Raw genomic sequence first — 66,900 nt, 5'->3', positions numbered from 1 at the left:
CTCCATGCGGACTCTGCCCACTGACCCCTGCGCCCCAGAGGGGCGGGCACCGGAGGAGCAGGGCTCACCCTCGCTCTGGACCGACATCATCCCGCTCCGGCCCGAGGCGGGGGACTCCGGGCTGGGTGAGGGAGACTCCAAGAGGAGACGCGTGTCTCCCTATCCCTCCAGTGGTGACAGTTCCTCCCCTGCGGGGGCCCCATCGCCCTTTGAGAAGGACGTCGTCGTGGAGAGCCAGTTTTATAATTATTTTCCCAACTGAGCCGGTGAGGACGCAGTGTGAGACTGGGGGGCACCGAGGAGCTGGGAAAGAGAGACTCCGGCCGGACACCCCTGACCCCCTTGGTCCTGCGTCCCACAGCGGTTGATTTGTGGAGATACTGGGGTGCTAGGAGGCATTCGTGGGCTCGCTGGCTGCTTCCCGGCCCACGGTGGCTGTGTGGGGGTCAGCCTTGCCCCTCAGGCCACCCCCACTCCAGTCCTGTACCTGGTGCTGCTGCCGCGGGCTGCTGGCTCCCAGCCCCGTGGGAGAACAGAAACTGACAAAGAGGAGGCCTTGGCTTCCAGGGGTGTGGGTCAAGCGGAGAGGTCAGGAATCGGATCCTCTGCTTTCTTGCTTTGTAAAAGAAGCCTCCAATGGGGCTGTCTGCGTGTGTGCTAATCCCCGATCTGAAAATAAACGTACACGGATTTTATCACAGTCGGCAAGCCAGGGTCAGAGAGAGGGCTTGGGTGACTTGGGGCAGCTGGCCTGGGCCCCACCTGCTCAGCTGCAGTGGGGAGCCGGAGAAGGGGTTGGGACACAGTGGCTCGCAGCTCAGGACGCAAGGTCCGGTTTGAGTCAGCTATGTGCCGGCCAGCTTTTGTCTTTTCTTTCTCCTTTATTTTTATTTTTTGGACGGGGCGGCTATTTATTGTACAGAAAGTGGTGCCTAGATGTGATGTCTTGGTCGCCATCACTTTCTGAAAATAAACTTGAAACTGTTGCATGTGTTCTGCTTCTGTGCCAGCCTGGGGTGGAGGGCACGGGTGGGCTACTGCTGCTGTGTCCAGACTATTGGATGGCCCGCCTGCCTTTGGGGATAAACTGAGTTAGAGCAAGGCCTCGTGTCGCGTCCTCAGTGCAGCAGGCTGGTGGCTGGTGCTGCTTTGCACAGGAAGCATCTCGGTCTGCAGGTGCACCCTGACCTGGGGAGCAGGGGGCGTGGCCCAGGACCCAGCTGGCAGGCAGGGTGCAGCTCCATGGAGAGGCACGTGGTTTCTATACAGCTCTGGGGTTCAAGGAGGAAAGGAGTAAATACGAAGTGAATTGTATGGAATGGCCTTTATGGTAGATGAAGAACCAGGCACCGGCACTGAAGGTTAAGCCTCCATTTGCAACTCCAGCATCCCACATCCCAGTCCCACTGCCGTGCTTTCCATCCAGCTCCCTGCTCAGGGCCTGAGAAAGCAGCAGGTGATGGCCCAAGCGCGTGAGCCCCTGTCAGTGCATATGGGCGACCTGGCCGAGTTCCTGGCTCCTGACTCTGACCAGCCTAGGCCCTGCCTTATGACCACTTCAGGAATGAACCAGTAGATGAAAGATCTCTCTCTCTCTGCCACTCTCTTTCTCCATAACTATCTTTCAAATAAGTAAAATAAATATTTAAAGGGAAAAAAGCTTTATTTATTTAAAGATTTGTTTTATTTTGATTGGAAATTCAGATATACAAAGAGAAGGAGGGACAGAGAGGAAGATCTTCCGTCCGATGATTCACTCCTCAAGTGGCCACAGCGGCCAGAGCTGCACCAATCTGAAGCCAGGAGCCTCCTCCTGGTCTGCCCATGGGTGCGAGGGGGCAGAGTCCCGAGGCTTTGGCCGTCCTCAACTGTATTCCCAGGCCACAAGCAGGGAGCTGGATGGGAAGTGGAGCTGCCAGGATTAGAACTGGTGCCCACGTGGGATCCCAGTGTGTGCAAGGTGAGGATTCAGTCACTATTCCATCACCCCAGGCCCATGCTTCCACTTTTTTTTTTTTTTTTTAATTTGAGAGACAGAAGGAGAGAGACACATACATTAAGGGACAGAGAGAGAGAGAAAGAGCGAGCTCCCAACTGCTGATTTACTCCCCAAATGCTCTTAACAGCTGGGACTGGGCCAAGCTGAAGCAGGAAGCTGGAGACCCAGTCTTCCACATGGGCGGCAGGAGCCCGGTTTGGGGGCTGTGACCCGTTGCCACCCAAGGTGTGGAACTGGCAGGAAGCTGGAAGCAGGGCCAGGACTCAGACCCAGTGATTCTGAAATGCGACACCAATGTCCCAACCAACACTCTGCTAGAGCAAATGCCCACTCCCCAACTTTCCCTTTACTTCCACTTTCCATGGCATTTTTGCAGTGCTCCCGTGCCAGGGGAGGGGGAGGGGCGGCAGGTGCGTCCAGGCACTGTCCTGGGTTCTCTCTGGACCGTCATCCCGGGGATCCCTGTGTCTCTCGTACATTGAATTCCCCGTTTGCTGGATCACTCCTTGTTTTGCTAAAAGAACATCTTCAAGGAGCGTCTGGTGCACAGAAGGCGAAACTTCAGAGATTTACCATGGCTTTTATTTACTCACACCTCTGAGTGACAGTCTGGGATATAAACATCTCAGACATTTTAAGGCATTTCCCCATTGTGTTTTAGTTCTCAGTGTTGCTGACTCTCAGGGTTGATGCTGCGATGTAGTGGGTAAAGCTGCCGCCTGTGGTACCAGCATCCCATATGGGTGCTGATTCAAGTTCCTGTTGCTGCATTTTAATCCAGCTCCCTGCCAATGGCCTGAGAAATCAGCAGAAGATGGCGCAAGTGCTTGGCTCCTAGCACCCACTTAGAAGACCCGTATGAAGCTCTCGGCTCCTGGCTGCAGCTTCACTCAGCTCTGGCTGGAACATTTAGGGAGTGAACCAACAGATGGAAGCTCCCTTTCTGTAACTCCTTCAAAGGGAGAGGACAGAGGGAGGCTCACCTTGGTGAAACCAAGCCAGGGCAGCCAACAACAGGCTGGCCAGGACCAGAGGGCACCCTGCACGGGGATACTCTGCTTCCCCCAGGCCAAGGGGCATCTCTTCAATGTGGAATCAGCAATAACTCTAGTCTTTTGAAGCCTTGTATTACAGAAAATGCCAAACATGAAAATATTCCATGCGATTGAATAGCTATGAACGCTTTGTCATATTTCATCTGCTTTTCCAAATTTATTTCGAAGTAAATTATAGCTATCAAGCTATTTCACCTCCAAATATTTAAGACTGTATCTCCCAAATCAAGGACATTTTCTTACCCAATGACAAGAACATCCTCACACACACCTAACAAAATAATTTCTCTCTAAAAGGCTGTGGTTGATTTATTTTCATTTTTATTTTATTTAATTTGAAAGGCAGAGAAGTCGAGAGAGACAGAGCCTCCGTCTGTCAGTTCATTCCCCTAAATGCCCGTTGGGTCGGGAACTTCATGTGGGTCTCCAATGAGGCGGCAAGAACCCAAGTTCTGGGGCTGACACCTGCTGCCTCTCAGGGGCCATCAGGAATTAGAGAGTATGGAGCAGCCAGGACTTGAACTTGAATTCAATGTAGAATGCAGGTTCCCAGTGGCAGCTTAAGTCTCCCAAGCCTCATCTCTTCACTGATACATACGGGCTGCTTACATGTAATGTGACTGTCCCTTCCTCCTCTTTTTCAGGAAGATGTTGGGATTTTTTTTTTTTTTTCCTTAAACATCCCCCAGTGAAACCATCGGGCACTGGAGAATGTCTTTTTTGGGGGAGTTAGAAAATTAAAACTTTAATTTAGTTAATAGACACCAGCCATTTACATAGTATATTTCAGGGGGTGGGTCCTGGGCGCAGCAGTTAGGGTGCTGCCCCGTATGCCCGCATCCTGTCCTGGCTGCTGAGCAGTGTTCCAGTCCCAGCTGCTCTCCAGGTTCTAGCTGTCTGCTGGTGTGCAACTAGCATGCAACAAATGACTCAGGGACTTGTGCCCCTTTTATGGTGGGCCCAGATTAAATTCCCAGTTCCAGACTTCAGCTTGGGCCAACCCTGGCTGTTGAAGGCTACTGTGCCAGGCCCAGATCTCACTCGTTTAAATAAAAATGAATGGGTCCAGTGTGATAGCCTAGCGGCTAAAGTCCTCGCCTTGCATGTGCTGAGATCCTGTATGGGTACTGGTTTGAATCCCAACTACTCCACTTCCCATCCAGCTCCCTGCTTGTGGCCTGGGAAAGCAGCCGAGGACGGCCCAAAGCCTTGGGTTCCTGCACCCACATGGGAGACCTGGAGGAGGTTCCTGGCTCCTGGCTTCAGATTGGCACAGCTCCAGCTGATGCGCTCACTTGGGGAGCGAACCATCGGACAGAAGCTCTTCCTCTCTGTCTCTGCCTTTCCAATAATTAAAAAAAAAAAAAAAGAAAGAAAGAAAGAAAGAAAGAAGAAAAGAAAAGAAAGGAAAAAATGAGATCTTTGTTTCTTTTGTTTTCTCTGTTTTTTTCTATTTCCAAATTCACAAATGGCCTCTGTTAACTGCATTGCTTCCTTTGCTCTGTTTTGGGTTTATTCTGGTTAGATTATTGATTTAAGACTTGTCTTCTACAAAAATGCGCGGAGTACTGTCCGTTTCTCCCTCAGCACTGCCTCCTCCGTGATTCAGCAATGTCATCTCGGCGGATTGCAGCGTTCACACAGCACAGCTTCAAGAAAAGCATCCTGAAATGTCTCTTCCGACGTATGGATTATTTCCAAGTGTATTGTTCAGTTTTCAAGTTTTGGAGATTTTCCTGTGATTGGTTTCTAGTTTGTGTGCTTAGAGAGCACGTTCTAGACAATTTCAATTCTTTCAGAATTGTTGAGTCGGGTTTATGGCTCAGGATGTGGTCTGTCTTTGCATATGTCTTGTGGGTACTTGACAATGATGTGCATTCTACCGATGTCAAGTGTGGTATTCTACGGATGTTACCAGCTCCTTCCACGGTATGAATTCCGTCTGCACGCTTGCTCTGTTCTGCCTAGTTGTCGTGTCAGTTGATTCGTTAGATGTGTGGTTTTATTTAAGTTACGTGAGCTTTGGATGCACGTGTTTTGTGAGTTCTTGCTTTGTGTTGGGGTCAGTATGGCTTCTCGATAGACGGAGCCTAGCATCATAGTTGGTTTGCTCATTAACTGTGAAGTTTACTATCTGGTATTAATATCCCCACTCTTGGTTTTTTAGATTAACATTTATTGACATGTCCTTTTCATCCTTTTATTTCAACTTATCCGTATCATTTTATTTTTAGTGAGTTTCTTATAGGTGGCCTGTGGTCAGGTCATATTTCTCCATCCACAATGCCAATTTCTTTTAATTAATATGTTTAGGGCCCGGTGAGGTAGGCTAGAGGCTAAAGTTCTTGCCTTGCATGCCCAGGATCCCATAAGGGCACCAGTTCATGTCCCAGCTGCTCTACTTCCATTCAGCTCCCTGCTTGTGGCCTGGGAAAGCAGTCGAGGACGGCCTAAGGCTTTGGAACCCTGCATCTATGTGGGAGACCTGGAGGAAGTTCCTGGCTCCTGGCCTCAGATCGGTGCAGCGCTGGCCGTTGCAGGAGACCGGGAGGAGGCTCCTGGCTCCTGGCTCTGGATTGGCTCAGCTCCAGCCATTGGGATCACTTGGGGAGTGAACCATCAGACTAAGATCTTCCTCTCTGTATATCTGCCTTTCTAATTAAAAATAAATAAATCTTTAAATAAGTAAGTCTTTTAAAAATAATAAGACCCTTGATTGAATTTTGAGTGATAGGGGCGGGGCCAGAATGTGGGTGTGGAGGGCAAGAAACAGGATGGAAAAAGTATAGTGAAATTCCACAAGTACCCACAGGAGGGCACCCTATCTTCCTCATCAAAACCCACTTAATGGAGCAGGAGCCTCAAGAAACTTGCTGGTTTTTACAGTGTTTGTACGTCCTTACCAAAGACGCCATGGTCGGAAGGAGGCCAAGGGGCAGGCCGGTGGGGTGGTAGCAAAGACACCAGCAAAGATGGCCACATCCCACACTGGAGACCCTGCTCCCCGGCTTCCTAACCAGCGTCCTGCTCATGTGCAGCCTGGGGAGCAGCAGGGGATACAGCAAGCAACTGAATTCCTGCTGCCTGGGCGGGAGACGCAGCTGGCTTCTGGCTCCTGGTTTTGGCTTGGCCCAACCTTGACTGTTGGTGGTGCTTGGAAAGTGAAACAGAATAAGGCACACACATACATTCACACAACTACACACACACACATATCCTTTCAATAAAGAAAGCTTTAAAATAACAAGAGTGGGCCTAGCATGGTAGCCTAGTGGCTAAAAAATCCTCATTTTGCATGCCAGGATCCCATATGGATGCCAGTTCTGATCCTGGTGGCTCCACTTCCCATCCAGCTCCCTGCTTGTGGCCTGGGAAAGCAGTCGAGGACAGGGACCCTGCACCTGTTTGGGAGACTTGGAAGAAGCTCCAGGTTGAAGCTAGGAAACAAGGACTGAGTCTCGGGGTCCTGTGTGTGTAGGTGGCAGGGACCCAACGCTTGAACCGTCACCTGCTGTCTCGCAGGGTGCATATGACCAGCAAGCCGGGACAGGAGGAGGATCTGGGAGGGGACCCAGGCACATGACCATGGCCTGCTGGCATCCTGAGCAGTGCCTTCACCAGTGAGCCAGACACCCAGGAAATCCCACTGCCCAGGTTACAAAGGAAGAAGGCAGTTGAAAGAAATTCAGGAACGCAATGTGGCCAGAATCAGTTAGCAGCAGGCTAAGGGCCTGGACCTCACTTTAAAAAAAATTCTGTTTTCTTAAAACCTTCAAAAGCTTTGTATGGTATCTTAGAGATGCAAATTAGGTTACCACGAGGTTGTTGATTTTGCTCTGCCGTGACGATGGAAACGGTGGGACATGAGCACGCAGCGCTCTTGCTGCCACCTCTGGGCTCTTAGCTGCTCTCCTGAAACGAGCCTGTCCTTCTCAGCTGAGCAAGGACTGCGCCCCTGGCATCCCAGAGCAGGAATGGACAAGTTCACCAAAAACAAAAGAAACTGAAGAAAGACCAGAGAATCGTGGTTTTTTGTTTTTTTTTTTTTTCAGCATCCGCTTGCCATATGCTCCAGCGCTCTCACTCCTGAGCGTTTACCGCAGATAAGTGAGCACTTAGCTCCCACGAAAGGCCGTACACACATGTTCACAGCAGCGTTCTTTAGAATAGCTCCCGGCTGGAAAAGCCCAACTGGCCCTGGGCGGCTGAGTGGGTAAACAGACTGACTCATCTGTGCTGCGGAGTACTACTCGGCAGTAAAAAGGAGTGGCTGTTAGGACCTTCAACGCCCCGGGTGAATCTCAGGACATCACATCAGGAGGACAAGGCCAAGCTCAGAAGTCCCCAGGATGTCAGGATGGAGGACTTCCCGGTGGGGTGGGGGATTCCTTTAACTGACCCTATAGGAGATGGTTTTCTACTCCTTAGCTGGGAAATTTGTGCCAGGAAGGGGACTTGTGGAGCCAGCCTGCACAGCTCACGTAGGTGTCATGGCAGGAGGCCTCCTCGCTCCTCTGCAGCCCATCTCTCCCACCTCCTCTCCAGGAAGCAGGCAGATTTCCCATCCTGGGCGCTGCCTGTAGGCTGCTTGCAATACGTCGCCTCTTAGAGGGATGGTCTGTCTCCCATCCCAGCTTGCTAGGGCTGGGTCATCCTTAGTTCATACCACTCACAGCCTCAGGCCTGCAGCTGCTGTGGACACTGAGCCCAAGATTAAACACACACACACACACACAGCAAGAACGAGAGACCTTTCATCTGGCGATTCACTGCCCAAATGTCCACAATGACCAGGACTGGTCCTTGCTGAAATCAGGAACCCAGAGCCCAATCTGGATCTCCCACGCCTGAGTTATCAGCTGCTACCACTCAGGGGACATATCAGCAGGGAGCTGGAGTCAGAAGTTGAGTAAAGTCTTACATCCAGGTACTACGATACGAGCACACCTTAAACAGTGTCCTAACCACTGCCTCCATCTCCACTCCTCCTCAGAAGTCCAGACTCAGAACTAAGAACTAACTCAGACCCCCTCAAAAGCCCAGGGGCCTCAGGAGAACTGATCCAGTACTGGAGAACCAGAGGTCAGGACTTCTTAGAAAACAGTACCAGGGAGGCAAAGGGACACTGGTGACCACAGAAGCTTTTACTTGGAAGCTTCCAGTCACGGGGAGCCGCTGAGTGCATGAGCCGCGACCCCAAGACCTGCAGACCCCAGGGCGGTGTGTTCCGCTGTCCATGGTGCTGGCAGGGTGGGGGAGGGTGTGGTGCTGCAAGGCCTTTCACAGCCAAGGAAACCCAGAGGGGGCTTCCAAGGTCGCCTGGCTCAGACATCAGTCACCTAAAGGTGCTCCCTATCAGAGTGCTGTGAAGTCAGCCCACCAGGCTTCTCCCTCCTTGACCTCAGCAGACCTTCAGAGCCTCCCGAGGCAGGCAGGGACCTGAGACGCACGCCTTCAGGAATGCTGACAGGTGGGGACCTTGATATGCTTTAGAGCAAAAATGGGAGTCCAGGCAGACAGCAGCCCTCCATGACTGCTCCCTCCCATCTCTTTCCCTTTGCCCCACACCCCTTTGGCCAGCTCCTGCCCCTGTTCTTGCACCCCCAGTTAACGGAGTCTTTGTTTTTTTCTCACCCCTCCTCAAGAAACCACAGAGGAGACATGGAGGTGCTGGGTAGGGAACGGGGTAGCCTCCAACATTGGAGATCCCAGGTCTGCTCTCTGCAAGGTGGCTTACAGACTGGGGGTCAAGTTCAAGTTCAGCAACACCCCATGCAGGTGATGGGAAGGGGACCTGCATGTGCAGGTGGCCACGTACTCACTCCCAGGTCCCTGCAACTTTCCCCGCAGTGAGGATGAGTTGGAGCACAGCTGGAGGTACTGCCTACTCGAGCGTCCACTCCAAAGGGTGTGGGTGTCCAGGGGTCCCCTCTCATGTTCACCTTGAGACACCTCCTGTCGGTCCCAGAACTGGGGGAGTGGACCAGCGGACGGAAGGGCTCTCTGTCTGTCTGTCTCTGTCCGTGTGTATGTGTGTGTGTGTGTGTGCAACTTTGCCTTGGAAACAAAATAAACGTGAAAAAGGAATATTTTTGTTATGAAACTAAAGCACATCCACAACAAGACAAATGATGCAAAATACATCAAGACAACTACAATTTCCCTCCTGCCGATTCTACCCTTTTCCACAAAGTATAGGGCTTAGTGTGCAACCTTACACATCAATTTTATTTTTATTCTTGTTTTTTTAATATTTATTTTTATTTGAAAGGTAGTTACAGGGAGAAGACGATCTTACACCCCTGCTTCCTGCCCCAAATGATCACAATGGCTTGAGCTGGATGAGTCCAAAGCCAGGAGCCAGGAGCTTCCGCCTGGTCTCTCACATGAGTGCAAGGGGCCCAGACTCTTAAGCAATCCTCCACTGCTTTTTTAAGTCCATAAGCAAGGAGTTGGATTGGAAATGGAGCAGCCAGGCCATGAACCAGCACCCATACAGGATGCTCGTACTGTAGTTGGGAACTTAGCTTACTATGTTACACCACTGACTTCTTTAAGATATATATTTTTTAATTTGGAAAGACAGATATACAGAGAAAAGGAGATACAAAAAGAAAGATCTGTCTGCTGATTCACTCCCTAAGTAGCTGCAATGGCCAGAACTGAGCAGATCCGAAGCCAGGAGTTAGCAGCTTCTTCCAGGTCTCCGTGTGCGTGCAGGGTCCCAAGGCTTTGGGCCGTCCTCGACTGCTTTCCCAGGCCACAAGCAGGGAGCTGGATGGGCAGTGGGACCGCTGGGACACAAGTCAGCGCAGTATGGGATCCCGGTAGATGCAAGGGGCGGATTTAACCACTAGGCTCCACACATTATTCTTTATCTTTATAATACATACAGTCATTCATAGTTTTCTTCTTTTCCTGCTAAAAAGTGAATTTGGGGGCCTGCTGTGGTAACCGAGTGGGATACCTGGAAGAAGCTCCTGGTTCCCGACTTTGGATCGGTTCATCTCTGCCTGTTGAAGTCATCTGGGGACTGAACCAGCAGGTGGAATATCTTCTCTCTCTCCTTCCCTCTGTAAATCTGCCTTTCTGATGAAAACACATAAATCTTTTTAAAAATGGTGTTTTTTCTTTTTCTTTGAAAGGTATAGTTACAGAGAGAGAAAACAGAACACAGAGAGAGAGAGGGAAGATTTTCCACCTGCCGGTTCATTGTCCAAATGACCACAATGGCCAAGACTGGATCACATCAAAGCCAGAAACTTGGCCCTCCATCCTGACCTCCCTTCCCAGTGCAATGTGGCCCCCAAGCCAGCCCCTGCTGCTTTCCCAGCACCTCAGGAGTGAGCTGGGCGGGAAGTGGAGCAGCCACCATGGCTTTGCATAGGTGCTGTGATGTTGGATGCTGATTCACTCAGAACAGTCAGAACTGAGACGATCTGAAGCCAGGAGCCAGAAGCTTCTTTGGGGTATCCCATGTGGGTACAGGATTCCAGGGCCCAGGGCCATCCTCAACTGCTTTTCTGGGTCACAAGTGGAGAGCTGGATGGGAAATGGAGCAGCTGGGAAACGAACCGGTACCCACATGGGATCCCAGTACATGCAAGGTGAGGACTTTAGCCACTAGGCTACCATGCCAGGTCCACTCTGCAACTTTTAAAAGTACTTAGATCCCTGCCAAGTACAGGGGCGCCCGTGTCTGACTGCTATCTCCTAACTTTGGGCATTTGGAGAATGAACCAGGGGACCAAAGATCTCTCTATAGATCTTTGCCTTTCAAATAAAATGTTTAAGAAGCAGGGTCTGGGGCCCAGTGCAGTGGCCTAGTGGGTAAAGTCCTTGCCTTATACATGCTGGGATTCCATATGGGTGCTGGTTCTACCCCAGCAGCCCTGATTCCCATCCAGCTCCCTGCCTGTGGCCTGGGAAAGCAGTTGAGGACGGACCGAAGCCTTGGGACCCTGCACTGGCGTGGGAACTTGGAAGAAGCTTCAGGGAGCTCCTGGCTTCCGATCAGCTCAGCTCTGGTAGTTGCGATCACTTGGGGAGTGAACCAAGGAACAGAAGATCTTCATATCTCATTCTTTCTGTATACTTGCATTTCTGATTAAATAAATAAATAAATCTTAAAAAAAAAAATCTGACCAAGCCGCTCGCAGCTGCAGCCTTGTTTTTACAAACCACAGAGAGACAGCTGAGAGTTCATAATGAGGGCCACGTGCTGGGAAAGCTCTGCGCGTGTGCAGCCCTGCCCTCACAACCCCGCAGCCCCAGGTCCCAGCGACTTTCCCGCCCTCTCCGCGCAATCGCCGAGGCGCTGGATTCTCTGGTCCCCGAACTCCACCCCGTGGCCAACGGGCTGGTTGCAGCTGAGCGCGCCAGGCTGGGTACCTGGGGTTCCTGGAGACCCCAGCTGGCCAGCCCACCTAAGCCGGCAGGAATTCCCTACCACGTCGGCCCTTCCACCCCGGGTCGGTCCCAGAGTGTACGCCGAGGTCATGCCTCGGGTCCCTTCCTGCCCCCGCAGACTCCGTTTTCACCAGCCTGGGGCTTTCTGCCCTTCCCAAATGTCCCTGCCCATCTCAGGTGGATCCAGTGGACAGATTCTTGTCTATGTCCCTCTTTCTCTGTCGCCATGCCTATCAAAGACTTAAAAATGAATAAACTAGGAAAAAAGAAGGAGGAAGGAGGGAAACAAGACTTAAATAAAGTTATAACCCATAAATAAAATGAATTCTGTGCTGTAACCCTGACAAATAGAACTCCATTCAGACTAGAAAGGCTTCGGTTTTCTGAAGATCTAAAGTTCCCAGACAGTGTGGGCTGACACAGCCCTGGGCCGGTGCTGCCCGCTCTCCACCCGCAAGGAGACACACAGAAGAGCAGGTGCCACCTGCCTTGGAGGAAGTGTGCCTGGGGAAGGCACCAGTTCAGTGGGTGAGGGGCTGATCAGCCAAGAACCCAGAGACTCAGGGTGTGGTCTGGGAGGTTGTTAGATGGACGCGCTGCTTCTATTTGCAGATTCCGCACCCCTCCCACCCACCCTCCGCTCTGAGGGGGAAGACAAAGCAGCACCCTAGGCAGAGGGCCCAGGGCAGGACACCTCCTGTCTGATTCTGAGGGTGGCACTCTTCCCACCTCCCAGGCTGCCTACTTTTCCTCACTGGAAACTGCAAGCATAGACACAGGACTCGACTCGGAATCCCCACCTGGCATGTGATGGTCTCAGGCGCTGCAGAAACAGGGGGAATGTCTATGGAAACAGGGGCACCTCCCTTGTGTGCAGGTGTGTGTGGATTCCATCATGGAATGCTTATGCCCGGGCAGAGAGGGGACACCCTCCTGCAGCCTGTCCTGGGGACTCCTGGCTCTCCCTGACCTGTGAGTGTTCTCTGCATGTGCAGGATGGACACTGGTGACCTGCAGGATTGAGGGGCCCCACAGTCCGGAGCCTGGTGCTGGGGGCATTCTGTGGTGGTGCCACCCCTGCCCACGGGGCCCAGTTTAGGACTGAAAGGTGCTTTTTAGGGTACAGGCGCCCTCTTGTGAATGCTTGGAGAATATCAGTCCCTTGTCCAGGACCCAGCTGGTCAGTCTGACCCTCCTGCCGGTTCCTGTTCACTCCCCCTTCCAAGTTCTTCCCTGCAGCCCAACCCAACTCCTAGCCATCCTCCATTTGGAATCTGACTCCACAAGGCCCCGCTGCCCAGGGGCCTGGCACCATGAGCCACAGTGCCAGGAGTTCAGATTTGGTGTCTGATGCAGTTCCCTGCTAATACGCCTGGGAAGCAGTGGATGACGGCCCAAGTACTCGCATTCCTGCCACCCATGTGGGAAACCTGGAGCTCCTGGCCCCTGGCATCGGCCTGGCCCATCTGTACCAGTGAATGAAAGGTCTTCCTCCGCCTCTTCATCATTCTGCCTTTCAAATAACTAAATATGTTTTTAATTTTGCAGAAAATTGGATTAAAAGATAAATCTATTTTGGTGCAAAAATTTGAAATTCATGCACAATTTTTAAAATAGGTATAGTCCTTTTATACATGAATTTCTATGAGTTTTGTCCCCCAAATAAATGTATCTTTTAATTCTATTTTCCACAAACTGTTTGCAGCAGCCTCGAATTGGGTATTTTAAAGTCAGACATAGAGTCAGTCCTCTGTGGCTGAAGCCAGAAGTCTAAAGGAAGCCCTGTGCACGCCTCCTGCTGGCTTACATTGGCTCAGGCCCGACATGACAGCTCAGTCCTCGCCTTGCAAATGCCCGAATCCCATATGGGTGCCAGTTCATATCCTGGTAGCTCCACTTTCCATCCAGCCCCATGTCTGAAGCCTTGGAAAGCAGTGGAGGAGGGCCCAAAGCCTTGGGACCCTGCACCCACATAGGAGACCCAGAAGAAGCTCCTGGCTCCTGGCTTTGGATCAGCTCAGCTCTGGCCATTGCAGCCACTTGGGGAGTGAACCAGTGGACGGAAGATTTTTCTGCCTCTTTCTGTCTGCAAATTGCCTTTCCAATAAAAATAAATAAATCTAAAAAAAAAAAAAAAGCATTGGATCAGGGTCCATGCACCACGACCTTGTTAGAACTTGATTTCATTTGCAAAAGACCCTGTTTCTAGCCCAAGTCACACTGACAGGAGCCAGGACCGAGTCTGCTTGAGGGACGTCCATTGTAAGCACGCACATTTCCCAGACAGGTCACAGGCCGTGGTCTAGCACAGTCTTTATTCGAGCTTGGACTGTCACAGCAGTTCCCGGCGCCGCCCCTGGAGGCGGCCGTGAGCGAAGGCAAGGGGCAGCCCTGCTCGGTAAAGGGATCCTGCTTGCCAGCAAGCAGGTATGGGGCACACACGCTCTCCCACGCAGACACACTCACACCTGCTCATTTGCTCCCTGTTTGTCGCAGGGGTCTCGTGCATAGGGTATCGGCTGAGCTGAGACGCAGAGGAGCCACTTGCGGGGCAGGGCACAGGGGCGGAAAGCTGCAGGCGTTGTTCAGTTTGGGGCAAAGGGGATGTTGGGATAGGATGCAACAGGGGACTGGCCAGGGAGCAGCCACCAGTGGGGGAAAGAGAAAGCTTGGCCAGGGCAGGGCCAGGAGAACCGGCACTAGAGAGGACAGGGCGAGAGGCAAGGGCTATGTCCACTCTCATTAGTTAACTTGAACCTCATAGAACCCCAGGGCACAGAATGTCTGGGGGACATCAAAGGGGTCCCCTGTGTCCTAGGAAGGCACTGAAATGGGGAACAGCCCCTAGGAGCCTGGAAGTCTCCCCCTCAGCACCCCATGGGGGAGCGGGGATGGGGAGAGGGTGAAAGAGCTTGCATGCGGCTGCTGGGGGCAATGAGACAGGGGAAGCCGGGATGACGCTTCTCCCTGGGGCTGTGCCAGGCCGAGGCTGAGACGCCAGCCTTCTGGCCAGCAGAGGGGCCGCGGCAGCCAGGGCTGTCCTTGGATCTCAAGGGCAGTAAGATGGGGGGAGGCCAGCCTCACCCACGTGTCTGCAGCAGGACTGGGGGCAGGAGGAGTGAGGATGTGGAGCCTCCCCCCGTCCCCGGGGGCCAGGGCTACCAGAGCACGGCCCCATCCAGATTGCCGTAGCCCGGCTCGGCCCGCAGCTTCCAGTAGGTGTTGTTGGTCACCCACCACTCCTTGCCGCTGCTGTCCATCTGCCGCCTGCCGGGGAGAGGGCAGGGTGGCGTCAAGGGGAAGCTCCGAGCCAACTAGGTGCAGGAAGGGGGCGGAATGGGGAAGGGGTGGAGCAAGATGGCACCTGAAGAAGCGAGCCTGGTGGACAATGTTGTTCTCCTCCATTACTCGGCGCCGGTCCCGCTGCAGCTGTTCGATCCTTCTCTTCTGCGCCTCGGCGGCCTGGATGTTCCCCTCTTCCAAGTACCTGAGAGGCAGAAGGAGTCAGTAGGGCAGGGACCCCTGGAGGGGGAGGCACCTGCCTCACCGCCTCCCCAGCCTGGGGTGCACAGCCCTGCTGGGATGCGCTAACCTCTGGTCGGGCCGCAGCCGCGTGTCGGTGGAAGGCAGCGCCCGCTTCAGCTCCGCCGTCAGCTCATTCAGCTCCAAGGCAAACTGAGTGAAGCCGAAGTTTCGCTCATGGTTTGGGGGCATGGAGTCTAAGGGAAGGCAAGTGGCTGGGGCAGGTGGGCTGTCCACAGCTGCCCTCAGCCTCATCCCAGGCCTCCCGACCACTCTGCTTACTGGGTTTCCAGATGCACTGGCCACCAGGCGGGGGACCCCGGTAGAGCCCCTCGTGCCATTTGCCAAAGAGGCGGTGGAGGACGCGGCCGCTGCGGCTGAACACGGTGCCCTGCACCTCGTGCACATTGGAGCTCCAGTACTTGGCCTGGGGTGGGCAGGTGAGGCGGCGGTTTAGGGGGTTCCGCTGCCCTGCCCTGCGGTGGAGGGCTGAGGCGGGGTGGACCAGGCAGGGGCTCAGGAGGGGGGTTCCCCTGCCCTGCCCTGCCCTGCGGGGGCGGCCTGAGGCGGCTGGACTGCACCTTGCAGAAGGTGATCTTGCAGTGGCAGGAGCTGTCTTGGGTGTTGCGGATCAGCACCTCCCCGTAGTGCTCGATCCAGCGCTGGCCGCTCAGGATGTTGTGGATGCAGCATGTCACCTTGTTCCACTCAAAGTGGTCCCCAAACCTGAGAGGCGTGGGACACAGGAAGGAAGGGGTGAGGCAGGGAGTGTCTCGGTGACCCAGACAGGATGTGTGGGTGAGGAAGGCTGAGCTCCTGGGCTCCGTTCGGCAGGACAGGACTTGCCTCTTCACGTACAGCCCCCTGCACGAGGCAGTCATCGGCCATGCCCAAGTCCCCAACACCTCAGGAATGGGAGTAAAAATACAGACCAAGCTAGCGCTGTGGCACAGCTAGTGAAACCACCATATGGGTGCTGGTTTGAGCATCAGTTGCTCCACTTCCAATCCAGCTCCCTGTGAATGGGCCTGGGAAAGCAGCAGAAGATGGCTTGGGCCTCTGCACCCACATGGGTGGACCTAGAAGAAGCTCCAGGCTCCTGGGTTTGGCCTGAGCCCCCCAGTTGCTGCAACCACTTGGGGAATAAACCAATGGATAAAAGTCTCTCTCTCTGTTTTTTTTTCTCTCTACACCTGTCCTGAGTGCCAGAGACCACAGCAGGTGCATTCCCATTTGGCATCCTGTGGACTCGTCGCTGCTCAGGGTGACCCATTGCTCTAGTTTGATACACAAACAGACAAGGTTCTGCAGCACCCCATCCTCTGCTCCTACAGAACCCCGACTCTCACGGGGGACTGCTGACTCCAAGATCCCAGAGCTGACTTCTCAGTCTCAACAAGTTCTGTCCACTCTGGTCCCAGCCTCCACCTGTACAATGACTGCAGGGAGCACTTTTCTGATGTGGTTTGTGACCCATGCATCTGGAAATCGGTTTAAGTTTCTCTGTGCATGTGTGTGTGTGTAGCTACATGTGTCATGTGTGCACACCCATGTGTGAGTGTGTGTACATGTGTATACACATATGTGCATACATGTGCCACTTGTGTGTGCATCACTTCAGGGCTTCACATGCATTCTTAATGTGAGTCACAGCCCAAAAAGTACAAAGGCCGCTAGCTCAGAGGACCTTGACATGCCCCTCCTGCCTCATTGCTGAGACTTTTCGGCTTTCTTTTTCCCCCAAGTGCTGTAAATCCAGGTGTAAGAGGTCCAGTTGCAGTCAAAGTCACCACCTGCCCCCTCGGCCAGCCAGCTGTTCACACCTGTCCCCAGCCCCAGGGGATGCCCGGCTGCTGGCGCTCACCTGGGCAGGCTCACATGGACTGTCCCCACTGGCACAATCTCCAGGGATTTGCCCCAGAACTTGTTCTTCCACTTCATGTCTGCAGTGGGGGTTGAGGAAAGAGAAGGCTTGCAGAGACAAAGCCAGAGAACCTTCCAGGCCCTCCCCAGGTGCCCTTTACCCTGGACCCACCCTGCCCCACCTCTAGCCCCTCACCTTGCCAGAAGATAAAGTTCTCTGACTCCGCATGGCATGCCGAGATGGGGGGATGGTGGGAAACCTGGGTGAGCAAAGACTTTGGCTGCCCCCAAAGACCCTTATGCCACCCACCACCACCACCACCATGTTCCCCTGCACACCAGATCCATTAGCTCAAGCTCTCTCACCCCTGTTGTCCTTGGCCACCACCTGAATCTACCCTCCCTCCCCTCCTCCCTCTGGAGCCTCTGCTTCTCCAACAGCGATGCCCAGGGCCTCTATGCCTGAAACCCAGCCCTCCTCAGCATGCTCTACCCTCCCAAAGCTGATCGTCTCCTGGCAGCCCCTACACCAGCACCCCCACACCGGTCCCAGCCTTGTCTGTGCTTGGAACAGCTCTACTTCTGGAACCTGAACCCCCTGTGTCCCACCGCCTGCCCTCCAGGCTGCAGCCAAGCCATCAGGGCCCTGGACTCACCGACTCATGCTGGCTCCCCCTCCTTCCTACACACCCTCAGTCATTTCTCCCACTACTTGCCAGAAACACCAGCAGCAGCCTTCCGTGTGCACACCTTGCTCCGCACACACACACTTCCTGAATTCCCCCAGGAAGAAAGAGGCCCTGTAGACTCTCCCTCTGCAGCCACCTCCCTTATCCTCTCCTCATGGGAGTCGCTGGTGGACAGCTGGGTCCTGTCCACAGGCCAGCAGCTCCTCCCCTGTGTGTCCACAGCAGTCTCAGCAAGCTCCTAATGGCCTCCCACATCTCAGTCCACCACTGCCCTGCTTTGGTCCTCCTCACCAACCTTTGCTTTCAGGATTTACAACCAGAGACTCCAAACCCTCCTGCTCGCGGCCCATGAGGCTGTGTCTTGCTCTTCCAGCCTCGTTGCTTCCTATCCCTAACCCAAGGTAGCTATGCCTTCACCCTGGGCACCCCTCCGGCTCAGCTCAACCAATTCAGCTTCAGGACCTGGCTCAAGATCGCCGCCTTAGAGTCCACGTGTAAATGAGCTCCTGGCCTCATTTCTGACCTCAGAACCCCAGAAAGGATCTCCCGGGGACCCCACACCTTGACCAGAGCTCCTTTCAGCAAAACCGCCGACTCCCCACCCCAACCCCACCCCTTCGTGCCCAGAGGCCTGGCCCAAAAGTGACTGCCCCCACTGCTGTCTTACGCCCTGCCCCTCTGACCCCAGCGTCAGTCCCTGCCCAGCTACCCCCAGCACTCATCTCCCTGGACCCAGACCTGCTCGCTGATGAAGCGGAAGCCGCGATCTGGCCGCTCACACTCATAAGTCTCCCCGAGGACCGGATTGAAGGGCTTGCAGCCGGCTCGGTGGTACGTGGAGGAATAGGCTGACACCGCAAAGGCGGCGATGTATACCTGCCCAGAGCAGGGAAAGCAGGCACAGAGGTAAGCAGAAGGCAGGGGCGAGCGGACCAGGCAGGGGTGCCTCCGGGGAGACGGAGCTTCAACAGCTAGGCGCAGGGCTCCGGGGCAGCAGGGACAGTTACCATACGCTCGCAGGGGTCAGCAATGCGGCTGGCCTGGTCTAGCAGGTTGCTATACTCCAGCTCCTCGCAGAGCCTCTGCAGGGTGTTGAGCGGCTCATTGAGCTGCACCGGCATGGACACCTTGGACAAGTCTTTGCCGATGTTGTTGCGCAGAATGTTCCACAGGCTGACGTCAGCCCCTGGGCCGCTGGCGGCAGGCAGGCAGCGGCGGCGTGGGGGCCCCACGGGTCTCCCTGGAACACAGATCTCTGGGTGGGGGACACCCAACCACATCACTCTCCATGTAAACACAGGCATGTGCCCAGGGGCCCCTAACTTGTGTACCTGGTGATGATGTGGTTCTAACGTAGGACCAGCTCTCTAGGAATTTGGGTGGCAACAGGGCCAAGAACCACCCAGAGAGGACAGCTCCCACTTGCTAGCCCCGGAAGGTTTCCCTAAGTCTTCCCAGAGTCCAGTGCCAGGCCCTCGCCCCTTGCCCAGGCCCACTGCTGCTCCTGGAACATTCCCCAGCTCATGGCTTAAACTGTTCTCAGTTCTGAAGTCAGCACCAGTTTCCATGGGGATTGCCTTGGTTATGGGGCTTGGGATCTGCACCCCAGCCCACCCCTGCCCTGCATGCCCCCCTGCCCTGCATGCCCGTACCCCTGCCCTGCCTGGCCACCCCCTGCCCCACCTGCCCACACCTGCCCACCTGCCCACTCCCCTGCCCTGCCTGCATGCCTGCATGCTTCCCCTGCCCACCCCCTGCCCCACCTGCCCACCCCCTGCCTGGCACCTTTCTGACAGCGCTCGGCTCCCTGGAGATCCAGCACCTCCTCGGACAGGCTTGTGGTGACCTCGCTAGTACATGACTCTTCCTCCTCTGAGCCCTGGACCGGGACAGAGCATGAGCCGGGAAGACTGGGCCTGCCTGGGCAGCTGGGCAGTGCCCAGGGCCTGCCGACAACCTGCCCAACTAACTCTTTAGTGGGAAACAGAGGAGAAGATGTGGGGGCGGGGGCAGCCCTGAGTCCTAGACATGACCCAAGAGACAGCGGGTATCAGCGGTGTGCCTGTCTTTCAGGATGGGGCAGGGCCTGCCAGGCCTCCCACAAGGGGCTGCAGGGACTGCAAGATCCGGAGTCAGGAGAGAGGGGTTGGCAAAGTGTCGAAGTGCACATGGAGTGCCCAGCAGGTGCTGGGCCTGGAGACCCAGTGAAGGTTTCCAAGCCGGGCCACCAGCCCAATAGACTTGGACGTGTTCCTCCCGGGAAACAGCCAAGGTCGTGAGAAAGAGGAGGTGGGAGTAGGCTCCAGGCTCTGGTGTTCCCCGGGTCCCTCCACACTCATCAATTCCCTCACCCTCACCTCATTCTCAGAAGAGCTGGCGGACAGGAGGACTTCACAGGCATCGAAGAACTCTGCGTGGGAATCAGCGAGGGACAGGATGCTGCTCTGGGACAGCTGAGGGGTCAGCTCCCGACCCTTCATGTACAGAGCCTCTTGCTGCAGGGTTGGGGGGAGGCGGGAACCAGACAGGTGTCAGGCCCCAGGGCCAAGCCTGGAGTCGGAGCAGGGTGCCACCTATCGAACAGGTCCCCTAACTGCAAACTGCACCAGAGTCAGGGAGTGGGGAGGGAGGACCAGCCTGGGCCTGAAACAGCTGCTTACACTTCCTGGGCACTGCTGGACCCCTCAGGGCCCTCTCCCAGGGGTGACACGCCGCTTGGGAGGCAGGCACAGATGCGCCCCCCACTCCACAGATTGGGACCTGTGGAGCCGGGTCTCAGAGCTGACAGGTGGAGTCAGGGTCACACCCACTGGGGTCGGAGCTACTCCTGGCCAGCCCACCAATCAGATTCTTCCCATTCAGTTTTGTCACCGTGGGGCTGTGGGATACTAGCCTTAGAGGTCTGAATTCAACCCACCAAGTGCCCACCATGACATCAAATATGTCTGCTTGCCAATGTCTGGTGGCAGATGGTGGCGCCCAGAAGTGGGCCTCTGTGTGTGAACCATTTGCCCCAGACCCTGGTCCTCACATCCCCAGCTACTCACTTCCTCGGGGTTGAGGGAACTGAAGGAATCCGCTGTGGTGTCAGAGGAGACGGACAGTGAGTGGAGGCGCCTCTGGCCAGCTGGTGCCTCAGAAACCTGGAGCAATCGGGGGTGCCAGGAGGGTGAAGTCACCCTTACCCTGCTGCCTTCAGCTCCTTGGAGCCAGCCCTGCCTGCCCACCCCAGCCCAGGACCAGCAACCCTCCCTTCCCACCAGCCACATCCTCCCCCAAGCCTCACCCCCAGCCGTGACTGCTCTGAGCCCTGGTGCAGGTCCCTGAGTCGGTCACGTTCAGCGGTGAGGGCGGCCAGGACACTGCTGAGGGAGGTGTGCACTGTGGGAGGGGGAAGGGCAGGCCATCAGGGCCCTCCCTCCCTCCCACCTGCTCCTCACTGCCTCCCTCCCCTCAGGCTTGCACTCACCCTTCTGAGCCAGAGCCCAGAAACTACGCTGCAGGTGGGCGTAGTCGGGAGGTGGCAGCCCCCGAGGGCCTGCGGCATCCCGAGACTCCAAGTAGCGACACAGGTTGGGGACAGAGCCATGCAGACGACCAACCTGGTGTGGGGAGTAGGTCGGGGAATATGGGGAAGGGGAGGAAGTGAAGGGACTACCAGGTACCAACTGCCCCACCCCCATCCCACCCCCAGCTGACGGCACCCCACCTCACCCTCCCCATGGTGTCGTCCTTGGCGAAGCTCTGTGTGCACCACATGCGGCTGCTCCGTTTTCCCTTCTTGGGTCTCTCAGTGGTCCCAGAACCCTGGCAAAGGGGGGAGCCAAGTGGGGTTCTTATTCCCAGCGTCAGGCAGGGGCGGCACCCTCCTCCCAGACCAGGAGAGGCAGGTGAACCCCTGTGGAGGAGGGTGCAGAGCTCACCAGATGCACAGAGCCGGGACAGAGCCGTGGGCATGGAAAGGGAGCAGAGGAGGCATTGGGTGGGAACACAGGGCTGCAGCACCCTTACCTGGTGTGTGGGGATCACCGGGGCCGAGGGGATGCGGTGCAGGGACTCCAGGCTCTGAAGCAGTCTGTGCAGCTCCTGCAGCTTCCCTTGACAGGCTGAGAGCTCTGAGGGGGCCAGTGAACTGGGTGTTGTTCTCCTAACACCTGCCAGAGTCGACTCCCCGCCCATCCCAGATCTTCCTTCCACAGACTCCACCTCCAGCCCTGGTGACACTGACCCCACTCCCCACCTCCTGCTCACAGACCAGACGCACTTGCAGCCACCCTGCATGGCTTGCCCCTGGTTTCATGCCAGGCCCTGCAGCCCAGGCCCAGGCCAGGGCTGCCCTTATGCCTCCTCAGGCCATTGTCACGGTCCCTCTGCAGGAAGCCACCCCCGCAGCCCACTCCCCCTGGCACTGATCTCATGTCTCACCTCTGCTTTAGCCATCAGTGTCTTTGTCGCCATGAGTCCTGGCCCCATTCCCAAGGTGTTAGGCACCCCAGGGTGGGACCCAAGTGGACTTGACCATCTCAGAGGCAAAGACTCTCCCCTGCTCTTGCTGCTAGACCCACCAAAGGCACTCCCCAAAGAGGGGCTGTACCAGGCGCTCCTCACCATGAGAGCAGTGGTCTAGGCCATCATTGTCCCTCAGCCAGGAAGACACCTTCTCCCGAGGCTCTACCCCAGGCAGGGCTGCAGTACTACCCGCTGGCGGAAGCTGGGTGCCAGGAACCTGCAGGATGAATCAAGAGTCAGGAAGGTGAGTGCCTACACAGCTGTCACTGGAGTCACATCGCCTGTCCTTACCCCGGGGCCTATCTTACCTTCCGATGAGTGGTGCTGGGCAGGCCACGGGGCACATCCAGCCGCTGTGCCAGGCGGTGGGCACGCAACTGGGCCACCCAGCTCTGAAACAGGTCCTGGGATTTGATCTACAGAAGCCACGAAGGAGGGGGCTGTCTGAAGGGAAGGTCTGGTTTCCCAGAGAGCAAGCAGGCAGGGCTGGGTCCACTGACCAGCAGGGTCTCGCGTGAGAGGGCCTGGTCTGTGCAAAGCCATCTTGCAGGCAGGTGGGGCTCAGGTGTCTGAGCCCTCGGCTCTCTGCTTGTTCACGGAACAGCCCCTAGGGGTGGGTTTGCCCTTGGCTGTTTCACACAATGGGTGCTTTGTCCTTGTCAAATGCAAGGGCAGACCCTGAGCTCCGTGCACTCTCCACCCCTCACGGAGCTTCTGCTCAACTGAGGAGCCAACATGCCCTTGTCTCCCAAGGAGGTCACCTTGAGGTGGTAGATATTGTCTTCAGTGTCAAGGTCAACGCGCTGGGCCTTTTTGTTGATGGACATGACCGACAGCCGGACGTCAATGGAGCCATGGAGCTTCCCCTTAGTGATCTGAGCAGCAGGCAAGGACAAGGAGACTGGCTTTAGGGTCTCAGAGTCCCAGAGGGCTGGGCACAGGCTCACGGCAATGGCCAAGTTCCACTATCGGCTCTAACCTGTCAATCACCTCCTTAAGGACACAGCTCCCCACTATGTCCAGGCTCATTCTGGACTCTAGGGAGTCGCAAGGCCCAGTGTCCCCACCTTCAGGAACCGGAGGCTGTCCAGGCCTGCGGCTTCTTCCCAGCATGGGACAAAGACAACACAGAGTAAGGCCTCGTGTCTGGGGACCTTCTTTTGCACCAGGCATCGTCATGCGTGTCATCTCCCCTATAGGACAGCTGCCCTGGCCCTGGGTGATCCTTCTCTCCTCATCTCACAGATGAGGAACACTGGGGCCTGAGGAAGTACAATCACCCCCTCAGAAGCCTTGGGATGAGTTGATTCTAGGATCCCAAACACACACATCCCCTTGCACAGGCTCTTGTAATAGGTGTATATGGCCAACCCACATCCTTCTGCAGCCTTTGCTTTGGGTTACTGAGGTCACTTGCTACCATGGAAGCACCAGATCCACAGTTGCCACACCACAATGCTTACGGAACAACAACAAGAAAAAGTCTACGTGTGTTCAATATGGACTCACTATTTCCAGTCCTTGGTAGATCAAACCCACGTGGACCCACTTGAGATCCAGCCAAGAGTGGGTGTATCTGGGAGTCAGACCCTTCCCCCTGCAGATCCAGGGCCAGTCTCCCCCGCCAGACACCAGCCCAGACCCTGACTCACATCTTGCCGTGTAGTCGCATAGTGAAGGATCCCGTCTTCCAGCACGAAGTATCTCTGTGTGGTCCGCCCAGATTGCAGACAGGAAAGGGTGTGTGAGGGAAGGCACAGTCCACACACCCTCCCCTTGCCCCATCATGCCCACAGGGCCCATCACGGGACCTACCCTCGGCCTTGCCCACCCTACCTTGTGCCAGCCCTTCAGGGGCCACTTCCTTTTCTTGAGCAGCTGGCCCTCCTGCCTCTCAGGCCGGGTCCCCTCTGTCTCCAGCTTGTTGCGTGGTTCCTCCAGCACCTCCCACAGCTCTGAGGCCTGAGTCCAGAACAGAGGTGATGGTAACGAGGGAAAAAGGAACAGGGAGGGGGTGAGGAACTATGCTTGCCCCCTGCCCCTGAACCAGGAACCAGGCCACCTGTCACCCCTGAGTTACTCTCAGACCTGCTGGACACTGCAGGACTTCGAGGACTGAGCATTCTCAGTCAGGGATGGAGGGTCCCTCTCTTGAATGTCCATGTAGGAGGGACAGGCTATTCCTGGCTGTAGACACCGAGAAGGTGGAAGAGCAAAAGTGTCACCTGCTCATGAGGGGGTCCTTGGAGAGAGAGAGAGAGAAAGAGACTCCGTTAGCATAGACTCAGCTCTCAGCTTCCCTACCAGTGAGATTCCAGCTCGCCAACTACTTCTGCTCGCCAGCCAAGCCTTTCCAGTCTGTCCCGACAGCACCCAGGGTGCCCCTGCCTGTGCCCTCCTGGTATGGCCATGACAGCAAGAGCTCCCAGCCCTACCTTGGACACACCCTGGGGCTGTCTTGGGCAGATTCCCAGGGGTGAGTAGAAGGTGAAGCATGGGGATGGAGGGTGAGGCTCCACAGAAAGCCAGGGGCTCCATGCTCCAGCTGCCTCTAACGCCCTTTACCCCCAGCCCCGACCAACTGGCCTCCAGTTCCTAAGCTCCCTACCCTGTTTGGGGAAACTGAGGGCTCCGTGCCACCCCCTCCCAAACACACCCTTAGGATTCCAACCTTGAACTCTCAGTGTTCCCCAAAATCCCCCAGAACCTCACCATCCCTTTTCTATCACTGCCCATGAGAAGTGCCATGCCCTCCCCCACCACACACACACAGAGGGCAGAATGCAGGGACACGGGGCAGGAGGAAGGGTGGCCAAGAACACGCTGAGGACCGCCCAGGTCATGCAGCAGTGTCCATGTCCATAGGTGCCCTTGGCACTGGCCCTGGACATCGTGGCTCCACTGGGAGATCAATAATGCATGAAGCGGTATGTGTGTGTGTGTGTGAGAGAGAGAGAGAGAGAGAGAGTGCTGGGGGAAGGGACTGGAGGGGTGAGGCTAGCCCAAGGCTGAGGAATCAACTGAGCCAGCAAGTACCTGAGGAGCTGAGGCTGGGAGGGGGGGTGGAGGGAGGGTGAGGGAGGCGGGAAGGTCAGGGCTTAGGGGCCCAGGCTGCAGGAGGCTGATTCAGAGGGGGAACTCTGCCCTTATTTGCTCCTTGGAAGTTTCAAAACACCTCTGATCCGTGGGCATCTCTGTGTCCTGGTCCTGTGGGACCCTGGCTCCTGGCTGCTCGTGGGTGGAGGGGAAGGTGGAAGGTCTGGGCGAGTTGGGCGGGCGTCCTCTCTCCACCTCCATTCCCGCCCTTGTCTCCGGAGGAGCAGATTCCGAGCTCCAGGTGGGAGGAGCCCTCCCTCCCCAGGGGTATCGGTTGATGCCAGTGCAGCCCCCTTACCCTGGGGGCCACAGACGTTCGTGCTCCTTGGCCGCTCTGCCTCTGACTCACCGGCTCCCTTCTGGCCGAGCGGAGCAGTGGCAGCAGCTGCTGCAGGAACCAGGAAGGAAGGAGCCGTTGGAGCCTCCCCTCTCTCGCCGGATCTCCCCACCTTCCCCTCCCCTGTCCCTCCTCCTGCCAAGCTCCGGGTGGCGGCCGCTCAGCTCTGCCCCCCTGCTCCCCGGAGGACTCAGGGCCGAGCAGAGCCAGAGGGAAGCCAGCGGGGGTGGCGGGGGAGGCTGGGTAGGAGAGGCACAGTCCCTGGCTGGGCATGGTTCCAGATAGATCAGGGGTAGAGCTGGCCTCAAGCCAATAAGGGTAGAGGACTTATTCAGATGAGCATGGCCTTGATCCTGGTGCATTACCAGGGACAGCCATTTCCTTATTAACCCTCGCCTCTCGTTTCACATCTGAAAATAGACTGCAAAATCTGGAGTCAGGTATCAGGTTGACAGGGAAGGGACACATGGCCCTTCTAGGACACAAGGAAGTCTAGTACACTCAGCAGGGGCAGCTGAGTTCTGAGGACAGCTGTCCTGAGGTCCTCGCCCCAGGCCATGGTCCCCCCCCAGGTCAGGTGTCCTCAATGCGGCAACATGGACCCCCAGAGCTGCTGGCAGGATAGGGAGCTGGCCAGAGCAATCACTAGCTAGCTGGCTGCCAAAAAGGGCCGGCTTAGCCAGCAGCAGCAGCCCCACTTCCTGGTTGGGCTGTTCTGCTCTTCTGCTGAGTACTACACTCAGTTACTCAATTCTAATTACAAATTGGCTCTCGAGAATGATCTTGAATTCATTCAGATCAATGTGACAGATTGACAAAGTGGCTTTCCTGGGATGTGGGATTTTATTGCTGGGGCCTCAGGCATGGCCAGCAAGGTTCCTCACTGGTTCCAGACATGCCTCAGACCACTGGAACCCCTGCTGCTTGATGCCCACACATGCTGGGTTCTGCGTCAGGGGTCCTCACAGCCTGTCAGGAATGTCTGTTGTCCAGGTTCACTTTAGCACTGCTATGGACCACCCTGGGAGGGACCTCCTTAGCTCCTGCCAGTGCCCAAGAGGCAGGCAGAGCCTCTGAGCAGATCAGAGGGCAGTGCTGGCCAGCCTAGCACTTTAGTCACTTCACAGTGATGGACCCTCCCTGGGCATGCAGCACAGGGCAGACACTGTGGAAAGCTGGTCTTGGCCCGGGCCACATAAGAGCTGCTGCAGGTCATCACAGCAGGCTGTGCCTATCCAGGACCAAGGAGGTTGCAGCACTGTGCCCAGGTCAGGAGACAGTGCCATGCCAGCCCAGAGCACACATCAAGGACACTGTTGGGCAGGTTCTAGCTACACTTCTGGTTTTGGACAGGCCTCCGAGTAGAGACCCCAGAATACTGTTTAGTTTTCCCCAGCCACTGTGCCCAAAGCACCCCAAAAACGTACCCACAGGCTGGTGGGTATGGCTTGAGCTGCTGTGAAAGGACTGTTGTGCAAAAGGTGCCATCTGTGGGTCAGGCACACAGGGAGAGAACACTGTTCCAGAAGGAAAGGGAGGTGAGGCAGGGAGGACTCTGAGTCAGTTTACAAGAATGACCTCAGACAGCAAGAGGGTAAGGAAAAATGTGTTTTATTTGCTCATAAAGTCACAAGGTGAGAACAAAGTCCCAGCGACAAAATTCAGGGTAAGGTCTTCCAACCAGCTGGGTCCGGTAGCCACCTGTGCTGCCATTCACTAGCTGTGTGACCTTGTGTAGACTCTTCCCTGCCCCCCCAATTTCTTCTCTGTGGAAGGGGCCCAGTATGGTGCAGGATGGAAGAACTGACACACAGACACAGCCCAGAGCCTGGTACTCGGCAAGCTCTGTAAGGGTGCCACTCCTGGAACCGTGACTTAACTGAGCCATGGCAGGTTGCACGCACAAGGGGACTGGGGAGACACACGCAGCAAGGGACCATGATCGAGGGCTGCTGTCCTAGTCTTTGCAGCTCCGCTGGAGAGCTGAAAGTGCTTCAGCTCCCGTCGGGTAGCAAGTAGGGAAGAGGAAGACAGTGGCACAGCTGCCAGCCTCCCCCAAGTGCTCTGCATCATGCCTGGTCTGGCACCAGCGGACGCTACTATCACTCCTCACCCCAAGTTCTTCCAGGCCTCTGCATAGCCAGGTGGGGCAGAGTCCAGGCATGGGGAGAGCAGGGCTTAACAAGCTGCCTAGGAGTCTGGAACAGGGTCAGGAGGGTCTGGCTTCCCACTGGCGGACACGGCAGAGTCTCTGTCACGTTGCTGTCTGATGTAATGATCCAGCAGGGAGGTCAGCCGGGCGGGCTGGTGTTGTAGCAGGTGGTGGGTACGGGCCCCAAGGAGGGCAAGCCCTCCGACCAGCTCTGCCTGCAGCAGGGCCAGGCTGGGCAGCTTGGAGTAGTGGATGAAGCCCTGCCGGCTGACAATGGTATCATCGACGCAGCCACCTGCGAGGACACAGGGTCAAACAGGCTCCTGCAAACCCCTCTCTTCTCTGAAAACAGCCTCACGACCCACCTGAGGGACTTGCCTCTGGTCCCCCCCAGTCTCCCAGCCTGCCCTAGCCCATGCCCATTCTGTCTGGGAATGACCCTTCCCCACCTTCCCAACCCTTCCCTCAGAACACTTATGTGTGCTGATCTACTGGCCCAGACCCCAACCAGTCAGTGTTTCCTGAAGTTTCTTGAAGACAGAATCAGGGACTGCTTAATGGACCCAGAGCTCCAGACTCACGGACACATGGTGGTCACGGCTACACAACATCACCAACACAATGACCACCACAGAACTAGGCATTTAAAAACAGTTAGGATGTGAATATTATGTGCATTTTAGCATGAGAAAAAATAAAATAAAAAGAATCTGGGAGGGGGTGTGTAAAGTAATCAGAGATCCATGGATCTGAATTTCAAGATGTGCGCATGCTCTGCTTCAGGCTAAAGGTATCGTGTCTGCTCAGCATCTTTCACTTGCAGTGTCTGAAGTATCTCCCTCCACTGTCAGACTCCAAGTATCTGATTCGTCTCTCTCCCTCTCTGCCCTCTCCAGTCTTCCTACCAGTGGCCGGGGCTAGTGAGGGGGGCAGGTGTCACAGCGACATCGCTGGCCTACAACAGACATGCTGCTTACTGGGGCTCCACCAGGACAGGATGTTCCCTCCCAGACGCCCCCAGGCTGCTGCAGCACAGCTCCCCGACCCCTGTCCTGCTCCCCGCAACTGCAAGGGTGCTTGCTCACCGAGCAGCGGCAGGAAAGGCACCGTCCTCAGGATGCGCACCATCTCCTTGACCTTGGGCTCCTCGCTGACCAGCAGCATGTTATGCCCCACAAAAAGGGGCAGCAGGTTTTGGTACTTGGACTGCTCCAGGAAAGGCTTCAGGACCTGGGACAGCAGGGAGAATAATTTTGGGGGACGGGGGGAGGGGGAGGAGAGGCTTTCAGGACGGACACAAGTGGCAATCCCAGGGTCCCCTCAACCCCCAACTGCAGTTCAGGTACCAGGTGAGAGGCTGGCTTCTGGGGGAAGGAGCGGGCAGCACCACACTGCAGAAGTAGCCCCCGAGATGTAGGGGGAGAGGGGCATCCCTGCCAGGGGTCTGTCCTACCTGGTTGGGGAAGACCTTCACCAGGATCTTGTGCTTGCGCAGCTGGTGCCGTAGGAGCAGCTTGTCCTCAGCGCTCAGAGGCACGTTCTGGCAGACGGCAATCATCCGGTTGTCCCTGAACACTGCTGCTACCTCTCGCTTCAGGAGCCGGACGAGGCCTGTCTCCTGCAGTCAGGACAGGACAGGGGACGTCAGCTGCCCACGATGCTCCCCAGGGAACAGGACAGGGATGAGCAGAACAGGTGGGCCCTGAGCCGAGCCACATCTAACCACCCCTGTCTGTACCTGCCCATTTTCCCTGGGTAACCAGACTGGAGGGCAGCGCTCCCCAACACTGTCCCACAACACTGTCCACCACATATTTCAGTCTGATACTGTCCTCCTGCTAAATCATCTTGTCACAAGATGGCTTTTTATAGTACGACTTTAAAACTCACTTTTATATATATATATATATATATATTTAGTTATTTGAAAGGCAGAGTTAACAGAGAGAAAAAGACAGAGATCTTCCATACATTGGTTTACTCCCCAAATGGCCGCAACTGCTGGGATTGTGCCAGCTGAAACTGGCAGCCAGGAGCTTCATCCAGATCTCCCGTGTGGGTGAGGAGCCCGAGCGCTGGGGCCCCATTTGTCTGCTTTCGCAGGTACATTAGTAAAGAGCTGGATTGGTAGTGGAGCAGCCCGGACTTGAATTGGAGCCCACGTGGGATGCAATGGCCCCAAACTGTCACATTTCAGAGAACAAGATTCCACTTCCTTAAGGCAATGTTCCTCAAAGTTGAGAAGAGCTGGAGAATATACTTACAGACCTCCATCAACACTGTTCTTTTTCTTTTTTTTCTAAAATGTATTTATTTATGTACTTTTACTGGAAAGTCTGATTTACAGAGAGAAAAGACAAAGAGGAAAGATCTTCCTTTCATTGGTTCACTCCCCAAATAGCCACAATGGCTGGAGCTGAACCAATCCAAAGCCAGGAACCAGGAGCTTCTTCCAGGTCTCCCACATGGATGCAGGATCTCAAGGCTTTGGACCGTCCTCGACTGCTTTCCCAGGCCACAAGCAGGGAGCTGGATGGGAAGTGGAGCTGCAGGGATTAGAACTGGCGCCCATATGGGATCCTAGTGCGTTCAAGGCGAGGAGGCCAAGACAGGCAGCACCACAGGCAACCCAAGCCAGGCCACAGCACTCGCTGTAGGGGCAGGCCCACCAATAGCTTTTGGTTATCAGCAACCGGCATAACCTTACAACTCATGTTGGCCTCAGACACGTCAGGATCTCCGATCTATGGGAGTGTGGTCTGGCCTTGGCACACAGGATTAAATAACCTACACTGCTGACCCCTGTGCGAGGAATTCAACATCTCAAAGTAATGTTAAAGATGCGGGGGCCACGGTCACCAGCACCAAGCGGAAGTTCTCAGTTCAAGAGAGTGATTCATTAGTTGAGACAGAGCGAGCATTCCTAACCTGGGACAGGCAAGCCCTATGCCCTGATCAGCAGGAAACAACTGCAGAAGTGATGAATCCGACCCTTCAGTAACGCTTAGATTAAGAGCTGGAAATCTCTGCAAGGGAATAAGATCGGACAGCTAGCTTAAGGTCATAAGCTAGGAGCCACATCCCTCCGACAGATCCCACCTGCCTACCTATCAATCAATGACCTTGCCCCAGGAAGTACTATCTGGGATCTGGGGCGGTATCATGAAACCATTCCCCTTCCCAAGATCAAATAAAGACTGGCAACATGGAAAGATGAGCTCTCTCTTCCCACAGCAGAAAAGGCAGAAACACCTCCCTCTCTCACCTCTCCCCTCCAGATCCTCTCCAACCCTGAACATACTCCATGTGTCCATACCCCATTAATAATAAAAACCTATATTTTTTAGGTACAGGAACAGGACCTGTTAAATTCATATATTCACTTTTTTTTTTTTCCCCAAGAAGCAAAGTGGTAGACAAGGAGAAACAGGCAGAGAGCTCCCAACTGTTGGCTCACTCCACAAATGCCTACAATGGCCAGGAGTGGGCCAAGCCAAAGCATCAGCCAGGACCTCAGACCAGGTCTCCGAATGGAGGTGATGAGCGAGTACCTGCTAATTCCCAGTGTCTGGATGAGCAGGAAGCTGAGTCAGGAGCTGAACCTGGATACCCTGATGTGGGACACAAGGGTTTTCATTGCCAAGCCAAGTGCCCACCCATTTCTGGTCTCTGTAAAGGACAGAACATGTCTCTCATTCCTCTAGGAGAAGAGGAAGTTCTGATTCCTTAAGGAGAGATTCTGCGTAGGCAGCTTTCACACACACAGTTTTGGATACACGTGAAGAATGAAGGAAATGCAGGAGCCGCCTGATGCATGGAGCCCAGACAGCAACGCAGCCAGTGGCGGATTCACCGTAAGGCACCTGCACCTGGAGGCTGCTTTTGTGATGCCGCCTGTGATGCCTGCATTCCACATGAGCACCGGTTCAAGTCCCAGCCGCCTCACTTCTGATCCAGCTCTCTGCTAATGGGTTTAGGAAAGCTAGAGAGGAAGGCCCAAGTGCTTGGACCCCACCAATCACATGGGAGACCTGGTTTCAACTTGGCCCAGCCCCAGCTGTTATAGGGTGGCCTCTTGCAGGTCAATCAATGTATGAAAGCTCTCTTTCTCCCTGTCACGGTGCCTTTCAAATATTAAAACTTACAGTACCTAAACCACAAGACCAAAGCACAGGAAGTGATTCAATGATGTGGGGACTGTGGGGGTCTTACTTCCCTGCAGTCAGAGAAAGGGTCACTTGAATCCACCATCCCACTGCCAGGCTGCAGGCTGCCTCCTCCTTACCTCCTTGGGGGGGCTGGGAGGGGGCGGCAGGCATCTCGGGTGCACAGTAGGTTTAGGGGCGATATACTCAGTCACAGCCATCAGCTTCTGCCGTTCAAAGTTCATCACACGACGGTGGCGGGTGACAGCCTTGGAGCCGTGGCGTACAGTCTGCAAGGTGGGCAGCCGGCCTGCGAGCAGAGAAGTCAACGTGGCGGGAGGCAACCTTCCTGGAAGCCCTCACCTCACGCTGGACTGAGACCAGCACGGGCGGGAAGAGCTGGATTCAGGACACGGAAACACCTGGCAGGACCCTGGGAGAGCCCAGGAAAGAGACTTCATCTCGAGGCCTCCATGTCTCCAAGCTTGTTATGTGTGGAAATGAGAGACAAAGGAGGAGATGCTACAAACACAGAAAAAAAAAAAAAAAAAGTGAGAGGGTTGAGCCAACTCAATCTTTTTTTTTAAGATGTACTTATTTTCATTGAAAAGTCAGGTATACACAGAGGAAGCTCCTCTGTCCACTGATTCACTCCTCAAGAGCAACCCCAACAGCTGGAGCTGAGCCAATCCAAAGGCAGGAGCCAGGAGCCTCCTTCTGGGTCTCCCACACTAGTGCAGGATCCCAAGGCTTTGGGCCATCCTCGAATGCTTTCCCAGGCCACATGCAGGGAGCTGGATGAGAAGCAGGGTCATTGGGATTAGAACTGGCACCCATATGGGATCCCAGCATATTCAAGGTGAGGACCTCAGCCACTAGGCTACCACACCGGGCCCAAGTCAACTCAATCTTAAACACCAAAAAGTAAAGAGTCCAAGTTTAGAGGCCATACCGTGTGTTGCTAACACTTAACCTCACCAGAAGCAGCCACAGACAATACGCAAAGAGGCTGGGTTCCAATAGAACTTTATTCGTAAAACCCAGAGACCAGCCCTGATGTCACATGCCAACCTTGCAACCAGTGGCTTTTGGGAAGCCTCATCCCTTAGCTAGCTGGCAATATCAGCAACCAGGAATTCCTAGGCACATGCAATGCCAAGCTCCGCCCTGGACCTGCCAGATCCGAAACCCCGCAGGGTGGCCCTGCAGATACAGGACAAGCCGACCCTGCCCACCCCTTCTCCACGCCAATGCACAGTGAAATGTGAAAGACACTTCTACCCGCTGTTCCCAAGGGGGGAACAAACGCTACCCTGCCCTCACAGTTCTGCCTGCACGCAACACCAGAGGGCAAGCGGGCTGGGGGACAAGCACTCCAAAGCACTGAGTCAAAGCGGCCCCTGAACCCTCCACGCCAGGGCCCTCCTTGATGGCTTCTCACTGTCCACCTTTACCAAGCCTGGGACGGGATCTCGGGAAAAGCTTCCGCAAGGTGGTGGCTCCAACAGAGAGAGTCGCGGATACCCTGCCAGGCAGAGCAGGATTCTAATCTCTCACTAGCCATGGCCTTGGCCGGACCCTCAGCTCCGTCTGAAATTCAGCTACCTGAGCCTTCCTCATTCGATTCGGTAGTGGGGAAGACCCAGACGAGATCGCGCAGGTGAAAATACGAATGGCCCCTTGCATCCTTACATATCTACCGCATTGGCATCTGCTGGCCCTGCTCGGTGAACACGGTCCTGCCCCATCAGGTGTGGACAGTTTAATAAAGGAGGACAGACGACCAAAACAGCCAGCGGAACAAGCAAGCCGCTGGGCAGAGAGTGGGAAAGGAAGGCCCCAGAAGGCGACAAAGGCTGAGACCTTCCGAGGGAACAGACACTGTGGTTCTGGACGTCCCGGCACTCCGCACGGGCTGAGGAGCCGGCGAACCGGCAACCGTGGCCAGGGAGCTGCTTAGAGGTCACGGGAAGGGAAGAAGCCGAGCAGGGAAGACAAGGACGAGGTGCCGTGAGGTCAGGAGCCGCTCCTTACCCGCCCGGGGCAGGAGACCCCCTCGCATGACTGCAGCCACGGCCGCCGCCATGTCCACCGGAAGCACGGCCCGGAGCTCGGCGCAGGCGGAAGGAGCTGAGGATTGTGGGGCAGCGAGCCCGGGGCCGGAAGTCGCGGGCTGCCTCGACACCCCGGGGGGTGAAGAGCGTAGTCCGCATGCGCAGAGCGAGGGGCACGCTGGAGCTGGATCTAGCCCCGCCCACCCGGGAGTCCGGTCTCCTAGCAACGACGCCAGCCTCCTGGAAATCGCTCCTGTCACCCACTTGCTCAGCCCTCCACCTCCAGACTTTCCACCCGGATTCACTCTTGACTTTTGCCTTTTATCAGTCTGCTCCGAGCTTCTCCCTCCTTCGGGCGCCCTGGGTTCAGGCCCAGGGCCGTCCTCGCTGCCTTAGGTTAGATGATGCCGGGAGGTGAGTAGGGAGGCGGGTAGGTGGGAAGAGCAGTGGAACGACGATGGGGTCCGGCCTCCGCTGGTCACCATGGGACTCACCTGTACACAGCGAGGCCCTGCCGGAGCAGCCCCGAGGAGGACCAGGAGGTGGGCGGCGTGTGCATCACTGAAGCCCTCATCACACGGCGGAACCTGAGTTTCCCTGAAGATGAGCAGCTGTCGGAAAGGATGTAAGTGCCTGGGGCAGCAGAGGAGCGCAGGAAGAGTGAAAGCCGCGGTGCCTCGTCCACTGGTCAGCTCACCTCGGCCTCTCTGGGCGGACTGCTCCACTCCAGGACATGGGAATGCCCAGCTGATACAACTTCTTTAAAAGTCATAACATTCTTCTGGCCTGCCCCGTGGTCTTGCAGCAGCCCACCTCGACTCCCAGTCCCGGCTGCTTTTTGGTCACTCTCCACACCTTTACTCCTTTCTCCTGAGAGAAACTGAGAGAGAGAGAGAGAGAGAGAGAGAGAGAGAGAGAGAGAGAGAGATGGACAGCCTCATCAGCTTCTGCTGGGAGTTTGTTCAAAATGAAAAAGCACAGGTTCACCCTGGGCCCATGGAATCAGAATCTGCACTGTGTGTGTGTGTGTGTGTGTAAGAGTTATTTCTTTACTTGAAAGGCAGAGTTAAATAAAGGGGGAGAGACAGAAAGAGGGAAGTTTTCCAGGTGCTGGTTCACTTCCCTGAGGGCCTCTTCTGGGTCTCCCACGCGGGTGCAGGGTCCCAAGGCTTTGGGCTATCCTCCTCTGCTTTCCCAGGTGCATGAATAGGAACGTGGATGAGAAGTGGAGCTGCCAGGAATCAAACTAGCACCCATATGGGATGTCAGGACTGTGGGCCACGGCTTAACATGTGATGCTACAGCCCAAACCTCCAAAATCCACCAGTTAGGGACCCCAGAGGAATCCCTGTGGGCCATCGCCTTGGTTCCCCCCTGCCCCTTCCTCCTCCCTCAATGTGGCCCTTCCCAGTGCCCTTAACGGCCAGCCAGGCCTCTGGAGCAAGCCTGTCTCGTGACCTGGATACAACCCCCTGAGCCAAGTCACTCAGCTGCCACCCCAGCCTGTGGCAGATCACAGGAGTGACACATCCCGTCCCCTCTGCGCACAGCTTCCACACCCTGGCCGACCTGCAGACCGTCCGCCTGGACCGGGAGGGTGTCACCACCATCAGCAACCTCGAGGGTCTCCAGAACCTTCACAGCCTCTACCTGCAAGCGGTAATGTCTCCCCACACCCCTCACCCCAAGTTCCCTTCTCTGCAGGCCGCGGGGAGCCTAGCAGCCAGCCGGGTCCCTTGTCACCCCCTGGCTTTCGTTTCAGCTGGTCCCAGGCGAGTCAGGACTCATGGAGACAGTGCTCCCCTAAAAAAAAAAAAAAAAAAAGGAGACCCTGAGTGTGCATCTCCAGCTCAAGTTCTCCACTCCCAGCCCACACCTGTCATGTTCTATAGCTCAAGCTCATTGCCGTTCCGAAGATGGAGCTATTACTGGCCCCTCTACATCCCCCAGACCCTTCTCGGCTGCTTCTCAGCCTGCCCCGGGTTACACACACCCAGCTCCCTTGAGCTCCGCTCTTCCCCCACCCCAGACCTTACAACTCAAATTAGGACGCAACCACTGTCTCCTCTGTGTGCCAGCCTTTTCCCTCCTCTCTGTGGCCCCATGGTTTCCTGCTGCAATTCTCAGGTTGTCCTGTGGTTGTATGGGTTGTGTGGTCAGAGAGCCATCTGCCCATCAACTTGGGCCTGCCCCAGGCTCACACTTGGACGAAGCAAATCTGCTTTCCCAGGGTGGCAACACCCTGCAAAGAATGGGGGTGTCTCCCTTAGAGGATCTCCCCCGTCCGGCCCACCACAGCTGGCTTTCCTCATCTCAGCGTCTCTTCCCGTAGAACAAGATCCAGCGGATTGAGAACCTGGCCTGTGTCCCCTCCCTGCGGTACGTGAAACTGGGGCTCAGGCAAGGGAGAAGCTGACAGAGCTTGGCAGCACCCCAAAGAACTGCTTCATATCTCTCCAAGCCTGGCTCCTTGGCAGGCAGGGGCGCCAGAGGGTTCAGCAAGCCCAGTCCTGCTTCCTTCACCCCCAAGGTGTCCTGTGCCCCGCTTGTCACCCAGCTGCCTGGCTCCCTTCTCCCGGCTGAGCCCGATTCATCCTGTCCCTCCCCTCCAGCTTTCTGTCTCTGGCAGGAAATCGAATCAGGCAGGTAGAAAACCTCCTTGGCCTCCCGTATCTCCAGTTCCTGGACCTCTCTGAGAACCAGATCGAAACACTGAAACTGGGTAGGCATGTCTGTGCCTGCATCTCCTCGTGCTGGCATCAGTCCCCCCTGCATGTCCACAACACAACGCTGCGTCATCAGGGACCCCCGGGGGCTCACTGAGGGGTGGTGGCAGGAAGGCCGGTGACATGCTCAGGCCCTCTCTGCCGTGCACAGGGGAGTTCCCGCAGAGTCTGCTCATCCTCAACCTGACAGGCAACAAGTGCACCACCCAAGATGGCTACAGGTGAGATGGGGCTGAGTGAGGATGCAGAGGTGCTGGCCCAGCTGCACCGCCAACTCCTCAGGCTTCCCTCTCAGCCTCCAACCAGGGGTCCCAGTCCAGGATGCCCCACAGGAGGCAGCCCAGAGCTTTCTGGGGCTATCGCAAGTCCATGTCCTTCCCAGGAGCGGCTGCTCCCAGGCGTGTGAGACTGAGGCCAGTGTCATTGCATTGCGCCCCCTCCTGGACACCATGGGTATCCTCTCGGGTATCCTGTGCTCCCTTTGCTGTGCAGGGAGCAGGTGACCAAGGCCCTCCCGCTGCTCCTGGACCTGGATGGGCAGCCCGTGTCAGAACGCTGGACCTCGGATGAGGAGCAAGCCTCAGGCGATGAGGATGAAGAGTTCCCGGAGCTGAGTGGTCCCTTCTGCTCAGACCAAGGTGACCATGACAGCTGTCATGTACCATGTGTGGACACCCCACCCATCCCCAGGGACCCATTGGCACTGGCCCTGCTCTGGGGACATAGGGGGTTATCTGGGGAAGTGGATCCAGCTCAGATCTGCACCTGGGTCAGGTGTCAATAGTTGCTCCCCCACCTCCACCCCACCTGCCTCAGGTTCCTCCAAACTGGGGATAAGTGGGAGGGGGGTTCAGCCAGAGGGGACTTCCTCCTGAGCCCAGGGCCCCTCGCAGCACCCTGGCTCCTCCCAGGCTTCCTCAAGGAGCTGGAGCAGGAGCTGAGCAGACTCCGGGAGCACAGGCAGCAGGAAGCGCTGGCAGACCACCTCCTGAGGATGGAGACGAAACCAACCCTCACCAGCCTGCCCCCGCTGCCCCCAGGAGTCCCCATGGCGGGGGACAGCAGCCCCTCTGCCATGCCCACGCAGGGGAAGGAGACAGCCCCTGAAGCCCCCGCCTCATCCCTGGCCTCCTCTCCCACCAAGAAATCCTGCCCTCTGATACCCAGACACCAGCCCAACTCCCAGGCAAGGAAGGGCTCCCATGTGGCCACAGCCCCCAAGACCTGCAACCCCACTAAAACTGCAACCAAAAGGGTCAAGAAATAGGTGGGCCATGTGAGTGAAGCGTGGCAGAGGGGCCCCTCCCAAGGGCCCCACCCAATAAAGTGTCTCAGCCAGGAACTCACCAAGACCATGCCTCTGTGTCACCTGGGGCATCTGGGGTCTGCGGGGCAGTGGGGGCGAGGGGAATTACAGGGGCTGCCAGAGACAGGCACAGCATGGGTCCCTATTTGACCACTTGGTACCCGAGTGGGCAGGAAGTGGGCAGCACTCCTTGTCAGGCCAAACCAGGGATCAAACCTTGTGGTCCTCACTGTCCCCAAACAGAAGGCAGGTTTGAAAAGGCTCACTTCCTGTCCCTGGGGCCCCTGCCCAACCTCCATGATTAGACCCTTCCCCGCTTCCTAAGAACCTGCTGCCCATGGGCCTGGCACGGTGGCCTAGTGGTTAAAGTCCTTGTCTTACGTGCACTGGGATCTCATATGGGTGCCAGTTCAAATCCCGGCGGACCCGCTTCCCATCAAGCTCCCTGTTTGTGGCCTGGGAAAGCAGTGAAGGACGGCCCAAAGCCTTGGAACCCTGCACCCGCATGGGAGACTCGGAGGAAGGTCCTGGCTCTTGGCTTCAGACTAGCTCAGCTCCAGCCTTTGGGACCACCTGGGGAGTGAACCATCAGATGGAACATCTTCCTCTCTGTCTCTCTTCCTCTCTGTATATCCGCCTTTCCAATAAAAATAAACAAATCTTTTAAAAAAAATAATAAGAAGAAAGAACCTGCTACCCAGTGGGGCAACCCCAGGCCCTGTGGGCAGCTCAGGCCAGCCCTTTGCCCTCATTTGGCTTTCCCAACCCCACCAGCCTTGGAATCAAGTTCACTGAGCAAGAAATCAAACATTTATTAAGGCCCAGGCCCAGCACCCCAGTCAAAACACAGCTGCAGGCTCCGCCTGAGCCCCACGCCTGGGTTCTGGGCCCGTGCCAGGCCGGCAGGAGCAGTACACTCATGCATAGGCCTGGCCCTCTCTCAGCACGAAGGCCTGGAAGAGGCCAGCCAGTTCCTGGGTCGACGGGCTCCACTCTCCGGCCAGCAACCTCCGCACGGCCTCTAGGCCTTCCTGCTCCAGATCGCACTGCTTCTGCCGGAGCTGCTGGCCCAGACCCTGCAGGCAGAGGCAGAGGGGCGCTCAGCCAGGAGTCAGGGCCTCGCATGTCCTCACACTGGCCATCCCAGCAGCTGGCCTTGAAGAAAGGGGTCCCTGTCTCCAGCCCTGGAGGCTCCCTCATTCCCCATCACTCCCCCAAGGGCTGCTCCATCAAGAGCAGGGCAGGTGTGTGCCAAGGGGAGTCTCTATCCCCTGGTGGGGGTTGTGGGTGACAGGGGTACCTGCTCGCTCTCCATCAGCCCCAGGGCCGCCTGGTGTCCCCGGTAGAGAGCATGCCTGCGATCCACCTGAGTCTGGAATCGGGGCAGGGTCCGAACAGGGTCCTGTGCTCCGAAGGTGGGAGACAGCACCTGGGGGGACTGGGCCACCCCCTGTCCAAAGATGAAAGGTTTGAACACAGACCTGGTTCACAGATGGAAGAATAAGGTGGGTGACACCCTCTCACCTCCTTGTCCCATCCCAACATCCCTCCTCAATACACACACACACACACACACACACACACACACACACACACACACACACACACACACACACACACACACACACACACACACACACACACACACACACACACACACACACACACACACACACACACACACACACACACACACACACACACACACACACACACACACACACACACACACACACACACACACACACACACACACACACACACACACACACACACACACCCCCTCCTCGCCTTCCCCGGCCTAGTCCTGTTCACCTGGATGGGTCTGGTGTAGCTGTGAGGAAGTGGACGCAGGGCTGCCTGGGGTCCCGGGGCAGGATGGATACCATGCTGGCTGTGGTACGGAAGCCTCCGGAGTCCATGCAGATGCCACTCTCCTTGTTTCTGAGGATGTCCATCATCACCTCGGCTGTGAGGGTCCCTGCCAGGGAGGGGTCGGTGAGCCAGCCGGGAGGGGAGGCGGAGGGCATGGACGAGTGCCTCCTGGCCCACTCCCCACCGCCACTCCGGACCTTGCTCTCGCCGCAGCAGCTCTCGTCCGGCCCGGAAGCGAGCCTTGGCAGCCTCCATGCGCACAGGCTGCCGGGTCAGGGAGAAGACTTGGGCAAAGTCGAAGGCACCATGCCCATCCCACCAGCCCTGGGCCCTCGCGTGAGTCCGCAGCTCCGGATGCTCGGCTGAGATGTCTGTGCCGATGCTCAGCTGGTTGGACAGGTTGCGGGCCCCCTCTGTGGAGGACATAGAGGTGGAGGAGGGGAGGCGCGTTCACGTGTCATCACGCACCTGCTCCGTGCTGGCACTGGGTGAGGCCCGAGGACATGAGGGTGAGCAGGACAACCTACCCTCCTGGAGCCTTCAGGAGTAAGGTTCAGGGGAGATGGACAAATCATGGGGTGAGCATCCTGAAGGAGACAGGAGCCCAAGTACCCAGAGGCATCCAGGAGGGCTTCACAAAGGAAGCAGCTAGCTGGCTGAACCATAAGAATTCAGCAAGTGAAGGGAGCCAAGAGCTCCTGGGAGGTTTATACCTGCATCCATCCAGGTCCACCCTGCCTCAGGGACGTTGGCCTGATGGGGTTGGGGGGCGGTACACCTCTGGGAGGCAGGTCCTTACCCTGGATCCTCTGCACGGCCCACAGCCTCCCGGCCGTCTCTAGCACCCATGCCTCGGCACGGTCAGCCAGCAGGAAGGTGTTGTGGTAGCAGAAGGGCGTGGGGTCCTCCCGACAGCTGCCCCCCTGTCCGTAGCGCTCCAGCAAGTCTGTGATCACGTGCCAGGCCTCCCGGGCAGAGCTGCTCCGCTCAAGGGCCAGCCTGGCAAAGAGAGAGAGCTCTCTAGGGCATAGGGTGGGGGTGGAAGTGCCAGCAGATAGAAGAGGTCCAGAGAGGGTTGGTGGCAGGCCGCAGTCACACAGCACATCCATGGGCCAGCGGCCTTCCTCCGAGGGTCCCTTCAACCCCTGCTGGGGGCTTTTGTAGACTGAGCCTCTACATGAACATGTGGCTCATAACATTTTACGTCTGGGAAAGCCAGCTGGGAAGCCGCTGCCAGGTTTTGTGGACCAGGAGAGGTTCCTTAGCCTGCGCTGACGGAAGTGGGAGAAAGAGGAGGGGGCGGGGCACCCCTCCCCCACCCATCCCTGGGCAAAGCCAGCAGAGAAGAACCCTGGGAGCCAGGGTCGGGGTGAGGTTGGGGAATGGGGAGCCTGGAGCCAGAACTCTGCCCTCAGATTTCCTGTCTGTGGGGTGGGGCCCACACCTGAGCAGGTCCATGCCCAGCAGGGCTTCCCCCTCGCCCACTGGCTCCTTGGTCCACACAGCCTCATTGCCTATGCAGACACCATGCTCGTTGGCGCCCATCTCAGCGCCCCAGAGCCACGAGGGACGGCTGAGGACCACGGCGTGGGTCTTTGTCACCTGCTCCACCTCAATGTAGGTGCACTAGAAGGGAAGAGGGAAGAATCTGCTCAGATTTCACTTCGCGGAAGGTCTCGTTCCCATTTCACAGCTGAGGCAGCTGAGGCCCACTGAAGCTGGGTCTAAGCAGCCTCCCAGGTGTGTGTGTGTGTGTGTGTGCCCGTGCGCGTGAGGGCAGAGGGAGAAAGTCCCAGAAGAAAACCTCTACGTGCCCCTCCTCCCAGCAGCCCGGGGGTCTCCCCCACCTGCAGCCGGCTCCCAGGAGCGTGCGTGCTTGCGGGCACGAACACCACCTCCTGCACCTCATCCCGGGGTCGGTCCGAGTTCTTGGCAAAGATCACAGCCGGGATGGCCGAGGCCGGGGGCACAGAGACAAAGCAGTCGCAGGAACACGGAGTGTCCGGGCTCGGCGACGCCATCTGGGTTGAGGGGTAGGAGGGGGCAGGGCTTGAGTGTCTCCCTCCCAGGCCACCTCTGCCCAGCGCTGGCCACAGCCACCCGTGCAACGGGAAGACGCTGCAGTGGGTTCCGGGAGGTTCAGCACCGCCCACACGCGTGCACAAACCGAGGCACTCACTGTCCGCCGGGGTGCAGGCCTGGGCGTCGTCAGCGGCTACCGGCGTCCCTGTCCCTGCTGGAAGCCTTGATCCCTAGGGGCAATCGTGGGACCCTCTCTTGACTCTGGCCCTGCAGGCCCAGAAGCCGCCGCACTTCCGCTCACCCTTGCTCGGCGCCTCCAGCACGGTCTGCCCCTCACCTTCTGCCCCTCCGAGACTCCCCTGGCTCACTGCCCGGCGCCGTCGCCTCGGCTTCGGGTCAGGTGCGTCCCATTGGGCAGCCGCTCCCAGGTGACCGGGAAGGCCTTTGGCCCCGAGGGCGGACGGCAACCTGCAGTTCCCCGCGCCCCCCGCCAGGGCGCGCGCCAGCACCGCCTCTTGGAGCGGCTTCTCGCAGGTTCGCCGGCTGCTTGCCCTAAAGGGCTGGGGCGAACCCGCGCGCTCCTGCGGCGGGCTAGGTCGGCCTGCGGCAACCCGCGTGGAAACGGGGGTATCGGGGGATGCGCGGACCTCCGGAGATTCAGGAAAAGCCTCAGCCTCTTTTAACCTTGGCTTGGATTCCCAAGGGGCAACCCCGGGCTGGTGGCGCCTCTGTAATGATCTGCGGAGCAGTCATGGGGACATGTGGGGATAACTTCAGTGAATGCATTGTTTATCTTTATTTTCATATTGATTTCAAAAGCAGAGATGCAGAAGGAGAGAGACAGAGCTCCCATCTCGGGATACTTCGCCCCTCCACATGTCCCCATGGGAGCCAGGAACTCTATCCACCACTCCCACATTGCAGGGTAGGGAGGATGCGGGCCGCAGGTGGGTGTAAAGAACCCAGCCTCCTGCAGGAAGCTGGATCAGAAGAGTGGGGGCAGGAACGGGGCCAAGTCGAGCCTCCGTTGTGCTGGCGTTTCATATGGTCACAAGTCCCAAGTGTTTCACTTCCCATCCAGCTCCCTTCTAACTCTCCTGGAAAGCAGTAGAGGACAGCCCGAAGCCTTGGGCCCCTGCCATCCCCATGGGAGACCTGGAAGAAGCTCCTGGCTCCTGGCTTCAGACTTTCAGCTCCTGCAGTCGTTTGGGAAGTGAGCTACAGTCTACCTTTGTTGTTGTTGTTTAAGATTTATTTATTTTGATTGCAAAGTCAGATATACAGACAAGAGGAGAGACAGAGAGGAAGATTTTCCTTCCGATGATTCATTCCCCAAGTGGCTGCAATGGCTGATGCTGTGCCGATCCGAGGCCAGGAGCCAGGAACTTCCTCCAGGTCTCCCACGCGGGTGCAGGGTCCCAAAGCTTTGGGCCGTCCTTGACTGCTTTCCCAGGCCACAAACAGGGAGCTGGATGGGAAACGGGGCTGCCAGGATTAGAACCAGCGCCCATATAGGATCCTGGCACATTCAGAGTGAGGACTTTAGCCACTAGGTCACCACATCAGATCCAAGACGAGGAGTTTAGCCACTAGGCTATTGCGCCAGGCCCTAGAGTCTACCTTTCGAAAAAAAAATTTTTTTAATGTCATTTTTTTCACTGTAAAAACAATTTGTTTGCTTCTTACAATCAAGCAGCATGTCAATTCATTCTTCTCATTCAAAAAGTTGTAAAGTTGAAACAAACCTGAAATTGCTTTAGTTTTACATTTTTAAAAAAATGCTAAAAGGAAAGTACATGCCAAAAAAAAAAAAAATCAGCTCTAAGATGTTAAAGCATAAACTTCGTAGTTATGGGGTCTACTCTTCGGTCCCCAAAGCCAACACAACAAGAAAGCTCCTGCCACTCACACCTGCAACTAGAGAATGAAGCAAAGCAGGGACCAGGAGACTGAAATGCAGCCTCAACTACCCTAAGCAGCGTTTGCACGGTTTAAGGGGAAAGTTCTCCGTGTCAGCAGTATCTCCCACAGTTCCACTCCCTGCACCGAGAGTGAATCCAGAGCTCAGCCCTCTCCCCAGTGCCCCTCTGCCAACACCCGGAGCCCCACAAGACAAAGGGCATTCCCAGCCATTGTCCTCTTCGGTGGCGCTGAGCATCACCAGCACTAATATGTCATTTAAAAAAAAAAAAGCACGGAGCACCTGGGAATTGAACAGCCCCTCAGTCACCTGGCCACGACACCTGCCCATCACCAGTCTCTCACAGTTTTCCATGCCCAGACCTGTCACCACCGAGGCTCAGCATCTCACTTGGGGTATCACCAGTGAGATTCCTTGAGTTGCTTCCTGAACTGATTTAGGCCGCAGTAACACTGCTGCTTTCGATCACTGACTTTGGATCTTCTGATGTTTGCTGTATTTCCCCCCTAGTTCTGACAAGTGTTTGGGTGGAATTTGGTTCCTAAAGTTCTTTTCCAGCCCACAGTGCCGGGATGCTGAGTGGTCAGGCATGGAGGCCCCACATGGGGGTGGGGTGCAGTGCTGGGAGGTTTGTGAGGTCCCCCCTTGGATGTCATTCTCCGAGGGTACTGGAATCTAGGAGCAGATATGGGCTCCCCCCACAACAGGCAGGGGGAGGCACCACTCCCGCACAGCCCCAGGCTGCAATGCCTAGCCACCCTAGTCATCTCCCCATTTCTGATTCCCCTCACCCCCACTCCCATCCCGTGGAACTCAACTGCTAAGGGTCAACCTAGATGTTCCTATGTCGCGACTCCCTCCTGGCCACTGCAGGACTGTCCTGCCAGGGCGCTTGCCTCTGAGGGGTCAGAGGTGGCCTTAGGCTTTCACGGGGGTGGGGGGCAGGCCAGCCCGGCAGCATTGCCAGGGAGCAAGGGAGCATCAGGGCCCCACCAAAGGCCCCCGCTAAGAATGCAGGTCAGTGGCGGGGAGGAGCTGCCGGGGAGGAGGGGCGGCCTGCCCTGCCCAGACAGGCCTGGCCGGCCCCGCGGCTGCCCTCCAGTCCCTGGGGGCAGCAATGGAGGGGGGGAGGGAGAGGAGGGTCATCAGGCTCTAGGGTCTGACTCCTTAGAACCAGGAAGACAGGAGAGGCGCCCAGAGGAGTCGGGCTGGCCCGAAGCCTCAGGCAACCTGCTGGTGTCTCCACTCTGACAGGCTGGCAAAGCCAGGACAGAGGGAGACCAGCAATTGTCTCCCCAAACCCCTGCCTGCAAATCAGCTAGGTTCCTTTAAAAACCCAAGATAATGTTGCTTGTTTGTTTGTTTTAAAGATTTATTCTATTTATTTGAAAGACAGTTACAGGGAGAGGGCGAGAGGAGAATCTTCAAATCTGCTAGTTCACTTCCCTAACGGCTACCAGGGTAGGGAGCTGGGCCAGGCTGAAGCTAGGAGCCGGGAGTTTCTTCCAGGTCTTCCACGTAGGTTGCAAGGGCCCGAGCAGGTGGGCCATCTTGTGCTGCTTTCCCAGGCTATTACCAGAGAACCTGATTACAATTGGAGCAGCTGGGACTGGAGCCAGCGCCCATATAGGCACCACAGATGGCACTGCAGATGGTAACTTTATTCACGATGCCACAACACCTTTCTTATTCTCCCCTCCCAAAGTGGGCCTTAAACTCTGTGCCCCAGAATTTCTTGGGTCAAATGATGAGATGGGCTTGAGAAGTTGGCTTACAGAGGGAGCAGGGGAGAGTGGGGAGGGGGAGCAGTGAGCCATGGAAAGTCCAGTGGGGGGAAAAAAAACAAGAATTTTTGGACGTAAAGAGTGAAAGAACTCACTCAGGCAGCCCTGCCCCTTTGGAGGACCCCCACACCTTCCACACTCCAGAGCTCCAGCCCCCCCCGCCCACCTGCTGGATGTAACGTCAACTGACCACAAGAACCCAGTGCTGGACAGCCTGGGAAAGTGTGAGCAGGTGGGGAAATTCTGCCCTTTGGGTCTGGGGGCATCAGCGGCGTGCACTCCCGCTGGGCCAGGGGCTGTTTGTATGCATGGCGGTGGTTGTGTAACTGGCCGGGTCTCTAGCCAGGAGTGGCAGTGAAGCCCTTCCCTCGTGCTTTCCAGCTGGGCCGGCGCCCATCAGATAGCTAAGCTGCCTTTCATCGCCTCATCTCTGATAGGGATCATTCTGAGTGACGAAATCGCTGTCAGTCACCCCCACCTCGCTCGCAGCCAGCAGGACACGGGCAGACACACCCCCACAGGGGCGGGAGCCCATAGCCCGGCTGGCTGTGGGAAGAGAGTCAGGAGTTCTTAGCAGGGGGGAAGAGAGGACTTGGAACCGCCAGGATGTATCTAGAACTGTCTCATCCCTGAAGGTAAAGGCGGAGGGAGGGCCTTTCTCCTTAAGTACTAACCCCCTCCAGGGTAGGGTCCCCCCCCTCCCTCCGAGCCAGTCAGATGGAGATGAGGCGCCCCAGGGGCTGCAGGATCAAAGGGAGGGGTCCGCCCTGCCCTGCAGCTCCGACCTGGTGCTCCCAGGAGCTGGAAGACAAATGAATCAACAGAGATGCACTGATGACTTTATTATTGCATAAAAAACACAGGCTGTCTCTCCCTCCTCCTACCCCCAAAAGTGGGTTCACAGCAGTTCAAGAAAAAAAAAAATCCTACATCTTCCTCTAGGGAGGCTGCCTAGCAGGGCAGGCAGCCAAGCCACCTAGATCTATAAAAGTGGGCAGCAGAACACCTATCCAAAGCCCCAACCGACCCGCATACCTTAGAGCTAAGGACCTCTACAGGGAAGTTGGGGGAGATGGCTACGTGGCCCCCCCCAAAACCCATGGGGGGTTCCCCTTAGGATGGTCACTGGACCAGGCTGCCCTGGTAGCCACAGGGAGGGGTGGCTGGTTTCGATGGGCGGAGAGGAAAGGTACCTCCCGCCCATGGCGCCCTCCTTTCTCTCCCACTCCCCACTCCCCAGCTGGCCAGGCAAGCCCACAGCCTCAGCCCACTCCCCTCCTGTCCCCAGCCCTTTCTGGAAGGAAGGATCTGGCGGGCTGGGGGCACAGAACACAAGGGAAAGACAGAGAATGGGGAACAGAACATTACTTCTTGAACTACCCCAGGCTGCAGGGGCGCCCGCAGGGAAAGTCTTTGTGTCCCTTTGAAGAAAGGCCCCTTTCCTACACAAACCTGTTCTCCCAACCAGAACCCAGCCCCCATTTCCCAGACAACTCCCAGTTCTCGGACCCCCCCTTCCCCGCCCCAGCATCCCTCCCGACTAAGGCGGTAAGAGACACTGAGGGTGTGGGCCCCAGGTTTCAGATGGAGTGAACAAGGTGGGGTCTCAGGAGACCCCAGGCTCAGTAGAGAACACACACACACACACACACACACACTCACACACACTCACAGGTGCACAAGCCATGCACATACACATATGCCCTAATATTAAATAAAACACCCTTTGCTTATAACTTAAAAATCAATACACAGCTAATCCCTGCAGAGGGTTCTGGGTGCAGAACCGGCAGCAAGGGCAGGGGGAGACCAGAGGGACACTTCCGGACGGGACGACGGGACAGCCCCCAGGCCCGCCCTCCCCCAGGATCAGCCCCTCTCCTGCCCCCACTCCCAGGAACCCAATCATCCTTGTGTCTGTGAAGGAGAAGGGAGCGAATGGGGGACAGCTCCCCGGGCAGAGAACCCCCTCAGTGGGAAGACACCACCCTCACAGGAAAAGGACGCCCACCCCAAGAGATGGACAGGAAGGAGCCCCCCTAAAGTACCCTCTGTGGAACAGGGAGGGGCAAGGACCCACTTCAGGGGCCTCGGCTGGACACCCCCAAGGGAAAGGCAAATGCTGGGGACATCAGGTAAAAGACCTACAGCCATTCCAGGGCTAGGGCAGCTGGATTACCAAGAGTGATTAAAAAAAAAAAAAAAAAGATCAAGAGTTAAAGACTGGAGTCGGGGAGGAAAGCACCCATCCCCCCTCCCACGCACCCCTTTCTCTCCTTTCCAAGGGGGCTTTGCCTGATCCGCGCCCCCCTCACGCACACCCCGCTCCGCCCTTTGTCGCACAGCTCTGACCTGGAAGTTACAAGGAGGGATTCCCACTCTCTTCCTCCCTGGCTCCTTGGGACCGCGTCTGGACGGGTTAATACAGAGGCGCATCCAAATTCCTACAGCTGCAACCTCCGAAGCAGACAGAGGCGCCCCTCAATACACACACACACACACACACACACACACACACACACACACACACCCCAAGGGGACCTCCTCAGTCTCCCCGCACCCCCATCTCAGCTCCCCCTAGGGAAACCCCAGGACTCAAGCACTGGGAGGGGATGAAAGGCGCCTCGGGCGGCTCCGAAGGCGCTTTCCTGCCAGGGTTCCCAGGTTGTTGGCGCAGACGAGTCCGGACAGCTGCCCCGACCCCAACCCGGAGCTCCGGGGCCGCCTTCCTCTCCCGCCTCCCCAGCAGCCGGTCGAGGGAAATAGCCCAGGTGCGTGCAGGGACACGGAACGGCGGCGCGCAAAGCTCCTCCCGGGCGGCATCCTGTCCCGGCCCCAGAACCCAACACTGTCCCTTCAAGCGCCCTTCTCCCCGTGGTCCCCGCATCGCTCTTCCTCCCGCACAATAAATAAGCGCCTCTCCCTCTAACTCAAGCCGGCCTCGACCACGTGGGCCTTGGGGGTACTGGGGAACAGCAGCAACCCCCCCCCCCCATCCGCCCCGAGCTCAGTTGGAGGGAGCTGTGCTGCCCTCGGCCTCCCGCTTGCCTTTGGCCCCGGGGGACTCCACCGCACCGCCAGCCTTGCCCTCTCCCTGTGCCGCCCCGGCGGCGGCCGCCTCCTCCTTGGCGCCTTCGTGGGTTTTCATGTGTTTAGCCAGGTGGTCGCTGCGCATGAAGACGCGGCTGCAGACGGCGCAGGGGAACTTCTTGGTGCCCGTGTGGGTCTGGAGGTGGCGCTGCAGCTCGTCGGAGCGCGTGAAGCGCTTGCCGCAGAAGAGCCAGTTGCACACGAAGGGACGGTCGCCGCTGTGCCAGCGCAGGTGCGCCTTCAGGTGCGACGTCTTGGCGTAGGCCTTCCCGCAGCCTGGGATGTGGCAGTTGTGCAAATGCTTCTTCTTGCTGCCGTCGGGTCCGCACGGCGTTCCCAGTCGCTCCGCCTCCAGGCAGTTGGGACAGCGACACACGGTCTGGCCCGAGCTGCGCGGCACCGACCGCCGGGAGCCTTTGGGCCGGGTCGTGCCGTCCAGACTGGACTCCAGCCCTTGGGACTCCGGGGCAGCCGCTTCCAAGGCCTTGGCCCCGTCGGGGGGCCCTAGGAGGTGCTGCCCTCCGGCACCCGGGAGAAGGTGGTGAGGGTGTGGGTGGGGCGGCGGAGCGCAAAGCTGGTGGTCTCCGACGTAGCCCCCCAAGCCGGCCTGAAGCGCCCCCGGGTGACCAGGCGAGGTGAGCGCGCCCTGAGTGTGGGGGAGGTCCATCCAGCTGGTGCCGGGATGGAGGTCCCACCACGAGCCGTCTTCTGCGCCGGGGTGAGTCGGCCGGAACCACGATTCGTAATGGTGGGACATGTCTGGCTGCAAGAGCTTGGAGAAGGGTCCCGGGGCCAAGGGACTGTCGCTTTCCAGGTCCTCGCAGGTTACCCGCGAGGAGGCCCCCGGCAGCTCATAGCCCTGCGAGAAGTCCACCTCCGGCCCCAGCGGGAGGCTCTGCAGCTCTCCGGGCTGCAGCGGGGATGGGTAGTCCCCGGCCTCCGGGCTCGTATGGCCCTGGTACGTTTGCAGAGGCTGCAGGTCGAGGCGCGGCGGAGAGCCGTGCGGTGCGTCCGTGTGTTGGCTGCCCAGAGAGCCGCAGACAGCGGTTAGCATTGCCGGGATCCCGGGTGGAGCGGGGGACAGGGACGGTCAGGGGCACCTCAGGTGGGACCTAGGGGAAGCAAAGAAGAAGAAAAGTGAGGAAAGTCGCCCACTTTGGTTCCTGATCTGGATTGCCCCCTCCCCCAGGGGAAGAGGGCATTTACAAATGCTGGCAAGGGTTGAGAATGTGAGGTGAGGGCAGAGAATGGAGAGCCTCCATTTGAAGTGACCCCTCCCCCAGGATATCCCGGGAGCAGAGCTGGTCCCAGGCACCTGCAGGGCACAACACCAAGCATAGCACATCCACAGAGTTAGCCCTAATGCAGGATACAGACCCGCGCCTACCTCAACAGCCAACTGGGTACCCTGCTGGCTGGTGGGGGTCGTCTGCTGGTGAAAGCAGAGCCTAGGCGGTTCCCGTCCTTCAGAAAGCCCAGAGCTAATCCTGAGTTGTCACCAAGACCCAACCTCTCCCCTAATACCCAGCTGTCTTCCAGGCCTGGTTGCCTAGGCCCCCCGTCAAATCCACTCCCACACTTGGCGGTCGCCCCTTTCCCGCGGGCAGGGACCTCACCTCCCTGGGGTGCAGCCACTGCTGTATCAGTTTCCTTGGAAGTTCCCCTCTCCCTCCTTGCTGCCCAGAGCAAGCCAAATCCTCTTCTGTCTCCCGACCCGCCCCAGTGCCAGCCCACTCTCTGGCTGTCACCCATGCCCTTCCTCCTAGCCGGGCGGTAGGAGCAGCTGGGTCCCTCAGAGAAGGGGGGCAGCCACAGAACAGCTTGCCTGCAAACTCAAACGTCCAACTGCCACCCCCTTCAGGGGTGCAGGGTCAGAGTGTGCAAGAGGAGGGCAACTGGAGAGAAGTGCCAGAATTGCCCAGAGTCTACCAGGGGGTGCAGCCTTGGCCGGCGCAGGGCGGAAGGGGCGATCCCCACCATGGTGGATCACCATGAGTGAGTGGAGACTCACGGAGCCAAGCTGGTCCTCTCACTTTACAGATGACCAGCAAACTTGGAGCACTAACTTGAGCCAGGATGCTGGCAAGAGTCAGTTCACAAGGACTGTCCTCCGCCCAGCCTAGAACCCCAGCAAACCAAGTCTCCCTTCCTCCACAGGCGAGGAACCAAAGCCCCCCTCCTCCACCACACCTCCAGAAGTCTCCCTCTCCCCTTCTCCTTAAAGCCTGGCAGCTCTGGTGCCTCGGTGTATCAGGCTGGGCCTTCTCTGATAGGGGGATGGTCCCTCACTTAGGACCCCACAGCAGGGCTCCGCTGACCCCAAACCCCTTCTGCCTCCAGGACCAGGGTGGTGGCCCTAGTTGTCTGGGAGAGGCAGGGAGAGAAGGGCTGGGGCGCCTACTCAGGCTCCGGCTGCTTCACCACAAGAAAGGAACTGGGGAAAAGCCGCAGGAAGGGAGCCCCAGGCCGGGGCGGGGCGGCCCCCAGTAGGGACGGGGCGGGAGCAGGGAGGCCTGGGACCCTAATAGCTCTTGGCGCCTGGGAACTGCCGCAGGGACTGGGACGCCCCAGGCTCGCAGAATGGCCTCTCTCGACCTCGGAGCGAAGTGCCCGCAGCACGGATTGTAGCTGTGGCTTGCCCCGAGATTTCAAGAAAGAAAAGATCAGGACGCCTCGGCAGCCTCCTGCTTCCAGGCGCGGGTAGGCAGGCCAGGGATAACCCTGTGCCCCATCCCGCCGGCGTTCAGACGCTCCAGATGCGCGCACTCCCAGTTCGCAATGTTCCAGTCCGCCAGTTGTCCCCGTCGCTCCAGTTTCCCCAGTTTCCAGCCTCCGCTGTCCCTCCAGTCTCTCTCTCGCTCTCTTTATCTCTCTTTCTCTCTCTCTCTCCATCGGTGCCCTGACCCCTATGATCCCGGAGGACCACCCCGTTCCCACGGCCACAGGAGACTGCCTCACGTAGGGAGCGCCTTATCCCCTTCCCCTGCTCCCCGGAGAGAATCCGGGCAGTGCGACTCCCCAGGTTATCCCGGCTCGGGGCTCCTACCTGGAGGCTGCGCTCGGGCTCCGGGTGCGGCGGGCTGGAGCCCTAGGGACGCGCGCTCATGGGCCCTGGGCTCTCTCGCGGCCAGGGTGGGCAGCAGCCGAGGGTGCCGGGCTGCGACGAGACCGGGCGGCGGCCGAGGAGACGGTGAGAGCCGGCGGGAGGGCGGAGGCCAGAAAGCGGGCGGGAGCCGGCGAGCAAGCGAGCGAGCGAAAGAGCGAGCGAGGCCAGCTCCGCCCGTGACTCACCCGCGCTCTCTGCCTGCATCCTCTCCCCTGCGCTCCTTTTTCCCCCCAACTCGCGGCCCCGCCCACCTCACCTGCTGCAGCCTTTAACCCTTGCGGGCTCGGCCGGACGGGAGGCCCAGCCTGGCCCTAGAGGTGGGGGCGGACGGCGGGGGGTGGGGGGGAGCGGGAGGGCTGGCCAACTAGGACGGTCCCCGCCGCACCCTGGCTCCTCCTCATCCCTCTCCAGCCCCCTAGGCGAGGGGCCCGGGCGCGGTGTTTCCCAGGTTCTGAGAGCCGCCCGCCCTGTCGGGTGAAAACTGCCCTCGGGCTGCCTCTGTCCCGCTGGGGACGCGGGACTCTGGCCCTGGCGGGGGTGGCGGGTGAGAGGGGGAGAGAGGAGGAGGGCGTGCCGAGGGGCGGGGGTGGACACCGCACCCGTCCCTCTCCAGGCGCTGGTGGCCTTCGTGCTTCTTGACCCACCTGCCCGGGCGGGACCGCGATAGCCCGCCATGCAGAGAGGAGAAGGACTCCAGACCCCGGCGACCGTCAGGCTTCACCATCGTCCCCGTCGCTTCGGGTCACTGGCCGCCCCTCTCCCCTGCAGGTCCCTCACCCCGGCTCTCACGGTCCACTTCGCCTTAGCGGGCAGCCCCTGCATCCGCTAAGACCTCATCGCCCAGACCCCAGAACCGCTCCTCTCCTTTGCGAGTGCTCGGCCCACGGCAGACAGATGGTCCAGATCCCCGTACCCGATACCGAAAGATTGGGCCTGGTGGGGCAGGGAAACGGCGCGATCCTTCGCCGCCACCACTGCCTGGTGGCTCGCCTGAATGTATAAATAAATCCCAGGTTCCTAACGGAGGGTCTGTTTGGATTCTGGCGAGAGAAACAAATATGCATACACAATGCTGCACTTGGGGGAAATTTCTGGGCGCCGCTGTCGCCCCCCTAAAACTCGCGAGCTGGGCCGGGCTGAGACGCACCGCTGGCCCGGGGGGCGGGTAGGAGCGTCCCCTCCCTGTCCTGCTGGCCTCGGCTCCCTGGTGTCCCCAGGCTCCTCTCCCGGCTCGGGGTCGTTGCCCCCACCTCTCTAGATGCCTTTTTTTTTGGCACGGGGAAGTCTGATCTATTTCCCTATTTCTTTGCTTGCAGGGGTTGGCTTTCTCAGCGAGTTTTGCTATCTATTCTTTCTACTCTTTCAGGTTTCGTTTCTGTTTTTTTCACAAGCAATTTCGTTCGGCCGGACTGGAGTTTAGAATTATTTCGTCTGGCCACTCCAGCCCCCTGTTCCGCTGCTCTGATTTATCCATCCGACATTCCTGTTGGGGACTGGCTGATTATAAAAGGACTTGGCAGAAATCAATGAGTCGTGGTCCCCCACCCCAAGCCAGATCGGGCACGCAGCTTGGACGCGTCCTTCCCCCAGACGTGGGGTGGGATTCATCAACAGCGCTCTTTGATCCCAGAGCTGGACAGGATCCCCAGGATTTCAAGGAATTGTACCTAAAAATTTCTAGCCGCGGAGGCTGAGGTGATGGTCAGTAAGTCAGATCCCTTCAAGGTTGTGTAAAAAGATGCTGGCAGGTGGGGAGTGGGGAGCCTAGGAGTTCACACCTCTGCATTCCAGCCCCCACCTCCAACACACACACACACACACACACACACACACACACACACACAGTGTTGCTAAACCAACCCTGGGCAGTCAGGTCGCACTAAACCTCACCTTGCTGGTGGGTGAAGTGGGGGGAGGAAGACCCACTGCCCCGCAAGCATGTGGAAAGCTGGCATCCCTTGGACCTGCAGCCCCGCTGGGGGTTGGGGTTTCTAATGACACAGCTTTCCTGTTTCCAGGTATTTGGGGGTCCTGCCCGAGATGATGATTCCCAAGAGCAACTGCTCAAAATCTTGGTGCCATAGCTAAACTGACCCCTTTCCTCTTTATCAGCACGCGGGGCTCACTCGGCAGATCCCGGCTGGCTGGGTTTGCCTGCCAGCTCACAGCCACCACCGCAGTCTCTGCACAGAGCCCCCACACCTGACTCAGGTGACAGGGTTCAAGATAATCTGACACAGTGGCGGTCCTGCCTCCTCTTCCCACCTGCCCACTGTGGCCACATCCACTTCTACTGCTCCTAGGATGCTGGGGTCTGGCTCCCTGCCTCCCTTCTGTTACAGGCGCCAGATTGCCTTATCTTCTCATCACTTTGCATCCCTGGAAAGCAGCAGGAAAGGGGAATCCAGCCCCAGGAGAGCGGACACCATCACGGCACATCTCCCCTACTCCCTGACCCACAGCCACCTGGGAGTCCCAGAACACAAATCCTTCAGTTGCCTGTGGCTCCTCAGGCAAATGAGAAAATTCAACAGAATGGAAGTCGGAAGTCATCTCAGTCTCTGGGGCTCTCAGCAGAGATGTCCTACTGGCCTGTCTGGGTTTCTGCCTAGGACAATGTCATTGTGATTCTTTCAGATTCTCTCCCTCGACCTGTAGGTCTCTGCTTCCAGCCTCTGGGGTCCCCCACTTGCTTGACATTTCCATGCTGAATGGTGCCATGGCCAGATGTTGATGTGACTGCCACAGTTTCCACATCCTTGTTGCCCCACAAGGAGGGATCAGCCCAGCACTTGGGCCATCTCTGCACAAATAGCAAGATTTCACCCACAAGTGTCCCCCTCCCATGCCTGCCATCCCTCTTCCGGAGTTTCATGCACAGTTAGGCTCCGCTCCGCACCTGGAGCAGCCTCACTGGACCAACATTTACTTACAATGCACCCACTAGGTGCTGGGTCCTTTACACAAATAACTCTACTTCTCAGGAGCACAAGGCAGAGGAATGATTCCCATTGTACAGAAAGAGGAAGCCAAGGATTGGAGGATTTACGTGGTTCTCCCAAGATGACAGACTGAGTCCAGCTCCATGGGGTTGCAAGGCTCTGTCCAGGTTCATTACTACAGAGGCAATGGCCCTGGAAATCCTAGCTCTCTACATCCTCCAGGGAACAGGGCCAGCATTCCTAGATCAGAGCCATGCACCATCCTGCACCTGACAAGACCAGCTAGGAAGGTCGCATGTGCCATTGCAAAAGGCCGCCAGCCCTTCCAAACTCCAGCTGTCCTTAGCATCTGTGTGGTGGGGGCGTCAGAGCTGGTAGTCCCATGCAGCCTAGTCTAAGCCCTCCATGTTGCTGATATAGACACTGAGTCCCAGGCCTTTGGAGAATAGCTGCGAAGCACACGGCAAGTTAGCAGCAGAGCAGGGGCCGGAGTCCCCCACCTACCTCCTAATTCCTAAGCTCTCAGTCATCATTTTTCTCCACCAGCAGGCACCTTGAAGGACCCAGGCTGGTGGCCTTGGATATGAACATGTTCCACCCACTTCTCCTGACTCACAGGAGAACCAAGCAGAGTCCGGAGCTGGGGTCAGATCACTCATCCTATTGCAGCACTGTGCTGGATACTGATTCTGTTTTAAACCCCACCATCACAAGTATCTACCATCGCTTTCCAGTCTGAAAGGTGATCCCAACTGTGGGAAGTGCACCTGTGTGTGCATCCACAAATGTATGCTCATGTCATGCATGAGTGCACCTGGGGGCTGCAGTGTGGGGTGCATGTCTTCTCTCCTACAGCACACAGAAAGTTCCCTTGTTGCCTCTGCATGGCAGGACACCCTCCAGGTGGATCTGCTGACCTCTGCCCATCCTTTGTCTCTGAATGCAGTCCCTCCTTCTAGCTGGCATCTCTCGCCCACCTTGCCCTACTTTCTCTTCAGCCCAGCCCAGGCCAAAGACCTATTGGGGGTTCTCTTTGGTACTCCATGAAGACCCCTGCCAAGATCTCCCTCTTGTCCCTCCCTACCATGTGAAAAGAGAGCCAAGACACCCTGGGTACCCCTTAGAGTGGGGAGGTGGTCCTGATCCAGGGTGGAGGTCCCCATGCCTCTCTTACCCGTCCATGGAGCCCAGAGCTGGCAGCAGCAGTGAGGGACGAATGGGGATGATAGTGAGCTAGGCTTTATAAAGGAGGCGACAGTCAGAGCCAGAGGGGGAGGTGAGAGCCGGGATGCTGCCAAGTCCTCACGGCCTCGGAAGCTTTTAGGATAATCCAGGAAACAGTGGCCCCCGGCTCTGCTGGGGGAGTGCTGGGGGTGAGAGCAGAGCCTCTGAGGGCTGCCAGGAAAGGAGGATTTCCACAGCAGGAGGCATCTGGGTGTGGGGGCTGTGGCAGTGCAGCAGGACTTCCTGCCATCCCCAGGGTCTCCTGAAATGGGGCAGCAACACAGGCACTCTGGGGAGTCTGAATGGAGGAAATGAGAGCCTTGCCAGGGGAAAGGGCTGGGGTGGTGAGAACAGTCCAAGTGGCATCCGTCCACTTGTGGGAGGAAAGGGGCCTGCTTTGCTGAACTCACACACACACACACACCACACACACCACACACACACACTCAGACTACTTCAAATCCATCCTTTCCTGCACAGCACCCCACCCGGGGCTCCCAGGGCTCCCTGGCCCTTGGTACTCCTTTTCCAGGGGTTCACTTCCAACTGGGATCCTTCTGGAGGATCCAACCTCATCTGCATTTTGGACCTGAGATTTCTGGTTGCCCCCTGGGGAGAGAGGGCCCTGTTGCTGGCTGGGGTGCAGAGCCAGGATGCCTGAGACTGCAGGAGCCTGAGGAGACCAGGAAGGTGGCCTGGAAAAGCAGAAGGGCCCTGGAGGTGGATTTAGGTGGCGCCGCCACATCCCCCACTGCGTACAGGAGCCTAATTTGGGGGTGGCTCTAAGCTGAGGCAGACTAGCTAACAGGAGCATGTCCTGGGGCGGACAGAAACAAAGACCAGGAAGGAGAAAGGAGGTGAAACTGAATGAGACTGCTTTCCCAGAGCCTTCTGCCTGGGAGGTTCTGACCCACATAGCAGAGTGGCCCGGGAAGGCTCACAGGGTGCATGGCCACCTCCACCACTGCCTGAGGCCCTTGGCATTGAGGCCAGGCCCAGCTGTGCACACACTGAAGCCAGGTCCCCTGCTTGCATTCAGGCTGTGCTGGGGAACCTTTACCTCCAAATTTATCCTATTCCTTCTCCTCCTACACCTCCAGCAATCCAGAGACTGGGGATTCCCAGTTTCTTCATTAGCTTTTCAGTAATTATCTTGTAAAGGTCCCGACAGGTCTTTCTTCCCATTTCCGAGATGAGAACATCGAGGCTCATCAGAGGAAAAAGCTTAGCAGAAAACCACCCAACAAACAAGAGAGCGAACTCAGTAGTGGGGGGTTTGGAGCCAGAGCAGAGCCCCAGCCTTCGCCCGGAGAATGGAACCAGCACAGCGCCTGGCCCCCCAACCCTCTAGGGAGCTGGGGAGTGAGGCGGGGAGGACCCAGGCGTCAGGGATGAAGCAGGCTCCAGGGAGGGGCTGCCCTGTCCCAACCCACCTTCCAGCCCAGAAGAGCAGAGGGGGAAGCAGCCCCGCAGACCACACAGGTGGAGTAAATAATGTTAATACGGGAGCATTATCACCAGGGCATTTCCTCATGGATAAATGTCTCAAATACCAAAGGATGCCTCCAAATTATAGTTAATTACAGAGTTGATTTGCATAAATTATAAGGTGAGCATACAAATTCTTTCAATCGGTTCCATATGCTTAGGTAGCAGGTCCAGTCCAAAAAGATGGGTGAATCTTGGGGTGGGGGCCATTTGGGCCCCAACCTGTGGGCTCACACCCTTTTCCTTCCTTAGCATCAGTAAGGGGTTTTGAAGAATCTGCCTGGCTCTTTGGGCGGTGAGCTGCAGGAGACCCCCTTTCCTCTTCCACTTGTACCTCCCAACACTGTGCTCAGAGCTGGGCGGGGAAAGACGAGATAGGAGCCAGCCAGCGCTGGGTGCGGGGCGGGGGTGGAACTCCAGAGGCCCGGCCACTGGCCTTCCAGCAGGAAGGGGGGCTGGATGGCTGGCGCAAGCCAAAGATCTCTGGAGATTGGGGTGGACCTCTCTGGCTGGCTCTCAGCATCCCAGGAGCGCCCCTCCCCGTAAACACCTCCCACCACCACCACCCAGCTCAGTCCCGGAGCCAGCCCTGGGATCCCAGGTTTGATGTTGCCGCTGCGGCACCTTCCAGGTGGCTCCTGGGCGGCTCAACTCCCAGACTCTTGTCTCCACTGCCTGGGCCCATTTCCTCTGCCCTCGCCTCCCAGGCCCCCGCCTCCTCCTCCCCCCACCCGGGCTGCTAAGACTCGGCTTCCTTCTGCAGCTCTCTAATTTGTCCCTCCCTCCCTCCTGCCCCATCCTCAGCGCCGAACGCCTGTCCCTCCCCTCCCCCTTACACACTCCCAAGACTCCTCCCCACTCAGGTCTCCACACTCAGCTTTCCCTTTCTGACTATCCAAGCGAGCGCTCCCTGCTGCCTGGGCTACTCTGCGTTCACCCCCAGCTTCTCAGAGTATTGTGGGCTCTGTTTTCTCTGTACAAACCTATTCGAAAGGGCAGAGGCTGCTGGCGTAGCTTGGGGCAGGAGAAAGGGCTGGAGCAAGTTCCCCCAGGTGTAGGTGGGCCACCATTCAACTCCATCTTCTCATCCTTGAATCTAAAGGGAGACTGGGTGCAGGGAGGGATAATGAGGAAAGCCCAAAACGGTGCCGGTAATTTTGTTTAGTGAATGAATGGAGATGGACATGTTGTCTGTGAAGATTCTAGGGACGTGCCAGCTTATCAGGAGTTGCTTTTTGATTAAGTATCTTGGGGCCAACCTCGTGGCACAGCGGGTTAGACTGCTTCCCGTGATGGCACCATCCCATTCTGTACTGGAGCGCCAGTTTCAGGCCCAGTTGGTCTCTAATCCACTTCTCTAGTAGCACACCTGGGAACGTAACAGGAGCTGGCGAGGTCCCTGGGCCTCTGCCATCCCCCTGGAAGTCCCAGATGGAATTCCTGACTTGAGGGCTTTGACCTGGCCCAGCCCTGGCCTTTGGGGCCATTTAAGGAGATAATCTTAGCAGATTCTCTTTTTTAACTTCTCACTGTTTTTCCTGGTCTCTGTCACTGTGTCTTTCAAATATATAAAAGAAACTCTGAATAACATTTTCAATTCCCCCCCTTTCCCTTTCCTTTTTTTTTTTTTTAAAGATTTATTTATTTAAAAGTCAAAATTAAGTAGAAAGGGAGAGTCAGAGAGATCCTCCATCCATTGGTTTACCTACACGTCAGATTCCTAAAACAGCCAGGCAGGTCTGGGCCATATCAAATGGATGTGGGTCTCCTAAGTTTGCTCTCAGGGCATGCATGGAAATGGAGCCAGGCAGGCTCATGTGGGATGCAGATGTCCCAAGAGACTTGAAAAAAAAAATTTTTTTTTTTTAATTTTGAAAGGCAGACTTACAGAAAGAGGAGAGACAGCGAGATCTTCTATCCACTGGCTCACTTCCCAAATGGCCACAATGGCCACAGCTGGACCAATCTGAAGCTAAGAGTCTGGAGTTTCTTCTGGGTCTCCTATGTGGATTACAGGAGCCCAAAGACTTGAGCCATCCTCCACTGCTTTCCCAGGCCATAAGCAGCAAGCTGGATCAGAAGTGCAGCTGAGACTCAAAAAGTAGTGCCCATATGGGACGCTACAGTCAAAGGAGGCTTAATCTACCATGTCATGGGGCTGGCCCCCCAAGTGGCATTTTAACTGCTGCACCAACTGCTGCCCCAGGAATTACTTCATTAAAACAAAAAAAAGTCAGATCTTATGTGTACACCACATACACACACAGAATGATTTTCCATCTGTTGATTTGCAACAACCAGGGCTAAATCAAGCCAAAGCCAGATCCTAGGAACTCCATCTGGTCTTCCACATAGAATGACAGGGACCCAAGCACTGGAGCCTCCGCCAAAGAACTGGGACAGGAACTGGCCTTCAGACATGCAACGTGGGCATCCCAAGCAGCAACTTAGTCCACTCACTACAGCCCAACGCTGGCTCCATGAATGACGTCTAGATTAATGTTCGGGTCTCCTATGGGCTTCCGGCATAGGCCTGCCCACCCACCTGGGCTGTCCTACAGGCTAATAAAGATCAATCATCCTAAATGGCAGTGTCTGGGCTTTCCCCATCTCTAGCACATCATCAATGAAAGCCTTGGACTTGGTCTCTATCAGATTTGCAGACATTGCTGCCGCCCAGCCTCTCCCAGCCGAGCACATCAGATGTTTGTCAGACTCACCTGACCCTACTTTTGCTCCAGCTGTTTCCACCCCTGCCACCCCATCTCCGCCCAGGGGAGGCACATCCGTGTCCTGCAGGCTCCTAGCAGGCAAGGTGCTTTCTCTGGCAGTCACTCTTTATCAGCTCATCACTCCCTTGTCCTCGGAAATTCCTTAGCACTTATGGCTTCACGCCTGTTTCCACGGGCTGTTGTTCCTTTAAAATTCATTCAGTTGAAGGGCACAATGACGGAGAAAGAGGGCGGCACACATACACAGGGATGCAGCAGAGAGAACAGGAATCTTCCATTCACTGGTTCACTCCTCCAACGCCTGAGAATAGCCAGGATTGGATCAGTATGGAGCCAGGAGCCAGGAACTCCATCTAGCCTCCCAAATGAGTAGCAGGGACCCAAGCTCTTGGCCATCAGTTGCCACCATCCCAGGTGCATGAACAGGAAGCTGGAGCAGAAGTGGAGCAGGGGCGGGTGCATTGGCTCAACTAGCTAATCCTCCACTTCCAGGAGGTGGGATCTCATATGGGTGCTGGATTGTGTCCTGGCGGCTCCACTTCCCATCCAGCTCTCTGTGTGTGGCTTGGGAAAGTAGGACATGATGGCTCAATGCCTTGAGACATAGTACCCACGTGGGAGAGGAAAAGAAAGCTCCTGGCTTTGAATTGGCTCAGTTCTGGCTGCTGTGGCCGCTTGGGGAGTGAACCAGCAGAGGGAAGATCTTTCTTTGTCTTTCCTCTTCTCTTTATTGGTTTATATATAGGAAAGTTGGGATACATATCACATACACATACACACACGAATATATATATATGGAACAGAGACAGAAAGAACGATCTTCCCTCTACTGGTTCACTTCCCAAGTGGCCACACAGCTGGAGCTGAGCCAATCCAAAGCCAGGAGCCAGGAGTTTATTCTGGGTCTCACATGGGTATAGGGTCCCAAGGCTGTAGGGCTATCCTTGACTGCTTTTCCAGAGCACAAGTAGGGAAGTGGAGCAGCTGGGACATGAACCAGTGTCCATATGGAATCTTGGTGCATACAAGGTGAGGATTTTAGCCACTAGGCTACTGCACCAGACTCAATGAAAACATAAGGAAGAAAGAAAGAAAGAGAAAGAAAGAAAGAAAGAAAGAAAGAAAGAAAGAAAGAAAGAAAGAAAGAAAGAAAGAAAGAAAGAAAGAAAGAAAGAAAGAAGGGAGGGAGGGAGGGAGGGAGGGAGGGAGAGAGGGAAGGAAGGAAGGAAGGAAGGAAGGAAGGAAGGAAGGAAGGAAGGAAGGAAGGAAGGAAGGGGCAGCCAACACTTGAACTGGTACCCATATGAGATCCTGGTAACCTGTAGCACCTCTCCAACCCATGGTGGGAGTGGAAGAGAAGAATTCTAATCTTCCCTTCTAGTGACAGGGTCCCTGAATGCAAGGACACAAGGACTGTGGCCTTATCAGACCACATAGCCTCAGCCTAGTGGCTTTCTTTGGGAAAGGCCGAGTGAAATAGAGAAATGTTTCCCTGGCATTCACATTTCCAGAAGCTTCTAGGTTGGAGATGGTCACAGTGAAGGCAGAACCCTGGATCCCGTAGGAAGGAACTGCGGGGCCCTCAAAACCTGAGGATCCACCGGGAGAAGCAAGCCCAGGAACCCCGTGATGCCCCCAGCAGGCCCTGAGTGTGTGATAGAGGTGGGAGGATGCAAAAGGGTGACTGGAACGTGCGAATTTGGGGTGTCATGGCTGAGGGAGAGTGAAGCTCCCAACTCTGCTGGGAACGGAGTTGGAGGTTTGGGACAAAAGGGACAGAGGCAAAGTGGGAGCTGGGAGACAATTCTGGCTGGTGGCAGCCATGCTGAAAGCAGAAGCAGGAAAAGCAAGAATATTTGATAACACGTTTTCACCTCCAGGAGAAAATCCATATTCTTGGGTCAGGAGTTTTCTATATATATATATTTCTTTAAAGATAATTTATTTAGGGCCTGCACAGTAGCTCAACAGGCTAAACTTCCACCTGCAAGTGCCACCATCCCATATGGGCACTAGTTCATATTCTAGTTGCTCCACTTCCTATCCAGCTCCCTGCTTGTGTCCTGGGAAAGCAATGGAGGACGGCACAAAACCTTGGAACCCTGCATTTGCATGGGAGACCTGGAAAAGGCTCCTGGCTCCTGGCTTTGGATTGGCTCAGCTCCAGCCATTGAGGCTCTTTAGGGAGCAAACCAACAGATGAAAGAGCTTTCTCTCTGTCACTCCTCCTCTCTATGAATCTGCCTTCCCAACAAAAATAAATAAATCATTTACAAAATTATTTAAGTGAGTTGAGAGGCCCAGAGACAGAGAGAAAGCTTCCATCTGCTTGTTCATTCCCCAGATGTCTGCAGCAGCCAGGGTTGGACCAGGCTGGAGCTCAATGCACGCCTCCCATGGGCATGGTAGTGACCATCTGAGACATCAGCCACTGGCTGTCCAAGTCTGGATGAGCAACAAGCTGGAATTGGGAGCAGACCTAGGACTTAAATCCAAACATAGACTGTAGGCATCCCAAACAGTGTCTTAACTCATACTGACTGGGACTTTAAGCCCATTCCCCTATCCCACCTCCCCATTTTGGCTCATCTGTCCAGCCACATTCTTAGCCACCACCCAGGTTTCCAGCTACAGGACCTTCTGCCCTGTCCTTGTGTCCACTCGTATTTATACCTCACACTGTCCCCAGTGTGAAATGGTCTTCCTTCTTGCTCTGTCAGATGAGCTTTTTTTTTCTTTTTAAAGATGTATTTTTATTGCAAAGTCAGATATACAGAGAGGAGGAGAGAGAGAAGATCTTTCATTTGATGATTCACTCCATAAGTGACCGCAACAGCTGGTGCTGAGCCGATCTGAAGCCAGGAGCCAGGAACTTCCTACAGGTCTCCCATGCAGGTACAGGGTCCCAAGGCTTTGGGCCGTCCTCAACTGCTTTCCCAGGCCACAAGCAGGGAGCTGGATGGGAAGTGGGGCTGCTGTGATTAGAACTGACGCCCATATGGGATCCCAGTGTGTTCAAGGCGAGAACTTTTAGCCACTAGAATACCGCACCAGGCCCCTGATGAGCTTTTATTGATCCTTTGAATCGGAAAAGCAGTGAGATTGACACTGTCTCATGTGGGATGTGAGAGTTGTGTGTGTAATGTGTGTCTGATTGTGAGCTTCATGAGGGACTGGAATGCTCTGTCCATCTTGACGCCCCCTCCCCAGCATCTCCTACGGTGACAAGCATGAAGCTGCCCTGGACTGAACGGCACCCTTGATGGGGGAGGGAGTGCTGCCAAGGCAGAGGCTGGCGGGTCCTCAACGAGGTCTCTAGCACCACATCTAGAGTTTGTCTCATGGGTGTCAAGGTGTTGCACCCCAAATGCAGCCTGATGCTAGGCTCAGTGCTCCATGGGGGTCAGCACATGGAAGGAGGGCCTGCTTGCTGGCCAACTGCCACCAACCTGCCACCAGGGTCACCCCAAGGAGCTCCAACTGGATGCCACAAGGGGCAAAGTAGAGAGCGGGTCTGGGTATCAGGGCCTGGCAGGCAGAATTGGCCAGGCAGAGAGGAGGGCAGGCAGTGCCCTGGCAAGGGGGCCGGGCTCATTGTTGTGGTCTGTCTGGGAGATTCCTCCCCTTTTTAATTTGCTTCCTGATTGAGGGGTTGGCTCTGCCTGCCCAGCTCCCCCGTCATTATCTGCTGCCGGTGGCTCAGGTGCTGGCGAGCCTGGCGTGGCCCTGGGTTATTACCTGGAGCTCGGGGGTGGCAGAGGCTGCCCCTCTGGCTGGGGTGGGGGCCTGTCTGGAATCTACACTGATCTAGCCACCTTTCAGGGCAGCCATCTTGGTGGACACTCTTGCACGGTCGGGTGCCACTTTTGGGGGAGACAGGTGGGTCTCTATGGGGGATGGAGGGTTCAGTCGGGGAAGGCTTCATGGTCTAGCTTCATCCACCAAGTAGCTTATGGTGCCAACATGGGACCCTGCAACAGACACGACTTGGGTGGTCAAGAACTCAAAGTCTAGGTTACCTTTCCAAGGCCACTGAAAATTACTAAAGTTAGATGTGGAGAAGAACTTCCCAGCTATGTGAGAAAGGAGCAAGAGAGGGTGGTGACACGTGGAGATTCTCATCCTGCATGTTGCCTAGTCTTTTGAAGAGTGTGGAAAGCCAGGAGTCCTGGAGGGGAGTGAAGTGGCCTTGATCTATGAACCTGGGGACAGCTCCTGCCAGTCATTCGGGAACTCCTCCTTGCCCAGTGCCCTGGAGCCTCACACGTCAGACCTTTCTACCCGTTGCCCTTAAACTCAGCTTGGAAACTCTGGGGGAGGGCATGTTCACCTCTCCCCCCTCTCTGAGTCCCCTCACCGGCACCCCCCACCCCGCACACACACACACACACCACCAAGCTCCATCCCTTTCTTTGCCTTGTCCATGGCTGGGCCTCTGGGCTTCATGGACAGGTGATAATATCAGGACAAACAGGAAGTGCTGAATTAGAGACACAAAGTGTGTTGTTTTAGTGGGCGCCCAGCGCCAAGAAGCGGTGCCAGGTTGGCAGCCCTGGAGCTGGCGTCTGTCTGCTCCCCGTGCAGCCAGCTGCCCTTTCACCCCCTCTGGCAGGACCAGGGCAGGAAAGCTCCCTGGAGAGAGGAAGGCAGGGTGGAGGTGGGGGAGCATTTTGAAGGAGGGGCTGCCCCGCATCAGCTGAGTTCCCCATGGAATCACCTCTATGGAGGCTGGGCAGCCGGCAGTCATTCCACAGCTAGTGTAAGTGCCTGTCCTATTCCAGGCACCTGCTGGGCTCAACGCTGTCCCACTGCAGCAGCAGCATTATCCCTGGAGGCTTATGCCCACAGAACTGGCGAGGTTTGGTCCATCTCTCTCCTCCCAGGGATGCCACCCGCCTGGTACTCTCTAAGTGCTCTGTGGGTTGGTGGGATGGATGGATGGGAGGATGGATGGATGGATGGTTTGGTGGGATGGATGGATGGAGCGGTAGATAGTGGGGAGAGGCGTCCTTCCAACAGGCTCAGTAGGGGCTCCCTGCTCTTGCAGCCCACACTGCATTTCTCCACCAGTACACTGTCCCTCCTGCCAGGGTCCTTCTTCCAGTCCTATCCATGCCCAAATGATTGTTTTACTCTTGACACCAGGATGTGACCAGGGTCCAATCTCCTGTCTGGATGTCCCTGGGTACTTGGAAGCACAGAGGACGGTCAGGACTCATGGGCTGTCCATGTGAGAATGCCCCCTGGAGCCACACTCCCAATCGTGGAGGAGCTAGTGGCCTCCCAAGTCAGCCCTGGAACCCATGGCTGTCCCTGGCCTGGTGTGCAGCTCCTCTGCCCTGACCCTCCTCCTTGCTTCCTGCCAGCGCCAGGTGAGGGTTCAGCCACAACAGAGGCTGAACCAGGAGCCACACTCCACCTTGTTCCTATGGCTCCATCTCCCTATCCACACCCAAGAGGTGAGATCCTGTGGCGGTTGGCATCTGACAGGCCAGCTTCGATTCACGCCAACAGCTTGGAAGCTGCGGTAATTAGAAGGGGAGCGGGAGAGAGCAGAGGGGAGGAGAGTGAAGGGCAGGCTCCAGGGAGAAACCTTCTCCTCCTGCCTGCCGCAGGGCAAGCTACTTCAAAAGAATTCGTTTCGCTCTTGTGAAACTAAAGACAATTTCCTTTTCTGTCATAAAACAAATTATTGCTCATCAGGAGCGCTGGGCTGGTCTCTCTCCAGAGAGCTTGCTCCTTGCTCCTTGTTCCTGTGGTGGAGTGGCTGGGTGGGCAGGAGGCTAGGAAAGGAAATGGGGCCTGGTGCAAGGAGGGGGTTGGCTGGGAGGGAGGCCCCTGAGCAGGGGCAGGGAAGGGGTATGCTGAGGTGACTGTGCAAGAAGCTGCACTGGCTCCCCATGCCAGCCTCCCCTACTGACCTGGGAAGGGGCCCTGGGACTGAAACGCACCCTGGAGGACTGGTCTCAGAGCCACCCTGGAAGAGGTATCACCTTCTCCTATGGGTACCTGCTCATGGTGTGGATGGGCAGGCCTGAGGACCAGGGGTGGGATGGGGCCAGACAAACTGAGGGGCTTGACAGGGAGCTCATTCATTCTTGGGGAGGATCCAATATTAGAACCCAGTGGATGCTCAGCCAGGTCGCTTTCCTGGGGGCTCTTGTAATTCTGGGCTTTCCCAGGGTGGCTAGGGCTATGGCAGGGCAGGTAGGAGTCCAGGAAGAGAAGCTGGGGTGCACTTGAAAGAGGGACTTCCCCTCCAGCCTTTCAGGGAAGCCCCCCAGGCCCCTTACCACCTTCTCCTGCAGAGGAACAATCAAGAATATTCTCCTCCTTCTTCTCTAACTCCCAGCCCAGGGCACAGGGGAGAACACCTCCTGGCCATTCAATTCCTGTCGGTTCTTTCTCATCACCCTCTTGAGAGAGCTGCCTTCACTCCCTACCCCACCCTCCCAGCCTGGTCTCCTTTTATCTCTCTGGCCAGCAAGGCAAATAGCAAGGGTCCTCTCACTGGGATGGGACTTAAGCCACGTCCTCATGGAAGTCCTGGCTTTCCTTAGCAAAATCAGACACACCTGGGAAAGACCCTGACTGGCTCTGGTGGAAAGAAGTGGACCTTCATTGGGAAAAGATGGGGCAGAGGAGGGAGGGAGGAGTGAGGCCACCCAAGGGATTTTCAGGAAGAAGAGGGCAAGGAAGACATGCAGAAAGGTGTTTAGGATGGATAACCCAAGCCACAGCAATCTTGGTGGCAAAGTAGAAGACAGACCCAGGCGGAGACAGCATTGTGTCACCTGGGAAGCAGCTGCGACCCTCCCCCCACTGCCACTCACACACTGCCCATTGCCTACAGT

The 66,900-nt window shown here is 56.7% G+C and overlaps 6 protein-coding genes across 8 annotated transcripts in view; 2 read left to right on the top strand and 4 right to left on the bottom strand.

The window, feature by feature from the left end:
- Positions 1-986, top strand: part of TBX21 (T-box transcription factor 21) — an 11,147-nt gene extending 10,161 nt beyond the window's left edge. The window contains exon 6 of the mRNA XM_041001087.1: positions 1-986. This exon is cut by the window's left edge and continues 360 nt beyond it. Coding sequence (XP_040857021.1) covers positions 1-262 — 262 coding nt within the window. The 3' untranslated portion in view covers positions 263-986.
- Positions 987-13,760: 12,774 nt separating this feature from the next.
- On the bottom strand, positions 13,761-25,529 carry OSBPL7 (oxysterol binding protein like 7). 2 transcript variants are annotated; one of them, XM_041001078.1, is made up of 22 exons: positions 24,135-24,500; positions 23,883-24,008; positions 23,699-23,752; positions 22,808-22,921; positions 22,355-22,462; positions 22,146-22,263; positions 21,549-21,652; positions 21,252-21,344; positions 21,007-21,139; positions 20,824-20,918; positions 20,585-20,680; positions 19,895-20,032; positions 19,323-19,416; positions 18,545-18,792; positions 18,276-18,413; positions 17,045-17,108; positions 16,850-16,928; positions 15,567-15,711; positions 15,268-15,412; positions 15,056-15,182; positions 14,828-14,950; positions 13,761-14,730 (listed from the first exon to the last, which is right to left on the bottom strand). In XM_041001078.1, exons 1-22 carry the CDS (start codon positions 24,207-24,209, stop codon positions 14,622-14,624), a joined length of 2,526 nt encoding a protein of 841 aa, XP_040857012.1. In that variant the 5' UTR covers positions 24,210-24,500; the 3' UTR covers positions 13,761-14,621. The 2 variants fall into 2 exon arrangements, 1 of the variants encoding a protein (XP_040857012.1); XR_005885931.1 differs by lacking the exon at positions 13,761-14,730 and adding an exon at positions 25,441-25,529 and having other exon boundaries at positions 14,861-14,950; positions 15,056-15,138; positions 24,135-24,288.
- A 1,545-nt stretch (positions 25,530-27,074) lies between these two features.
- Positions 27,075-33,878, bottom strand: MRPL10 (mitochondrial ribosomal protein L10). Of its 2 annotated transcripts, none has more exons than XM_041001213.1 (5): positions 33,811-33,878; positions 31,917-32,086; positions 29,085-29,249; positions 28,717-28,861; positions 27,075-27,926 (listed from the first exon to the last, which is right to left on the bottom strand). In XM_041001213.1, exons 1-5 carry the CDS (start codon positions 33,860-33,862, stop codon positions 27,670-27,672), a joined length of 789 nt encoding a protein of 262 aa, XP_040857147.1. In that variant the 5' UTR covers positions 33,863-33,878; the 3' UTR covers positions 27,075-27,669. The 2 variants fall into 2 exon arrangements, with proteins under 2 accessions (XP_040857147.1, XP_040857148.1); XM_041001214.1 differs by having other exon boundaries at positions 27,678-27,926; positions 28,757-28,861.
- Positions 33,879-34,234: 356 nt separating this feature from the next.
- Positions 34,235-37,823, top strand: LRRC46 (leucine rich repeat containing 46). The gene is made up of 8 exons (XM_041000985.1): positions 34,235-34,244; positions 34,335-34,455; positions 35,381-35,489; positions 36,163-36,209; positions 36,443-36,552; positions 36,708-36,777; positions 37,049-37,194; positions 37,468-37,823. Exons 1-8 carry the CDS (start codon positions 34,235-34,237, stop codon positions 37,821-37,823), a joined length of 969 nt encoding a protein of 322 aa, XP_040856919.1.
- An 845-nt stretch (positions 37,824-38,668) lies between these two features.
- On the bottom strand, positions 38,669-42,197 carry SCRN2 (secernin 2). The gene is made up of 8 exons (XM_041000543.1): positions 41,917-42,197; positions 41,585-41,758; positions 41,182-41,363; positions 40,537-40,736; positions 39,935-40,150; positions 39,678-39,843; positions 39,163-39,343; positions 38,669-38,938 (listed from the first exon to the last, which is right to left on the bottom strand). The coding sequence occupies exons 2-8, from the start codon at positions 41,756-41,758 to the stop codon at positions 38,780-38,782; spliced, it is 1,278 nt and encodes a 425-aa protein (XP_040856477.1). The 5' UTR covers positions 41,917-42,197; the 3' UTR covers positions 38,669-38,779.
- Positions 42,198-48,262: 6,065 nt separating this feature from the next.
- SP6 (Sp6 transcription factor) lies at positions 48,263-55,882 on the bottom strand. The gene is made up of 2 exons (XM_041001253.1): positions 55,777-55,882; positions 48,263-49,666 (listed from the first exon to the last, which is right to left on the bottom strand). Exon 2 carries the CDS (start codon positions 49,606-49,608, stop codon positions 48,472-48,474), a length of 1,137 nt encoding a protein of 378 aa, XP_040857187.1. The 5' UTR covers positions 49,609-49,666; positions 55,777-55,882; the 3' UTR covers positions 48,263-48,471.
- Positions 55,883-66,900: the final 11,018 nt, after the last annotated feature.

This window comes from Ochotona curzoniae, unplaced genomic scaffold (genome assembly GCF_017591425.1).
Source record: "Ochotona curzoniae isolate NIBS_2020 unplaced genomic scaffold, NIBS_Ocur_1.0 scaffold_2453, whole genome shotgun sequence".
Lineage (NCBI taxonomy): Eukaryota > Metazoa > Chordata > Mammalia > Lagomorpha > Ochotonidae > Ochotona > Ochotona curzoniae.
Note: the sequence above shows the minus strand (reverse complement) of the source record. Positions and strands in the feature narration are given on the sequence as shown.

What these genes read in the sequence shown, in the direction of transcription:
- OSBPL7 (XM_041001078.1), bottom strand. Translation starts at nt 24,209, where the DNA reads ATGGACATTCAAGAGAGGGACCCTCCATCCCTGACTGAGAATGCTCAG. An exon ending in CTGACCCCTGCGAGCGTATG is followed by an intron (nt 18,414 to 18,544) that starts GTAACTGTCCCT and finishes TGCTCTGGGCAG; the next exon opens with GTATACATCGCCGCCTTTGC. An exon ending in GTCCATGTGAGCCTGCCCAG is followed by an intron (nt 15,712 to 16,849) that starts GTGAGCGCCAGC and finishes CACGCCTCTCAG; the next exon opens with GTTTGGGGACCACTTTGAGT.
- MRPL10 (XM_041001213.1), bottom strand. Translation starts at nt 33,862, where the DNA reads ATGGCGGCGGCCGTGGCTGCAGTCATGCGAGGGGGTCTCCTGCCCCGG. An exon ending in CTCCCAGCCCCCCCAAGGAG is followed by an intron (nt 29,250 to 31,916) that starts GTAAGGAGGAGG and finishes TCCTGACTGCAG; the next exon opens with GAGACAGGCCTCGTCCGGCT. An exon ending in TGAAGGTCTTCCCCAACCAG is followed by an intron (nt 28,862 to 29,084) that starts GTAGGACAGACC and finishes CTGCTGTCCCAG; the next exon opens with GTCCTGAAGCCTTTCCTGGA.
- LRRC46 (XM_041000985.1), top strand. An exon ending in ACAGCCTCTACCTGCAAGCG is followed by an intron (nt 35,490 to 36,162) that starts GTAATGTCTCCC and finishes CTCTTCCCGTAG; the next exon opens with AACAAGATCCAGCGGATTGA. An exon ending in GATCGAAACACTGAAACTGG is followed by an intron (nt 36,553 to 36,707) that starts GTAGGCATGTCT and finishes TGCCGTGCACAG; the next exon opens with GGGAGTTCCCGCAGAGTCTG.
- SCRN2 (XM_041000543.1), bottom strand. Translation starts at nt 41,758, where the DNA reads ATGGCGTCGCCGAGCCCGGACACTCCGTGTTCCTGCGACTGCTTTGTC. An exon ending in CTCCTGGGAGCCGGCTGCAG is followed by an intron (nt 41,364 to 41,584) that starts GTGGGGGAGACC and finishes CTTCCCTTCTAG; the next exon opens with TGCACCTACATTGAGGTGGA. An exon ending in CTGGGCATGGACCTGCTCAG is followed by an intron (nt 40,737 to 41,181) that starts GTGTGGGCCCCA and finishes TCTCTTTGCCAG; the next exon opens with GCTGGCCCTTGAGCGGAGCA.
- SP6 (XM_041001253.1), bottom strand. Translation starts at nt 49,608, where the DNA reads ATGCTAACCGCTGTCTGCGGCTCTCTGGGCAGCCAACACACGGACGCA.